This window comes from Cicer arietinum, chromosome 7 (genome assembly GCF_000331145.2).
Source record: "Cicer arietinum cultivar CDC Frontier isolate Library 1 chromosome 7, Cicar.CDCFrontier_v2.0, whole genome shotgun sequence".
In the NCBI taxonomy this organism is placed as follows: Eukaryota; Viridiplantae; Streptophyta; class Magnoliopsida; order Fabales; family Fabaceae; genus Cicer; species Cicer arietinum.
Window position 1 is genome coordinate 11,119,480 of NC_021166.2, and position 50,951 is coordinate 11,170,430.

Sequence of the window (50,951 nt, forward strand, 5' to 3'; positions counted from 1 at the left end):
TATATATATATATATATCGATATAAATAATAAAAATAAATATTAAACAATATATATAATCAGCAAATTAGGTAAAATAATATAAAAGAATTATTACACGAATCGATCGAAAAAGACTCGTTTGTTTAGAAAAGTAATGCAAACAAGATTAATATGATGGTTCAAACACAAAATGCTACAAACTAGGATGATTAAAGTGTTCATTATACTTTGTCAAAAAATTGTTCACTATAGTGTATAGTGAAGAACAAAGTAACACTAACATATACGGACATAGTATATCGTTTTTTTATTCATGTCCTTAAGCCGAATGATTTGAGTTAGAACATCAAAAGTAAAAAGAGTGGTATTTTTATTGATCTAAAGTACGTACCATATGTAATAATTGTACTCAAAATTACCATCACTAATTGAAAACATTAGAGATCTCAATTCACATAATCTTTCTCAAAAGTTTCAGAAGCAAAGTTTGAAGATAATGTAATTATATTTTTAAATGCAACTTACAAGATTATTAAATTTTAAATAAAGTTATATTAAATTTTTACATGATTTTTAATTAGAAATTTGTTTGATATAAGTGATTAAGCTCAAGTAGTTAACGAATTTTAATTAAAAAAAAATCGTTCGAGATAATCCGAATTTAAATTCTAACCGAATAATTGCTAATCAAATTTTATTTACATTTTGAATTATTAAGGGCTTCATTTTAATGAAAACCGAGGGTTAAAAGACAAATTTTGGGATAGGAAGCCATTGATGTCAGTCCCTATGTCAGCTGCCTCACAAGCATCCAAAACCTAAAACAAATTGAAGGGTTTGGTGCCAGCTAAAACTCACTCTTTCACATGTTGCTTCTATTGCTAAATTTCTCCTTTAATATACCATTTGATATTAATTTAATTTATAATTAATATGTTGTTTGTCCATTACTTTAATTACACAACTCATCCCACATGGTATACTGAAAAACCTCACAAACACTATATAAACCCCTATTGGTCACCATTAGAAACTCACATCTTCACACTCTCCTCTTAAGCTCTAGTATAGTTTGTATTTGCATGCAAAACATAAAAACTTGCTACTACTACAAGAGTTTAAGATGACTTCCAAAACCGTTTCCTCCCTTGCTCTTTTCCTCACATTCAACATTCTCTTCTTTACACTTGTCTCTTCTTGTGGAACTTGTGGTCCAAATTACCCAAGCCCAAACCCAAAGCACAAGCCAAAGCATAAGCCAAGCCCAAACCCTTCCGGCGGCTCGAGTCCCTCAGGTGGCTCGAGTCCCTCCGGAGGCTCGAGTCCTTATGGTGGCTCGAGTCCTTCTGGTGGCGGCACGGTTACCACGTGCCCACGTGACGCACTAAAACTTGGGGTATGTGCCAATGTCCTAAATGGATTGTTGAATGTAACTTTAGGTCAACCACCAGTTACCCCTTGTTGCTCACTCTTACAAGGCCTAGTTGATCTAGAGGCTGCAGTTTGTCTTTGCACTGCCCTTAAAGCTAACATTTTAGGGATAAATCTCAACCTTCCTATCTCACTTAGCTTGCTTCTCAATGTTTGTTCAAGACAAGCTCCACGTGACTTCCAATGCCCTTAAATTCGTCATGCACGCGCGGCGAGTGCACATTATATATCAACCTATTTAATTTTGCTTCTTAATTATTTGTTTGCTTCTTCATTGAATACGTGCATGGATGGTTAACTTCTTGTTATTCCGTTTGATTTGGTGTTTGTTTAATTTATCTTGCTCAGATTCTCATGATAAATGTATCCCATTTGCTAGGGGAAAAAGATTAATAACTAGTGCTCTTTTTTTCGTTGAGAAATGATTATTTTTGCTTTTATTTTTTGTTTTTTGTCTTGTTAATTTTGATTCAGTGCCCGACATGAGGAAAACGAATATCTAGAAAAAAATATATAAAATACTAAAAGGAAAAGTAAACAGTCATGTAGACGCTGCAATGAAGTCCGTGACTATGGCATATATGTATATTATGAAATTAAATTAAGAATTACTTCTCTCCAAAAAATATTCAAAAATTTGTTTTAAAAGAATTTATATATTTGATTCAAATTTATTAACATTAATTTTTTTGAGTAACTTTTATTTATATTTAGAAATGAATGTGTTGGATTTAAGTATGAATGATTAAATTTTATATTGATTATGAATGAGTAAAATATTAAAATATAAAAATAATATATATATATATATATATATATATCTTAAATTTTTTGATAAAGATCCAAACTCTCTCACAAATGGTATAAGAGCCATGAGTATCATAGCAAATGGTATGGATAAATTTGATTTTCAAAAACCTCTTTGCAACCAAGGTAGATATGAAAGGGTCAAACTTGCTAAAAAATAACCACATAATATATAAGAAAATGTTTTAAATATAATCACACGGCTTATTCCACAAAAGATGGTCGGTTAGTAGTTATCGATAAAATAAAATTGATAGATACTTCCAACCAAATAGAAAAGAGTGAAATACTAATGAAGAAATACATTTTCTAAAGTCACGTGTATTAGAGTTTTAACGGATATTTCTGATAATTAAAACAAAGCTAGCTAGAAAACTAATTAATAAACAAGAAAGAAGTATTAAACAAAAGCAATGTGTCTAGGTTCGTAAAACTAAAACGACTACATGTGTGGGAAATGAAGTATTGAACCATAAAAGAGAAGAGAGCTAGAAACACACAAGAACACAAGTAGACGTACCAAACATTATGATGATTCATGACAATGCAATATAGTTTTATACTAACTCTAGGTTAAGTGAATAACTATTGGGTGAATATAGTGTGATCCAATGGTTAATAAGACCTCTCTATTGTAGTTGTATAAAAACCACTTCAAATTATACTCTGCCTTTGAATACCAAAAATAACTTATGGAGAGAGCAATAAAAAACAAGCAATGAACATGAATTTATGCACGAGTTGGTAGGAGTTAAAGTGACAAATTATGGGAAGTGGTATTGTGGAGAATGTTGTTGGGGACCCACAAGACTTAGTTGGAATTAATCAAAACTTGGGGAGGCCCAATTTCAATTCTGACTTAAGGCTCCTCATGTGGAGAACGAAGGCCCAATTGGTGAAAGGTTTGAAACAAGGGATCCATTACCTCCTTTTCTCTTTTTAATTATTCTACAAGGCTTCACATGTTTGCAACAAAATGCTATTGATATGTTCAAGGGATGATCACACAAGGAAGTTGACATTATCAAACCCTTGCTTTAGCTCTCTAGAAAAGAATAAAATCTTTGTAAAAACCTTTAGGACTCTAGTGGGAGAAGTTTATAGTTTTAGTTTTTTTTTTTTTTTAAATTTTAACGTTCCCTTTAGTCCTCGAAATATGCATATATTAATTTCTCATCATGGAAAATGATTCCCATAAATAAATCTAGAATTCAAACAAACACCTTTATGATATGAGAGATCTCTAAAGATTCCAGATCAAGGTCCATTCATTTCCAAATAAAAAAAATTATGGTCCGTTATTCCTTGGATTGTGACAATATGATTTCTATTCACATGAGTTAATATTTAGAATTAGAATTGATGTTCCAAACACTAGAAACATTCCATAAAATTTCAAAAATTAGAAATTCATTCAAGACTTACAAGTAGAAATTACAGTTACAAAGTACAACTGCATTCGCAGTAAATGATGAGTTACTTAATTAATTAGCAAAAGTAGCTAACAACACTTCATCAGTCATCAACCACAATATAAAGTACAAAAAGTAACACTTAATTAAATGCACTGATAATTAGAGGGTGGAGTCTTCTCACAAGCATTAAGGATCAAACTAAGTGAAATAGGAATATTAATATTAATGCCAAGAATGTTAGCTTTGATTGCAGTGCATAGACAAACAGCAACTTCAAGATCAAGTAGTCCTTCTAAAACAGAACAACATGGATGTTCTGGTGGTGACCCAATCACTGCACCAATTGGCCCATTAAGCAAATTTGCACAAACTCCTAATTGAAGTGCATCTCTAGGACAACTCTTTGTGGAAGGACTTGTGTTTGGGAAAGGAAATTGGTTAGGATTTGGATTTGGTTTTGGACAAAAAAAACAACCATTTGCCATAACAAAAAAAAGCATAACATTGATGATGGAAAAGAGAGCAACATTTGAAGATCTAGAAGAATTCATGATTAAATATAATGGTTAATTTTAGAAATGTAAATGTGTGAAGGAGGAGTGAATGGTGCTGTTATTTATAGTGTAAAACGGTAAATTGTCACAAGTTTTAATGTAAAAACATGTGAACCAACCAAGCTGTCTTTGAGTTTGGATGGTAGTGAAAGCGAATCAATATAAAAAAATAAAATAAAGTAGCCAATAGTAAATATTTGATGAATTGATTATGAAATGGACCAATTGGCATGTGAGTATAGTACTCCCGTGAACTTCATCCATCATCCGCCAGCAAACGACCTGTTACTTGATTTCCCAATGGTTGGTTTGCTTAGATCTCTCTCTCTTTTTTCTATTCAAATCAATAGTGATGGAATAAAACCATCTATCATCTATTTTGGATCTTACTTCCCCTAAATTTATACCTCAAATTCACCTAATAGTAAAAAATCTCTTTATTGAAATTTGACGGTCAATGTTAGCCTTAGGTCAAATTAATTTATTAATACTAACGAAGAATCGCGTTAAGAGATGTTATGATGCAGCGTAGTCATACGAAGTGTCACTTTGTATAAACATTTTGACCTCACACAAATTTAAGAAATCTTAGTTTGTCTGAATTAATAAATTTAAGGTCTTAATTTGTCCAAATTAATAAAAATTTATTTTTTTAATTAAAATAAATTAATCATAATCCTAATTATTAGGAGGAATACTCTACAAAAGCACAATTTTCATCCCTTCAACTTCATCACCATATTCAATAGCTCAACCTACAAACCAATTAATTCTTTAATCCAAAAAAGACAAATTATCCCTACACCAAAACCTCTCTCTTCTCTCCCCTTCTTCGACCAAAATAAATCAATTTGAAAGACAAGTCCAAAGATAACACTGAGGATCTTACCAATAAATGCTATAAAGACATTAGATAAAGACTCTAAAAAGAAATTTTATCTTAAAAGAAACTTTATCTTAGAAAATACAAGTTAAACATCTGTAAAAATAACAAATGCATCATTTTTTATACAAAAGTTACATCTTTTGTTTCCTTGAATATTGTACTAAAGACATATGTTAGTATTTTTCTTAACACAAAATATACATTCACTGTAAATATTACAATATTTAATAAATTTATGTTGGACATCTTGCTCTAAAGCTGCAACACTTACAATATAACATACATTATCTTCTTCTCAATTCATTTGAGAGGGTCATTTAAGACAATTTTTTTATTTAGAATCACCTTTACAAATTATGTTTTTCTCATTTAATTTAAAATAAATGGTTTAAACATCTTTTTTTACATTATTATATAATTTCGTCGTCTGAGTGATACATTATTTTGTTCGTCATTTGGTTTAGAATAATTTTAATTTATTACAAATTTCAATCAATAACTTTAGTGTCATCAATGTTACAGATTTGTAGATATAAATATTTCAAACACTTAATTTTTTTTAAATATCTAAGCATGTTGTCCTTTGTCTTATGTTGTTCGTGTGTTATTAATTTGTGTACCATAATTTTGTTCGCTGATTCATTATTTTTTATTTAGACAACTTTAAAATTATATTATATCGCAGTATTTCATCAATTTGAATGAATGAATATTCTTTTTTTAATAAAAAAATATTGATTTCACCTTGTCATTCTTGTTTGTTTCTTATATATAAGACTAAAGGAGTAATAAATAATTTAATTTCATATTTCCATAATAATAAATAATTTTTTTAAAAAAAATTATCCTTTATGGAAATTTGTTCCATGAACACAAATCAACTATTAAAAAATAAAATGAAAATTAATTAAAAGATAATTAAAGAATAATAACATTAAATATGGGTTATTGAAAAATAAAATTAAAATTAATTAAAGGATAATCAAAGTATAATAACATTAAATATGGTAGACATAGTTAATAATTATTTATATTTTAGAATTTAAATCAACAAGCATAATTTTATTTATATATTTGAGAGAAAGAAAATATGTACTACATCCACCTCAATATTATAAGACCTCGTTTCTTGTTTTTATTCTCAAGTGTATATATATATATTTCATTTTTTATTTTTTATTTTTTTATTTTCAAAATACCCTAGTTTGAAATTTATTTAAGCAATTGTCCTACTTTTTTTTAAAGTAGGAAATCGTTTAACGAGGAAGCGACCAGCCGAAGGAAAAAATTTCAAAACGTAATAGGAAGTCGCTTTCCCAGGGAACGACCTGCCTTTTTATTTATTTTATATTTTAACATTTTTTATGAATTTAATTATTTAAAAATTAAAATAAAATACATTAATAAATTATAAATAAATTTTATATTTTTATTATTATTATTATAGTAATAAATAATTATTACAATTATAATTAAAAATTATTATAATTAAAATGATTAAATTATATTATATTATAAATTTTTAAAAAATACATTAAAATTAACAAAAAAGAATACATTAAAATTAACAAAAAAAAAAAAATACATCAAATTTGAGTAGATGTACGAGTATCGTTTGAACAATGTTTTCTAGTATGACCAGAGACCTGACATAATCCGCATTTTCTTGGTACTCTTTCTGTAGTGTTCATTTATGTTCTAATGCGTTTGTTCTTTGAACGACATTTTTTTACTCTCCGCATTAGTGGATTGTGACACACCTTAAGACCTTCATATTGTGGTCAATATCCTTCGTTTGGTATGGGTTGGAACACTTCATCATAGACTTTTAGTACCGTTACCACCTTGTACACATCAGGTATAAGGCTCAAATAATTATATTTTATGCTAGAACACGATGCTATCATATGTGAACAACGCATATGTTTAGCTTGATATTTTCCACAATTGCACCACTTGTTATAAAGGTTTACATTGAAATGGCCAATTGGTCGCCCTTCTCTTGAAACTATTGTCTCGTGGACCATGAAAGTATGGTTGCTCCGATCAAATCTATTCACCCTATGACTATTGTATTTACTTATTTCCAAAGCAGTGATGGGAAGGTTGCGCGGGCCTTTTAATATTGCGTTGATCATTCCATAATGTTGGTTGCCATCTGACTCCAACGACTACCTCCATCGAATGCTTGAATCCAATCTTGTCGATGTATGTTGTCTAATCATTTCAAAGCATCTGGGTTTACTATGCCGATTTCTCTGCAGTAGTATCGATATGTAGGCTCATTGATCGAGTAACTTGTATTGAAACAGTAGACAATTATATAAATTAATAATAAAATTATTAAAAATTACACTAATTATAAAAATTAAGAAAGAACCTATTACCCATAGAAATAACTTTTTTCTTACAAGCATTGTCCTTAAATTCATTTGCAAAATTTTGTGAAATATGTCGGACACAGAACATATGCTTTGATGGATGATCTTGTCACCCATTATTCGGATTATTATAAGCACTCATAATGGATTCGTGTCTACTTGAAATCAAACAAATGTTGGCTTGTGGAGTGACATATTTTCTCAAATTTCTCAAAAAGAAACTTCAACCCTCTTTTGTCTCACCTTCCACAATAGCATAAGCTTCACATAACTTTGGAAGATGTATATTACATTTTAGGATTAAATGTTTCTGATTTACCTGTTAGCGGTTCTAATTTTATGCATGTTAAAGAATTTTGTCAAGATTACTTAGGAGTTATCCCACATAAGGGAGCAACAAAAGGTAATTCTATTAAATTAAAGTGGCTCAAGGATACGTTTGACAATGTTGATGAAGATACATCTGAATTAGAAAAACAAGCATCGTGTCAAGCATATATCATATCTATGATTGAAGGGTTATTGATGCTTGACAATTCCAACAACCGTGTATTTCTCAAATATCTTTCATTGTTAGCAGATTTAAATAAAGTATCCCAATACAGTTGGGGTTCAACAGTTTTAGCTGCATTTTATAGAGAATTATATCTTGCAACGAAAATCGATGTAATATCTATGGGAGGATGTGCATTATTGTTACAAAATTGGGCATAGTATTTTTTGTCTTGTGTCGCTCCTGAATCTCTCAAACCATGGATATTTTTACTTGCACAAAGGTAATTATATTATTTTATATTATTTTTTCTTTTTTTAAAACCAATTGCTTACCATATTACTAATTTTATTATATTTTTTATTTTTGTTATATACGACAGATTTAATTCTAGTGGTTTAAATTTCTCTAAAGTTCTTCGTAATGACGTAGAAGGATACCGAAAAAAATTGATCACATGATGGTTGAGAAAGTAATATATCCATTCACATTTACTCAAACTTTTCAAATATTTTATCTTTTATACTTGATAATTACTTTAACTTATTTTTTACATATCTATTTTATTGGAGACCTTATCTCGGATTCCAACATGAAGTTTCTAAATAAGAGAGGCTCACTTGGACTACATGTACTTATTTACTATGTTATCATATTGTTGAAAAACATCATACAAATATAGTCAACTCGAGTTCGGTTTCCATCAACAAATACCACAACCACCAGAAGACATGAAAATGTATCATGAGGCGTGAGAATTTCGTGTTGCAAGGTAACATCGTACAAGGTGTTTTATGTCATAGCACATAATATATGATTTAGTTTAGACAACACACAAAATTATTTATATTTGTAGAACAATATGTGTGTGATCCCCATTTACAACCGCCGTCATATCCTCATGTGCAATTGACCTCCCAATCAACCCCAAAACAACAAAATACAGGAGGATTGTCTTTAACATCACCTCACCTACACATCGCTACTGAAGTTCCATGTTATGATCCACCACCGACTCAATATTACATTTCGTTAGTGCCAGAAATATCAATCACCGGTTATCCGAAAGAACATGGGCTTCTCGATAATTTTTTGGAACTTAACGCACAATTTCTGAGTCGGCTTATGCTGTATTTAATTCGATGTATAATCCTCAATTTTAAAATTTAATGGAAGCAGGTGGCAGTGATTCTAATCCACCTACAACATACATTGATGAAAATTATCAAAATCAGGATGAACCGAAGAACCGCAACTTGTTCAAAGAGTTAGATGAGTTCGACGACATCTTAGATGCATGACTGAGGATCATTTAGGTGGACATCATTGATATAAATTTGATTTTTTTTTTCTCAAATATGATGTATTTTTATTGTTAATTTAATGTATTTCGTTTCATTTTCATGTTATTAATATAATATTATTTTTATTTAATTGTTATTATTATTTTTTGCAATAAATTTAATAATTTTTAATTATAGTTATAATAATTATTTATTATAATTAATTATTATAATTAAAATATAAAATTTATACATAATTTATTATTAGTATTTTTAATTTTTAAATAACTAAATTAATAACAAATGTTAAAATATAAAAAATAAAAAGGGCAGTTACATATCGTTCTCTAGGGAAGCGACCTCCTATTACATTTTGAAACTTTTCCCTTCAGTTGATCGCTTCTTGAGAAAGGGACTTCTTACTTAAAAAAAAAGACATTCACGTAAATAAATTTCAAACTAGGATATTTTAAAAATAAAAAATAGGATATATATATCAAAAACCTTTTTTTAATAAGCGCTGTAAAATGTGCACCCAATATATGCATTATAGTGCACATTTTACAGCGCTCTTTTCAATAAGCGTTGTAAAAGGTGCATAATAATGCATATAATGTGTGCGCATTTTACAGCGCTTATTTAAAAAACGTTGTAAAATGTGCATATCAAGCGCACAATATATTTACATGTTTTACAGCGCTTTTTCTTTTGAAAAAGCGTTGTAAATTGCTTAAAAAAAACGTTGTAAAATCATATTTTCCGCGTAGTAAAAACACTATAGTTTAAGCACTTTTGTATTCGAATTTTAAAAACTTATTACTATAATTAGAGGCCAAGGTTAATATTTAAGTAAAATACAAAGGGCAAAAAAATATATTTTAGTTAAAATAAAATAAGAAAATATTTATCGTATTAAAATACATATATAATATATATTCTTATGTATAAGTATAAGTTCATCCAAATAAGTGTTTAAATATATTTAAACTATGATAATAAATTCAGTTTGATAAATTTTTGATTCCTACAAATATATTATATTTTCTTGTTAGTTATTTTAATTTTTTTAAACAATTGATTTGTTTTTTTTTTTTGAATGATTTTTAATCTCTTTTTTGAATGATAAATTCAATAGAAATATATTGTTTTTTTAAACAACAAAATTTATCAAATCCAATTGGCACAAGAAGTGAAACAATGATATCCCCAATCTTGCCTGCTGCAAAAAAAAAAAAAAAAAAAAACTTAAAATATTGCCTGGTGCCTGGTGAAAAAAAAAATGTACACTTACAACATGATATCCCCAATATGTAACAACCTCATTTTTATTAAGCTGGTTACTCTAAAAGCAGTTTGATGTTGCTCAATTTTTATCTAACGAACTTATTATTTAACTGAATGACGGTTTAATGATTAAACGTAGACAATATTTTTGTTTTTGGCAGAAAACAAAAACAAATCTTGATACTATATCTTAATCTCGTAATCAATAATCAATTATGTACATTTGTGTTCACACAAATTAACTATTTTAAGATCGAAATTTTCGGCCAGATGTTTGCGAGCTGAATAAACTTTAGGAAAGTACATGTGGAGCCCATTTTAGTCAAACCATGCCCGTGAATCTAATTTGTCCATATATACTTCATAAAATTATCATAATTGCCTCAACAAAAAAAATTATCACCATCCTCATCATATTATAAAAAGAAAAATTGTCTTAGCTGAATAACTTCCACCGATAACATGCCAATTATGCCATGATCCAAACGCGTGGAAAACTTTTATTTTGCTTTTAAAAGTAATAATTAGCACTCAAGGTCACAGGCTGATCTGAAATGGATCTATTTGAAGAAAATATTTAAGTCAATAATAATAGACATGTCGAGAAGGATTAAAAGGAATATAAGAATGTGGAACGGTTCCTAACTCAGAATGTCACGCGTTAAAATTTTGGACTTAATGGTTCAAAAAAATGTTTTGGATTAATTTTGCGGATAGGTTTAATTTTGATGCACCGTACACTTAATATATTATAATTAAGCATGTATATCACTTTATAAATAATTATAATAAATTGTTTTTTTAAACAACAAAATTTATCAAATCCAATTGGCACAAGAAGTGAAACAATGATATCCCCAATCTTGCCTGCTGCAAAAAAAAAAAAACAATTACACTTACAATATTGCCTGGTGCCTGGTGAAAAAAAAAATGTACACTTACAACATGATATCCCCAATATGTAACAACCTCATTTTTATTAAGCTGGTTACTCTAAAAGCAGTTTGATGTTGCTCAATTTTTATCTAACGAACTTATTATTTAACTGAATGACGGTTTAATGATTAAACGTAGACAATATTTTTGTTTTTGGCAGAAAACAAAAACAAATCTTGATACTATATCTTAATCTCGTAATCAATAATCAATTATGTACATTTGTGTTCACACAAATTAACTATTTTAAGATCGAAATTTTCGGCCAGATGTTTGCGAGCTGAATAAACTTTAGGAAAGTACATGTGGAGCCCATTTTAGTCAAACCATGCCCGTGAATCTAATTTGTCCATATATACTTCATAAAATTATCATAATTGCCTCAACAAAAAAAATTATCACCATCCTCATCATATTATAAAAAGAAAAATTGTCTTAGCTGAATAACTTCCACCGATAACATGCCAATTATGCCATGATCCAAACGCGTGGAAAACTTTTATTTTGCTTTTAAAAGTAATAATTAGCACTCAAGGTCACAGGCTGATCTGAAATGGATCTATTTGAAGAAAATATTTAAGTCAATAATAATAGACATGTCGAGAAGGATTAAAAGGAATATAAGAATGTGGAACGGTTCCTAACTCAGAATGTCACGCGTTAAAATTTTGGACTTAATGGTTCAAAAAAATGTTTTGGATTAATTTTGCGGATAGGTTTAATTTTGATGCACCGTACACTTAATATATTATAATTAAGCATGTATATCACTTTATAAATAATTATAATAAAAATTAAATGTTTTTAATTATTTTATAATTGTATTAATTAAATAGTATATAAAAAAAATTAAATTGATGGTATATATAAATTAAAAAGTTAAATAAATTTTTTTATTTTTTTATTATTTTATTTTTCATATTTACAAAATTAATTTATCAACATTTAGTACTTTGAAGTTTCTTATTTATATATATATATATTTTTAATTTTAAACCAATTATTTGAATTTTTTAATAATAATTTTAGTAATATTTAAGATATATTTAACTACCTTACAAAAATCTAAAATTTTTTAAAATAAATTTTTAAACTTCGAGACTTATAAATTCATATTTCATTTATTGCTTGTTAAAAAGTAGAATTTTTTTAATATTAGTACAAAAAAACATTTAAAAATTTGAAGAATAGATAATAGTTAAATTAAAATTATGAATTAAAAATTTATAAATTATTTTATAAAAATTAAAAATAAAATTGTGAGATTTTATAAGGAATTTAATCTTGAATAATTTAATTTTTTCTCTAATTATCTACTTTTACAAAGGGGCATGGATGGTGCTACACCAGTTGCATATATAATATTATGTTTGTTCAATTTATTTGTACTCTTGTTTGCTTCTATGCATACTTAGATAGGGATTAACATAAGAATGAAGTTTTTGGCTAATTAGTAATTAGTTATGAGTACTGTATATGTTCGCTTCTCTCTCAACAAAAATCATGAATTTAGGATTAAAGTAAATAACTCATTTTAAACATAAAATAAATAATATATAAAAAATTAAATTAGATGTTATAAGTAAATTATAATAAACAAGTTTATTATGAATCAATTTTACTCGCTTGTTCTTCTAGCAGATCTAGAAGTTGTTTTGAATAATTTTATTTTGGTTCTTTTAAATAAAAACGTTAGATGATTTAAATTTAATTAATATATATATTGTGATAGTAAATTCAATAATTTAAAGTTAAGTTATAGATAAAGTTTTGTCAAATATTATTACGGTCAGAAATCGAATTTGGATAAGCTTATATTTTATTTTTGCCAGGCACCTAGTTTCTTTTTTTGACAAATGAGGATAGGTTCCACTCAAAAAAAGTAGGCTTATCTGCTTTTTTTTCAACACTTAAGACTTTGTGATGCAAATGACACACAACTAGCGAGAACAAACAAATAACAATAGTATAACCTATTAAATTGGAATACAAGGTTGCTCTGGTTAGAGTGAAAGGAATTGAATAACAAGGAGATTGACGGCTTTACCTCACTTATAATATTATTAACTTTTAGTTATTTATTTTTAAAATTAGTTTTTTATTTTTCGTGTCTACAATTCGTGGAATTTTATTGATATTACTCTATTTTTTATGATGTTGTATGTTTATTAATGATGTGTTAGTGATATAACACTACTAAATTGTATAATATTAAACTTATAACATTAATTAATATTTGTTTTACTATTTTTTATTCGACAAAATTTCACAAACGTCTTTATTAGTAGTAACATAAAACATATTACAGAAAAAAAGAGAAAAATGTGGAACTTAATTCTATTTTATTCAATTTAGTTGTAACTCATTTTTATTATGTCACTATTGAGATTATTGTATCATAAAAAAAAATTGGAGGAGGACAAACAAAATTCCACAAATTATAAAAGAGAGGGCCAAAAATTCAATTTTAAAGAGACTAAAAGTTGATTAGAAGTAAAATAAAAAAACTAAAAATACATGAAATCAAGTAAACAACGATTCCACGTGTTATACACTTATAGCGTACTACTGAATTTTTTTTTTACAAAAAATAAACTACTAAATCTATATAAAAATCATTATAAGTTTCAGGTAAAAAAATGTTCAAAATCACTTCTCAAATGAATGAAGAAGAGAAAACTTACTTTTGTTAGGAAAAATATAGCTGAGGTTTATTACATACATAATATATATTTATACATTCCTATCTTGAAAGGAATCACAAGATAACAACAAAACCAATAAAAAATACTAAAAAAATACCAGACAAAACTTAAATATTTGTTTTTATAGATATTTTACGTATCGTTCTTATATTTTTTACGATTAAATATGTGTGCTTATTTTATGAGTATTGATTGACAAAGTTTTACGAGTGTTTATTTCTTTCTAAATATTTCTAAGACTACCTTTTTATTCAACAGTATAATTGTTGTCTTTTTATTTAAAAAAAGTTAGTGTATCTCTCTATATAGAAAGTAAATATTGACTCCTAGCCTTTGTTTGGTTTTGTAAAGATAGTAAGCGGAAAGGAAGAGAAAGATATTAAAGTAGACCAAAAAAACAAAATATGGAAAGAGATACATTTTATTGGTTTGTGAGAGAAAAACTTTATTTGGGTTAATATTGCAAGAGAGAAACATATATGAAGGAGAAATTCACTTTCCTGACTTAATTCAATAGATAATATATAAGAGGACAATAAAACATATGCAGAATGGAAAAATTACCTAAAATTTAAATTGAATATTACAAAGACGATAAAAAATAGTTGTTAAGTCTTAAATTAATTAATAAATATTAATATTATTAAGTTAATATTTTATCTGATATCTAAACGCATGATTTAATAGTTGTGTGTAAATTTATTATAATATTTATCATCTCTTTAATTGATAAAAAAAATAAAAGAATAAAAATAAAATATATTACAAAAAGAATTAATTATCATACAATACAATTTTTTTTAAACAATCTTAATAATTTTAAAATGTTTATTTTATTTTCTTATATTGAATAAAAATAAAATAAATAAGATAATCTATTTAGATTAAAATATAAGCGAAAAGAATATAAGAGAAATTAATGTATTTTGTTAGAAAAAATTAGAAAAATTAATTTTTTAAATATTTTTTATTTATATTTTATTATAGAATAATATTAGTTTTTATTGTTTTATGACACACGAGAGTCTATAAGATTAAAAAAAAAACGTATATTTTCTCTTTTGGTTGATAAAAGCAAAATAATAATAATAAATAAAATAAAATATTGAATAAAAAAAAGTAACAACAAAAAACCAAATGCCAGGACCCATATGCTAATTCTTAATCCTTGTCCAATTTGGAGGAATTGATCACATGTGGGGCCCAATATCATATTTCCTTCTCTTTCCATGTTTTCTCATTCATCACACCAATAAGGTTTTGAGAATCGAGTTTTCATCCCCAATTGTTCTTTTTCATTCAACTAAACACTACATTATTTGTCTTGGATTAAGTGATTTATTTGATTATTTTCTATAAATTAAGTTAAAAAATTATATAATTAAAAGGATTATTTTCTTATTAAACCACTCTTTTTGAAATAGACTGTGTTGTTGTTGTAGATAATACAGATGATAACGGGAGCAATAGTATTGAATATGGTGACCTTATTAGAAGCTGCCAACAAATTATGAAACAAAATAATAAATTTGTGGTTAGTTAATCGAGTGACTTATCAGTTAATATATCCATCTCATTTTTATGATAGTCACCAAGCTTTTAATCATATTCCATATCTTGTATTATTGAACTTATTTTAAATGATATGCAATAAATTTATTTTCGTAAACAAAAAAATAAATGATTTCTATTAACTATTGAAAAAATATAAAATATTATATTACAAATTAAAAGGTACTCATTTTGAGAAATTTTTTTGCAAATGAATCTTTCAAAATGGAGTGCATTAAAATGGAGTGGATAGGTCACACCAATTAATAAGGATCTATGCTATAGCTTTCGTTTGACTCATATGAGACAATTTTTTTAATTTTTTAATTGGTAAGATCAAGACTTCTAAAAATACTCATTTAACTAAAAATGTTATATTATAAATCACATAAAATATTTGTTAGAGTTATTAAATTGACTTATTTAAATAAATATATAAATAATATTTTATTATTATTACTAATTATTATATTAAAATTTAATTTTTTTGTTATATATTGAATTTTTAATAATTTAAGCATATCAATTTTTTTTTTAATTTTTAACATATATAATGTATTATTATAAAATAAAATTGACGTAGAATGTCATAAAAGTTAGATTTTTTAAATTTTCATGGTAAACCTCAAAATAAAAATTAATTTAATTAATATGTTAGTTTATTATTCTATTTGAAGATATGTCTAATTATTTATTCAAATATATTAAAATAAAATATGACTTTTAAATATATCAAAATCAAACTCATTTCTAATAAATAAACATATATCACACTACATATCAAACTTAAATTTTGAATTTTTAAATAATTATTTATATCCATAGATGTGATGTGATCAGTATAATTGAATTTTTTTAAAAGATTATTTACCATTAAAAAGTGAGAAAGTGTTGAAAATACTTTCTTCTCAATATTCACTCTTTAATTAAATAAAATTATTTTGAATCCTACTCTTTAAAAATAATCTCACATAAAATAATAAAACTCATAAATTTCACCTATAACAAAGTGAATGTTAAAGAAATGCCCAAAAAAATGTTTCTAGCACTCATACCATCATCTTTGCTTAATTATTGTAAAGAAAAAAGAAAACCATTTTTATATCTTTGGTTAAGATTTTATATATATATATATATATATATATATATATATATATATATATGTATGTATATATGTGTGTGTGTGAGAGGTGAATATAATCAAAATCTTTATAATAGACGCTTTTGATTGATGTCAGTCGCACATCAGCACACAAGTATCCAAAACCTATTTTAAGGGCATATACTCTGACAGCTATAGCTATAATTCACGTATATATTATGTGCTTTTAAATGGTTTATATAAATATTTATTCATTTAAATTAATTAAGTAAGTAAGTTATCAATTCAAATTTAACATCGCAAAAAATAAAAAATAAAGATAAATTTGTGAATATACTCATAATATTTAAGTTAATAACATAAAACAAAAATATATAATGTATATAAATAATTTGATAAAATTAAATGATCAAAATACTTGTATTTATGAATTTGCAACGTTGATAATCTAAAAATTTGAATCAATAATTGATTGAAGTTGATCTATCAATCTAAATCAAATAAGCATTGTAATAATATGGTAAATCAAACAATTACCGCACCAAGATGGAAAATCAAACAACGTCAATTTGAAATGACAATATCACAACAACAAAAAAAAATACAAAAAAAAATCTACTTCGTCTAGACATGATTTATTTAAATTAAATAGAGAAAAAAAGCACAAATATAATTCTGAATCAAAAAATAATTTAAAACGACTCTTTCCGATGAATGAAAAAAGAAGAGAAATTTTGTTGATGTTTATAACAGAATCAAAACAAAGCTTGCTTCCATATTGAGCACCGGATTATATAGGTAATTTATCTGTGGTCTTAAAAATGTGGTGTTTATTTGAATGGACGTCTAATGAAATGTTGTTTTTTACCGGTTGTATTTTGTTTTACTCATAAAAAAATGTTATTTTTTTTACTCATATTGTTAAGCATAGTAATATTAAGTTATTGGTGAGTATTAATTAATAATATTTTTTGAATTATATATGAGAGGAAATAAATATTTAAATAACCAAATGAGATAGCAACATATATTTTTGTGGGTGTTCTGAGAGCTTAATTTATCTCAACCCCGTTTAATTAGTTCCTACACAACTCACCCCACCCTACCCACTTGGAGTTCCAATTCCAAAAACAAATACACTATATAAACCCCAATTACCACCAAACAATTATCATCTTCACATCCACTTTCTTCTCTAAGTTTGTATTTGCAAGTTAGTTGAAGAAAACATTAACACTTGTTAGCTACTACAAGAGTTTAAGATGGCTTCCAAAACTTGTTCCACACTTGCTCTTTTCTTCACACTCAACCTCCTCTTCTTTTCACTTGTTTCAGCTTCTGGATCTTGTTCATGCAACCCAAATCCAAACCCAAACCCAAAGCCCAGCCCAACTCCAAAGCCAAAGCCAAACCCAAACCCAAAGCCCAACCCAAGTCCAAAACCCAACCCAAGTCCAAAACCAACCCCTTCAAGTGGCTCATGTCCCAGTGATACACTAAAACTTGGTGTATGTGCCAATGTCCTAAATGGGTTACTAAATATAAAATTGGGTCAACCACCGGTGGCCCCTTGTTGCTCACTTCTAGAAGGCCTAACTGATCTTCAGGCTGCAGCCTGTCTTTGCACTGCCCTTAAAGCTAACATTTTGGGCATCAATCTTAACCTTCCCATTTCACTTAGCTTGCTTCTTAATGTTTGCTCAAAGAAAGTCCCACGTGATTTCCAATGTGCCTAATTAAAATCCTGCATATGACGTATACACAATAAAATCAAAATCATATTAATATATGTTTTTTTTTTAAGTTTTTGTCCTTTTGTGCTAGTTGTGGCTTTTTTCATTGGTTTTTCGAATTTCCATCCATGAGTGTTTTTTTCTTCTACGTGCATGGATGATTGATTATTAACAGCTCGTTATAGTCCTATCATTCATTGCTTTCTTTTATTTTGTCATAGTATTGCAATAAATAAAAATTCCCTATGTTTTGCTTTATGTAAATCGCAAGGGAATCAAAGTGTTGTAAGTTATATTTTGATTGAGAAATTAATAATATATATATATACATCTGTTTATTATATCTTTCTTATCTTATGCATGCTTTATTATTATCTTTTTGTCCTTTGGGCGTGTGTGAAATTAGTAGCTGCTCAGGAAAAATAATTGATCTATTCAGTAAGGCTATGTTTGAGAATTAAGATAGAATGGACAGGGGAGTGGATGAGAAAGGAGGATGATCCCAACTTGGGAGAACTAAAAATTAACCAATTAGTAGATGGTTTTGTTGTGATTTAAAAAAATTATCAAACTCTTGCCCTCATTTTTTAAATGTCCTAAACAAGGAAAATGTTTGACCATAAGCTTCTCCTCTCCTCTACAAAATATATAAATCAACTAAATTTATTATGGGAAGTAGAAGAAATAGAGAAAATAATGCGTAGAACATTGACTAGGTTTTTTTATTTCATTTTAATAACTTCACTTTTTTAAAAAATTATCAAAAACTTCCATTTTAAAATTATACATTAAAATTTTTTTTCCTCTTCTCTACAAGTTGTCTTTGCAATTCTCTACAAGTTGTCTTTGCAAAAGACAACTTCCTTAACGAAGCTCGTATTTGCAAAGGCAACTTCTTCAAACAATTTTTTTATAAAAAAAATCATTTTTTTCAAATTAACAATAAATATATATATATATATATATTAAAAATTAAAAAAGTGTAAAAAAAAAAATACAGATTATATCAGTTAACTTTTCATTTTCAAAAATATTAAATGTTACAAGCAACTCTAGTCAATCTACAATAAAATTAATGTTGAATGTGGCCTCCAATAACACATTGCTGATGTTTTCTCACACGTACGGAATTTTGACGACGCCAAGAAATGAAGATTATGTCGGTTAAGTGGCTATACCCGAAAATATTTTTCTAATATTACAGACAACTCTAATTAATCTATGTAAATTAAAATTTATATTTTTGTATTTTTATGAAATATATATATATATATATATATATATATATTGTTAATTTGAAAAAAAAGTTAATTTTTTTTGTTTGAAAAATTCCTTAAGAAAGTCGCCATTTGCAAAGGCGACTTGTAGGTGGGTTCAAAAATAGAATATTTTAATATATAATTTTAAAAAATGAATATTTCAATAAACTTTTTTGAAAAAGAGAATATTAAAAAAACAAAAAACATCAATAAATAAAATAGAGAAATTATAAGGTGAGATGTATTTTTTATCTCTTAAGTGATAAAGTTTAATTCGTAGCGTGCAAGAACAATACGTGGTATTAGAAATGACAAAAAATTGTATTTGCATGTACCTACCAATATTTTTTGTGACGTATTATGTTTTTTTATATGCCTGAATAGAAAATGTAACAGATGATTTGTATTTATGTGGATAAAAAAGTTGTGCTTCGTAGCTAGGCGTTACTGAATGAGCTTGTGATTCTCTTTCTTTAAGCAATTAGTGGACCTGACAGAGCTTAAGGCCCAAATATTCAAACAAATAGATCACATAGGACAAGGAATTAAATGGAGAGAGGTGTCGTTAATTCTTACTACAATGATTCATTCTTATAATAGGACCGACCGTTCCACGTGCTTAAGACATAATGAATAATTTTTGGGATTCCGACGATATTACTAAGGTGCGGGACCTGTTGTTCTCAAGATCATTGCTCCTTTGATTTTGAATATAAAATAATTATTTTAATAAAAATTCATCTATTTAGTTTTAAATTTTGCGTTCAATATTTTTTCTTCTTTTATATTTGAGGTTAAAAAGAGTAAATTAATAGGGCAAACTTTTCTCTTATTAAATCTAATACTAGTTCTCATAGTAGCAGTTTACATCGCACAACTATTATATATTGATGATCCAAACAATGAAAATATTTCATAGACAACAGAAAAAATGAAATTAAGAGACTAATGTAATGAATATGATATATTAGTAATATAATAGAAAAAAAAGATATACATAAAATAATATATATTAAAGAGAAATAAGCAATGTACATATAGTTATTATTCACAACATTTTTCTCCGTGAAAACAACAGAGGGTGCCATTTATGATGGATTGAATCAAATCTCTGGTAAAATTGAAATGCGAGATTCTACAAAAACCTTGTGGTTGGCATAAAGAAAGATGAGAGACATGCATATAGATAGTAGAAGATATATAATACAGAGTAGTGAATTAAACAAGTTTTGTGCTTGCATATATGAGAAATATATATATATACATCTGTTTATTATATCTTTCTTATCTTATGCATGCTTTATTATTATCTTTTTGTCCTTTGGGCGTGTGTGAAATTAGTAGCTGCTCAGGAAAAATAATTGATCTATTCAGTAAGGCTATGTTTGAGAATTAAGATAGAATGGACAGGGGAGTGGATGAGAAAGGAGGATGATCCCAACTTGGGAGAACTAAAAATTAACCAATTAGTAGATGGTTTTGTTGTGATTTAAAAAAATTATCAAACTCTTGCCCTCATTTTTTAAATGTCCTAAACAAGGAAAATGTTTGACCATAAGCTTCTCCTCTCCTCTACAAAATATATAAATCAACTAAATTTATTATGGGAAGTAGAAGAAATAGAGAAAATAATGCGTAGAACATTGACTAGGTTTTTTTATTTCATTTTAATAACTTCACTTTTTTAAAAAATTATCAAAAACTTCCATTTTAAAATTATACATTAAAATTTTTTTTCCTCTTCTCTACAAGTTGTCTTTGCAATTCTCTACAAGTTGTCTTTGCAAAAGACAACTTCCTTAACGAAGCTCGTATTTGCAAAGGCAACTTCTTCAAACAATTTTTTTATAAAAAAAATCATTTTTTTCAAATTAACAATAAATATATATATATATATATATTAAAAATTAAAAAAGTGTAAAAAAAAAAATACAGATTATATCAGTTAACTTTTCATTTTCAAAAATATTAAATGTTACAAGCAACTCTAGTCAATCTACAATAAAATTAATGTTGAATGTGGCCTCCAATAACACATTGCTGATGTTTTCTCACACGTACGGAATTTTGACGACGCCAAGAAATGAAGATTATGTCGGTTAAGTGGCTATACCCGAAAATATTTTTCTAATATTACAGACAACTCTAATTAATCTATGTAAATTAAAATTTATATTTTTGTATTTTTATGAAATATATATATATATATATATATATATATATTGTTAATTTGAAAAAAAAGTTAATTTTTTTTGTTTGAAAAATTCCTTAAGAAAGTCGCCATTTGCAAAGGCGACTTGTAGGTGGGTTCAAAAATAGAATATTTTAATATATAATTTTAAAAAATGAATATTTCAATAAACTTTTTTGAAAAAGAGAATATTAAAAAAACAAAAAACATCAATAAATAAAATAGAGAAATTATAAGGTGAGATGTATTTTTTATCTCTTAAGTGATAAAGTTTAATTCGTAGCGTGCAAGAACAATACGTGGTATTAGAAATGACAAAAAATTGTATTTGCATGTACCTACCAATATTTTTTGTGACGTATTATGTTTTTTTATATGCCTGAATAGAAAATGTAACAGATGATTTGTATTTATGTGGATAAAAAAGTTGTGCTTCGTAGCTAGGCGTTACTGAATGAGCTTGTGATTCTCTTTCTTTAAGCAATTAGTGGACCTGACAGAGCTTAAGGCCCAAATATTCAAACAAATAGATCACATAGGACAAGGAATTAAATGGAGAGAGGTGTCGTTAATTCTTACTACAATGATTCATTCTTATAATAGGACCGACCGTTCCACGTGCTTAAGACATAATGAATAATTTTTGGGATTCCGACGATATTACTAAGGTGCGGGACCTGTTGTTCTCAAGATCATTGCTCCTTTGATTTTGAATATAAAATAATTATTTTAATAAAAATTCATCTATTTAGTTTTAAATTTTGCGTTCAATATTTTTTCTTCTTTTATATTTGAGGTTAAAAAGAGTAAATTAATAGGGCAAACTTTTCTCTTATTAAATCTAATACTAGTTCTCATAGTAGCAGTTTACATCGCACAACTATTATATATTGATGATCCAAACAATGAAAATATTTCATAGACAACAGAAAAAATGAAATTAAGAGACTAATGTAATGAATATGATATATTAGTAATATAATAGAAAAAAAAGATATACATAAAATAATATATATTAAAGAGAAATAAGCAATGTACATATAGTTATTATTCACAACATTTTTCTCCGTGAAAACAACAGAGGGTGCCATTTATGATGGATTGAATCAAATCTCTGGTAAAATTGAAATGCGAGATTCTACAAAAACCTTGTGGTTGGCATAAAGAAAGATGAGAGACATGCATATAGATAGTAGAAGATATATAATACAGAGTAGTGAATTAAACAAGTTTTGTGCTTGCATATATGAGAGTTATACGAGCGATATATATATATATATATATATATATATATATATATATTAATTGCACCTTCAACTCTAAAACCCACATAATTTAGTAGTAACTAGCAACTAAACTATGCAACATGCATCATAACTTAGAGAGGTGGACAAAGAAAGCCAGGAGGAGGATTCTTCCCACAAGTTATCAAAAGTTGAAGAGCAAGAGGAAGGAAAATATTAAGATTAAGAAGCTTAGCCCTAATAACAGTGCAAAGACAAATTGCAGCTTCAAGATCAACCAACCCTTCAATAACAGGACAACACACACTCTCAACAGGGTTCCCTATTCCCACGTGTACAACTCCTCCAAGGACATCCAAACAAACTCCAAGCTTCAATGCATCGATTGGACAACTTCGTTCATTGATCGGAGCCGGAGGAGGATATATGATCGTCGGAGGTGGTTGTAATGGTGGAGTGATGATAATCGGCGGCACGATCACCACTGGAGGAGATACTTTTGGATGTTTCGGATGGGTTGGTCGGTTGTGGTAAGGTGGAGTGCATGGGCCACATGCATGTGTCATTACATTCAACGTCATTATCTTAAAGATCAACAACATAGCTTTAACTTTTGATTTTGATGACATGATCAATTATGTGATAATTTTGTTTCTTTTTCTTTCATCTTCATATACTATACTATATGTTGTTTATATAGTTGTTACTGATGACTCATCAGAGGAAACAAATCACTTAAGCGGTGACGGTTCTGAATTCTCATTCATTTTTATTTTGCTTTTTCATTCATATTGAAAAAGGTCGAATCAAATTTTCAACTTGCTAAATAATGACGTGAAAGTAAAAAAAATAATGCAAGGTAATAAACATTTTATTCTTTAAAATCGTAAGAGTCATTTTATATTAAAAAATATCAAATAATTAATTTAGTTATTTTTCAAATTTTAGATATAAAGGTTTTATATTTTCAATATACTTATTTGTTTTTTTCATTGATTTTGATGGTTGTTTATTTATTAAAAAATATAATTTCATAGAAGTATTAAATTGATCGATACTAGTTTTAATTAATTTAAAAAATAAAATTGACAAATTTGAAGGACATTGAGTGAACATTGGCATATGAAGATAATAATAGTTACTTAGAGTGGTAATATACACACATGCATGTGAATGAGAGCATATCCCTAAGCTTCTGAGTGACAGATAATAAGAGATTTTGGAGTTTTGTTTGTGAATTTCTGATTTCGAGAGTGACTCCGTGATACTCTTTCAGTACAATCCGTGAACTACTTGCATATATGGTGTTCTGAAACTAGTTAAACCGGGTGCAGCATTGTCACAGTTCTCTTTTGCATTAATTCCCTTTGGTTTTTTCATATAAGTTGCAATATTCTTCTTTTGATCTTGGGGTGAGGTGTTTGACACTTCTCTTCATTCCTTTTTGACACGTTAATCACTGGAACAAACCATATAAACCAATAAAATAAAATATATAATTAATTAGGGTTGAAATTAGAGTTTCGGACAGCGAATAACCTATATATTAATGTATACGTTTATCGCAGTATTATCCAACAATTTATTTGATGTTGCTTATATGATCAGCAACTTCATTTGTCTAAGGGAAATGATTATTAATATGAGTGGAAAATAAATAATTTTTTTTATTTTTTATTTTCATCCACCTCTTTATGATCTTTCTAAAATGAGGAGGTAAAACTTTGACCATTTAATAAAAAATTAATATTTATTATTTTTGTAATTCGTTATTATTGTACTAAATAACATTGTTATTTGTCTATTTTTATTTATAAACAAAATATTATTAAAACTATATAATATAAAGGTTATTCTAATTCTTATATTAAAATAAACCATCTAGATATCATATCAATTTTTAATGTATAAAATGAGCAAAGTCTAAATAATATATTTATTAGCCCTAGCCACACCTTCCATCACGGGTCTATAGATTTTTTTTTTGACAGAACATGGCTTTAGTTGTTAAGAAGACGTCCATTGTCTCCACATGCATAGATTAATATTAAGTGTTTAATCCATTGCTAATTAATCACTAAATTCGAGGGATTTAACAACATCAAATTTATCATAACATGGAATATCAAAAGAAGAAAAACGGTCGCAACTCTTTTTTGCACAACTTAATAAAAATACCTTGAAACCATGTCACTAGTATAAGGATGAAGAGTTGTATGGTAAAAGACAACTACTATGTTTCCACGGTCAGTGGCCATAAAGAACATGCAGTGCACTCATGTTTACACAGTAATCCAATTATCTTTATAAAAAAAGTATTCTGAAGATAATTTTGAGAGTTTATTTATTTATCTTTACAATACCAATTGTCTTTTTTTTATTGGTAGCATGTGTAAAAATAGGTTTTTCTAGTATTAAAATTTGGAATTGGAGTGTGTTTGTGGTGTTGATATTTATTTCGAATTTATCATATTAGTAATCTTATTGTCATTTTTAAATTATATATATATATATATATATATATATATTTAATACTTTTTTAATATTAAAAATTATAATAATTTATCTATAGAAAATATGATTTTGATATTTTTTAATTTTATTATTATATAATTATTATTATTTTGTTTAATGAGTGCAGATGTCCAAACCTCGTCGCAGACAAAGATAAAAATTTTAATAAAAAATCATTCCCAAAAATAATATATACATTTACACACATAAATATTTTAATAACTGAATTCTCTATTTCTTCAATAAAAGTAGAGGATCCATATTCTTACTAAATTATATTAAAAAGAAACAAAATTTTCAAATTTAGATGTGTTATAGATTGAATAGTAAACATATATATTTTTTGATTTTGAAGAAAGTCAGATTTACAAAAATTAATATATTTAATTTTATTGATTTACTTTTTATATATTTGAGATCGGAGAAAATATATATCCTTTGTGAAGTTTCTATGTATTTCTAATTATAAAATTAAAATTTTAAAAATAAACTATGTATAAAAGTAAAAAGATTTACGCACAAAATTTGTTTATTCTATACTAAATTCATTTATATCACGACAACTAGCTAGTTTACGAACATGAAGCTGTTTATCATTGATGAAACCGGGAAAGCTGTAAAGATGGTCTTCCATTAATTTGTACAAATTTTTGTATTTTTATATTTTAAAATATGTGTTGATTTTATTTTGATATGAAATTTTTAAAGTGAATCATTATGAAATGTTAATTACTTAATATGTATATCCAAAAATAAAAAATTAATTTTTAATATTTTCAATATTTTTTTATTGATTGTCGTGTTCCTATAACCCTTGTTATTATCCAAATTAATTGATTGAAGTTTTCTTGTAGTTGGATTAAATGTAATATTGAAGAAACTTCTGAAGGTAATTGGTGTCTTTTTGCTATTAGTGCTATTTTTTGAGATTCTAGTAGTGTTGTTGTTGGTTGTTGTTCGAACTACTTTGATATTACTATTTCATTTTATACAAGTCCTTCTATATGCTATTGAGATCGCCTTTTTTAAAATTTGGTTGCACCTTGGAGGAAGTGTGACTCTTTGTCGATAGTCTAATCTTTCAATAATTATAATATTGTGCCTTAGAAGTTAAAGACTAGTTGGTTTTGAAATTATAATATTGTGCCTTAGAAGTTAAAGACTAGTTGGTTGTTGAATTGTATATCTATTACAAGACAAATAATTCCTCATATGTGATAGTTTTTAGGTGTCAACATAGTTAAAATATTAATTTTATAATGTGATGCATTTGCACCCTAATTTTTGCATTAAAAAACAATTAATATAAACAATTGTTTGTATAAAAAATATAGACAATTGTGTAATACTTCAAGAGAGTCTCTTTTACCTTTTTATTATTAGCAAAGTAAATTTAATGAAATTTTAATAAAACTAAAAATAAAATATTATGATTAATTCAACTATAAAATATCAATATTATTAAGTTGAATATCATGTCTTGAATTATAATTCAAAACAATTGTGTGTGAGTTTATCTACAATTTTTTTTTTGTTACAAATTTACCATTAACAAAAATAAAAAACTAAAAGATCAACACATCATATATAAACTTAAATTTTGTGTTTTAGTTTCTTCGTGGTCCTTAAGCTGAGTGTATGTTTGATTGTAGTCTTGGAACAGACAAAATCAATTTTAAAGATATATAATTGATTCTAAGTGAACTAATAGAGGTGTGTGGATTGATTAGGATCATATCGGTTAGTTTATGTTAGTTAGTTGTCTAATTCGTATTGTTCATTTCGTTATGAGTGACTTTGGGTCTTCTCTAATTGGTTGGTTCAACTTTGTTTGTTGTGGTAGGGTTTGGATCTTGTATTTTTTTTCCTTGTCTTTCTTTTGTATTGTCTTTGTATACTCCTATCTTTTGACTGATAATTATATATATATTTGCAATTCAATAAAAAAAAATACAAAACACTAGTGTGTATATATATATATATTTATTGATGTTGAAAACGAAAACCAAGATGCTTCAATTTCCAACCATTCACAACAATAAAACAATAATAACCATTACAACAATAATAATAATCATGTATGAACGAAATGTTCATAGGCAAAAACAAATGAAATTAAATGCCAAAGAGAATATACCAAAAAGTACAAAATCCACACACCATATAATGAAACATATAATTACGAAAATAGTGACACAAGCATATCAAGTGATGTCTCTAATCAATAACCGCATACGAATCCCTTTGGAACACCCTTTCCACAATAGTTAAGTATCAAGCTCAAGTTAATAGGAAGATCAAGGTTGATTCCCAACACATTAGCTTTAAGGGCAGTGCAAAGGCACACAGCAGCTTCAAGATTAGCAAGACCATCAATGAGTGAACAACATGGTGTCTTTGGTGGCTTACCAAGTTGAACATTAATCAAACCCAATAAATCAGCACACACACCAAACTTAATTGTGTCTCTAGGACAAGTTGGAGATTTTGAGGAAGGTGGGTGGTGGGGTTTGTGACCCTTGGGGGGTGGTGGAGGACATGGAACATAATTGGAGGTAACCATAGTGAAAAATAGGATGTTGAGGGAAAGAAGAATAATAGCAAATTTTGAAGCCATTTGGAATAATTAAGATGCTAATTAATTAATGGCTTTTTGACTATGCTAATACTCTTGGTTTGGTTTGGTGTGTGTTTGAGTGATGATGCTTAAGGGCTTTTATAGGAAAGGTTTGATGAGTTTATTAATATTTTAATATTTAAAATAATAGGTTTATTTTGGAGGCCCATGTGAGTGAGTGGGTAAGCCCATTGGGGGGAAAGTCTATAGTCATGATCAGGCTAGCACAAGCTGACAGGTCAACATATGGTAGAAGGAAATATGCTCTCAAATTGAGGGAATACAATATATTATAAGGTCACAAGTTTGGAACTATCTGCATATAAATTGCAATACGTGGTTTGTCTTTATTATCTATTTTTATTCAATGACATCATTTCATACTTATATATTGTTATAATCAGTTTTCACTGGAGATTAATCGCTATGTACTTACAGATGGATTACATGTTCAAATAAATGAATGATATTAAAATGTAATTATATAGATTTGATGACACCGCTAAAAAATTGAGGTAATTGATTGAAGAAATTGAATATTTATTAAATATTAATAATAAAAAATAAAAGATATAAGATTTTTATTTGTTTGGTAATTTTGTTCTCTCCTCATTTTGTATCTTACTCACACACATCCCACTTGTATATCTATATCATAAGAAACACTAATCTCCTTGAATTTGATCCATAAATATGAGACATATTTCACCATTGCAAGAATTGAGTGAGCGAAGATAACTTTATTTCTCTTGAAAAATATTTGATTTTCAAATAGACCAAAAGTGTGCAAGCCAAATGGAATGAAGTATTTCTCTCAAAAGTTTACCCAAAGGACCAAACCATCAAATTGAAGGACGTTAGTTGAATAGTTATTTGCAAGAGGACAACCTACATCTAACAAACACAATATATCCACTCAAACATGTCTATATATTGGACAATCGAAAAAAATATGTGTTGTGTAGTTTGGACTGTCCCACAACCACCTACACACGACTTAACATTTGACTCAAGAACTTTACATTGAACCAAATTGACCTTAGTTGAAAGTCTACTATTTAAAAGTTTTCATGACGAAACCTTCACATGTACCAATTTATTCCAAGTCTCATCAAATAAGGGTGAATCCTCAATCTCTCCATCCTTTTTAATTTCTTTTATCGTTACATACAACTAGCAATTTCTACCCATACTTCTATGAAAATGAAGCATAAACAAAATTATATTATATTTCTTAAAATAAAATATAAGTAAAAATCAATAATGTCTCTCTTATTTAATAATAATATCTCTAAACTACCCCTCATTTAATATATATTTTTATATATTCAATAACTCAATTTATTAGTTATCGAGGATAAGTGATTGGGATAGACTACCAACAATTAAAAGGTTGTGGTTTGTAAGATTTTCTGATGCAATAAGATGTGATGGGCATGCAAAGTGCGTTTAATGTTGAAGGGCTTTCACTTATTGATAATGGAGAACAATGCTTCAAGTGTGTAGATCCTTGTGGGGAAGTTTCAAAGCTTTGTAGAAGTGGTTACAGTAGTGTGGTGTTATAAGATCATCATGTATTCATGCATGTGTGTTGCACACCTTGTGCTAGAGGTTAGCTTTGATATATCCATTTTACAACAAAAACAAACAAAAAACTTTATTAGTTAATGATCACAATTTAAGCAATAGATTTTATTTTATATATTGGAATTGTATAGATTAAATATGATGAATAATATTTTTTAGATGTTATTGAGTTTTTTTGTTTATAATTCATTATGGAAGGAATACTACTTATAATTTATTTAAAAAGGTTAAATATGTTTTTATTAGTCTTTATAAAATTTGAATCTTTTCAATTTAATCTAAGTATAATAAAAATATAATTTTAAGTTCACACAAAATTATCGTGCACGTAGTTTTAGTTTAGGTTGTTAAGTCAACATATATTTTTAAATAAATTTTTGCAATTATATTTACAACAATATAAAAGATATTATACCACAAAATATGAGCTCAAAATTAGGTTTTTAAATCTATATTTTTGTTAATTTTATCTTGATTTTTTATATTTAAAAATTTTATATTTAATTATACCCAAGGTAAAAACAATTCAAAATTTATGTGAATGTACTTAGCTTTTTATAATATTCTAATCATACCTGTAAAAAGTCATTCTAAAATTTTTAAAGTTGAAAAATAATTAAGTATAATTTGTTTATATTATACCACAAAATATGAGCTCAAAATTAGGTTTTTAAATCTATATTTTTGTTAATTTTATCTTGATTTTTTATATTTAAAAATTTTATATTTAATTATACCAAGATAAAAAAAATTCAAAATTTATGCGGATGAACTTAGCTTTTTATAATATTATAAACATACGTGTGAAAAGTCATTCTAAAATTTTTAAAGTTGAAAAACAATTAAGTATATTTTGTTTAAACAGAGATTAGAACTACTTACCGGATCGACAACTTTGTAAGGATTAAAATTACATTTTTATTTTATAGCAACTAAAATTAAAATATATAAAAAATTAGGAATTAAAAATATATTTAATCCTATTTATATTAAGAATAATAATAATAATAACAATAATAATTTTCTACCTTAAAAAGTAAAAATATTTTTATTACAATTAAATTAATAATTCTTATTGCAAAATTTTAAAATGAATACCAAAAAATAACCAAATGAAAGATTCTTATATGCATTTTTGTAAAAGTGATATAAGATCCACAATTTAAATTAGATTGGTTATCCGATCAAAATTCAAATTATTATTCTATATTACAAATAACTCTATTCAACCTCTATAAATTTTTGTATTGTTTTTTACTAATTTTAATCATTTTTATTATTATTAATTGTTTAGAAAAAAAATTGAAACAAAGGGATATTAAAGAAAAATCCTCAAATTTTTCAAAACAGAAAATCAAATTGAAATGGCTTATTTATCTTTTGCAATTTTTTATATATTTCTAATTATAAAATTAAAATTGTAACATATATAAAAAAAGTTTTACACAATTTTTTTTTATTCTATACGGTACAGACAAATATGCATGATATTACATACTGTAATTAGGGGTGGGAATAGGTCAGATCAGACCAGGCTTTGCAAGGCCTGAGCCTGGCCTACGATTAATTTTTTAGGCCCAAGTCTGGCCCACGGCTTATCATAGGCTTTTTTTTTCGATCTGGTCTGGCCTGACCTGGAAGCCTATTTAAAAGTCTTATTCATATTAAAATATTTAAATGTTCTCCACATATCAATATCAATGTACGTATCTATATATATTAAACAAAAAATAATTTTTCTAACAAAATAATTTTTAAAAAATCTGAAACAAACATCCTTTAAACTCTAAAACATAATTCTTAGTTTCAAAGAATAGACTTTTTGTTTTTGAAACAAATGTACCAATTATTACCTCTCAAACAAATATGAAAGGACTACTGAGTTATTGACTAATTGAATGCCTACCGAATATGGAACGACTACCAAATATGGAATGACTACCGAGTGATTGTCTAATTGATAGAATTTAAAATAGGAAATAATATTAATAATATAATAATAAAAAATAACATTAGTAAATAATTAAATCTATATAGGTCGGCATGTCAGGCCTAATAGGCTTCTTTATAAGCCTGAGTCTGACCTATTTAAATAAATAAGCTTTAAAAATAGCTTGAGCCTAGTCTTTTTATTAAATAGGCCAGGTCATAAGTAGGCCATGTCATAGGCCGTTGTCGGACGGCCTAGCTTATTCTCATCCCTAACTGTAATCTTATATTATTTTTAAAAATTGGTTATAGGTAGAATAAATAAATTTGTTAATTAAAATTAAGGTTTTAATTTGATTACTATTCATCTGCTTTTAAAATATTTATGTGTATAGTTATTATATTTTTATCTTTTTAGGTCATTAAATTTAATCTTAACATTAAATATGGATGGAAAATATTCAATTTATAATCAATTGAATTTTGCTATTTTTATTTAACATTCGAATTATACTAGAAATTTTACGTAGACGAAATACTATACAAACCACCATTTGTATTGATATTGAAAAGGAAGACAAATTAATGCTTCAATTTAAAACTATCACAACAATATTATTCATAGCAATAATAATAAACCATCACAAAAATATTATTCATAGCAATACTAATAAACCACGACAATGATATTATTCATAGCAATTTCAAACCATTACAAAGTATTATTCATAAGAAAATGACAATTAAGTAGCAAAGAGTACAAAATCCACACACTATATAATGAAGTGGTGTCTCTAATTAGTAATTAAGCGCATACGAAGCCCTTTGGAACACCCTTTCCACAATCGTTAAGTATCAAGCTCAAGTTAATAGGAATATTAAGGTTGATTCCCAACACATTAGCTTTAAGGGCAGTGCAAAGGCACACAGCAGCTTCAAGATTAGCAAGACCATTAATGAGTGAACAACATTGTGACTTACCAATTATAATATGAACCACACCCAATAAATCAGCACACACACCAAACTTAAGTGTGTCTATAGGACAAGTTGGGGATTTTGGGGAAGGTGGTTGGGGGGATTTTGGGGAAGGTTGTTGGGGGGATTTTGGGGAAGGTTGTTGGGGGGGTTTTGTGGAAGGTGGTTGGGGTGGTTTTTGAACTTTAGGGGGTGATGGAGGACAAACATTAGTTGAGGTAACCATAGTGAAAAATAGGATGTTGATGGAAAGGAGAATAGCAATTTTTGAAGCCATTTGGAATAATAATTAAGATGTGCTAATTAATTAATGGCTTTTAGATTGTGCTTATTCTCTTGGTTGGTATGTGTGTTGAGTGATGATTTTGAAGAGGAATGAGAGGGGGTTTTATAGGGAAGGTTTTATGAGTTTATTGGTATTTAAATATATTTAATGCAATTGAAACCAAATAAATTAAATATTTAGACCTTTAACTTATTTTGTATTTTCATGTTAATTTCTTAATTCTTTTTTTATTCATTTTTGTTTCCTTGACTTTATTTTTAATAGTAATATCAATGTTAAGTCTTTTTGTTAGATTTCGTTTCATTAATTTTGATTTACATATCATTTAAGGTAAATAAATAAAAGGTAATTTTGACTTACAAAAGTCAAACTAAAAAAACTAAAAAACTTATTTTTTGTTTTATTTCATTAATATTTTGGGATGAAAACTAACAAAAATAATTCATTTTAAAAAGAAAATAGAAAAGACTAATATAACTAACAAAAGTAAAATTAAGGATCCAAAACATAATAAAAAAAAACTATTAAAAGATCAAAATTAAGTTAAGGAGTCAAACTATAAAATAATTGGTTTATTTTGGAGGCTTAGGGAGAGTGACTGAGTGAAAGGCCATTGGGTGGAAACTTAATAGTCAAGATCAGTTACATAGCACTTACCAAATCAACATGGAAGGAGGAAATATGCTCTCAATCGAGGGAATACAAATATATCGGGTTCATTTGAGATAAATATCTTTTTACTAACATTTATAAATTTTCAAAATTATGATTTTAGTTTTATATTTGTAAAATTAATTACACTAAAATTTAATTCAAAATAAAACAAGTTATTTTGGATGCATTTTTTACCGACTAAAACAAATTTAAGATTCAATAATTTAAATATTTAAATATTGTAAAAATTGTTTATTTTTCTATATGATAAGTTTTTGAAAATAATTTTTCATTTTAAATATTTTTTAAAATTTTATTATTTCAAAACTCCAAGTCTTAGTGGTAAAAGATATGGCTTTGTCATTGTTGATGATTTTTCTCGTTTTACTTGTGTTTTATTTTTGAAACATAAAGATGAAGTCTTTGAGGCGTTCCACCATTTTTGCAAAAAGGTTCAAAACGAAAATGGATCAAAAATTGTCTCTGTAAGAAGTGACCATGGGGGTGAATTTGAAAATGAATCCTTTAAAAATCTTTGTAATGAAAACGGTATTTCTCACAACTTTTCTTGTCCAAGTACTCCCCAACAAAATGGGGTTGTTGAAAGGAAAAATAGAACTTTACAAGAAATGGCTATAACCATTTTAAATGAAGCCAATATTAAAAAATATTTTTGGGCCGAAGCCATTAACACTGCTTGTTATGTTTCTAATCGTGCATCCATTAGAAAAAATTTAAACAAAACTCCATACGAGTTATGGAAAGGGAGAAAACCAAATATTTCTTATTTTCATATTTTTGGGTGTTATTGCTACATTCTCAATAATAAACAAAATTTGCGAAAGTTTGATCCAAAATCTGATAAAGGAATTTTTCTAGGATACTCCACAACGTCAACAGGTTATAGAATATATAATCTTAAGACTCAAACTGTGGAGGAATCCATGCATATTATTTTTGATGAGTTTGATAATTTGTGTTTAGAAAAAATGGATAAAAATGAAGAAGATGAACCTTCACCCTCTCGAGTACCCGGTCCTCATGATGAGGATGAGTCTGACCCAACCTCACAGCAACCTCCAAGAGGATGGAGAACAGTCACACATCATCCTCCAGATCTAATCATTGGGAATACTGAAGATGGTGTTATAACCAGAAATTCTCTAAGGGAAAACACTACCAACATGGCCATGATATCACAAGTTGAACCCAAAATGATTGATCAAGCTATTGGTGACAAATCATGGGTTGAAGCTATGATGGAAGAACTTTCACAATTTGAAAGAAACAAGGTATGAAATCTTGTACCCCATCCTCCGGATAAATCCATTATTGGGACTAAATGGATATTTAGAAACAAACTAAATGAGGATGGAGAAGTCATTAGAAATAAAGCAAGACTAGTGGCACAAGGGTACAATCAACAAGAAGGAATTGATTATGATGAAACGTTTGCACCCGTAGCAAGACTAGAAGCAATAAGAATCCTCTTAGCTTATGCTACTCATAAAGGTATAAAACTATTTCAAATGGATGTCAAAAATGCCTTTTTGAATGGGTTCTTAAATGAAGAAGTGTATGTTCGTCAACCTCTTGGTTTTGAAGATATGAAGAGGCCGAATCATGTGTTCAAACTCTCAAAAGCTCTTTATGGCTTAAAGCAAGCTCCTCGAGCTTGGTATGAGAGGTTAAGCTCTTTTCTAAAAGAGAATGGATTCATTAAGGGTCAAATTGATACAACTCTTTTCAAGAAGACTCATGAGAAAGATTTATTGATTGTTCAAATTTATGTCGATGACATAATATTTGGATCAACAAATGAAGTAATGTGCAAAGATTTCTCCAATCTCATGCAAAGTGAGTTTGAGATGAGTATGATGGGAGAATTAAAATTCTTCCTTGGTTTGCAAATTAAACAACGAGATGATGGTATCTTCATATCTCAAGAAAAATACACCAAGGATCTACTCAACAAATACAAAATGAGTTCAGCCAAAAGTATGGGAACTCCTATGCATCCATCCTCGATACTCCACAAAGATGATGAAGGAACTCCAATATCTGAAAAAAGAGTATAAAGGGATGATTGGATCCTTGTTATATTTAACAGCCAGTAGACCAGACATAGTCTTTGCAGTCGGTCTTTGTGCAAGATTTCAATCTTCTCCTAAAGAGTCTCATCTTACTGCAGTAAAAAGGATTTTTAGATATCTTGTGGGCACTATTAATCTGGGAATTTGGTACAAAAAATGCTCAAATCTTGATCGCATTGCTTATTGTGATGCCGATTATGCTAGAGATAAAGTTGAAAGGAAAAGCACAAGCGGAACTTGCCAACTTCTGGGTAAATCTCTAATAAGTTGGTCATGCAAAAAACAAAGTACTATTGCTCTTTCAACTAAAGAGGTTGAATATGTATCAGCTGCTCAATGTTGCTCACAACTTCTATAGATAAAGAATCAACTAGAAGATTACTCTTTAAGGTACACAAAAATTCTCATCCTCTGTGATAATACAAGTGCCATTAATCTTTCTAAAAATCCCATTCAACATTCAAGATCTAAGCATATTGAAATTAAACATCATTTTATAAGAGATCATGTTCAAAAGGGTGATATATAATTAATTTTCATTGACACTGAAAATCAATTGGCTGATATTTTTACCAAACCTCTCCAGGAGGATCGGTTTAAATTCATCTTAGAAGAACTCTCCATCATAAATTTTCCCAAAGTTATTTAAATAATTTAATTCTGTTATTTTTTATTTAATTTTATTTTTTATTATTTGTTATTTTTAATGTTATTTTTGACTTTTATTATTTTAATTTTGTGTGGCAAATATATGGCAAATCTGATCCCTCAAATAAAGTCAAAAAATTAGATAGGAAGACTTTAGGCACTTTTAGGTGAAACTTCCTCTTGATAAATCAGTCAAGGCCATGCGCATGCCTCCTTTTATCCATTGGTCAAATGGTTGGCACGTGTTGGATACTTCTCATTCCTCATAAATGAGCATACTACATTAAATGCAGTCCATCATGATTCCCTATCCATCATCATCACGCATCATCAACGGCTCATGTCTCCTCTCTCTCTCTCTCTCTCTCTCTCTCTCTCTCACGTTTCTGATTTTTTTTTCTCTCTCCATCAATCAATCAGTTTTTTTCCCTCTCTCTCACGTTTTCAACTTCCCACTCACATCTCTCTCTCTCTCATTTAATTTTTCTCTTTCCGTTTTTATTAATTTCTTTTTCCGTTCAAATTCATTCTCTCCGTTTTAATTCATTCTTTCTCTGTGTTTAATTTTTTCTCTCTCTCTCTCTCTCTCTTCCATACGGTTCTCTCTCCCAAGTTATTCAGTTTCCCTTTCTCTCTCTCTTCACTACGAATCTCATTCTCGTCCGTTTTCTTCCTCTAAACAAAAATGGCACGCATCAAAACTACTGTCAAGCAAAAAATGTCTCCTTTTGATCCAGAAACTGACTCACAAAACTACTCAAGTTCTGAATCCGCTGGACAAGGAATAAAACAAAAGTCAGTATCTCCTCCTAGGGAACCTCCTCAACCTCCTTCTCAAAAAACCAAAAAGCCCTCATCGTCAAAACTCACTGCCTCAATCAGACGATCTTCAAGAGTTCAATCTGGGGTTGTCCATTCAAACAAAAAGGTTACTCAAGACTCTACTGTGCATGTGATTGATTCGGACGATTCCAAAGGAAATACCTCGGCTAAATCGATCCCTAAATCATCCTCCAAACCTTCCACTCCAAAAAGGTCAAAAACCAAATCATCTGAACAAGGTAAACCGACTCCAAAGAAATCTCGTTCATCCAAACCAACTCTTGTTCCTCTTTTTGACTCCACAGATTCAGAGTTAAATTACACCTCAAGATGGTTTAACAAATCTGTGGTTCATGGCAAGCACATTGACCTAATCAATTTGAAAAATGGTAGCTTTAATGTTGTAGAAGTATTTGATAAGTTAGGATGGACCTCCTTTTTTAGAGTGAATGAACCGCAATACCCACGGCTGGTAAAGGCATTCTATGCTGCATGCAATGGCTGCAAAGGAAGCTCTGGTTTCAGTTTTGTGCTTAAGGGAGTACACTTGGACGTAAACCCCACTTCACTATGCAAAATCCTTGACATACAAGATGCTGGAGCCCACTGTTTTGCTGAAACTTGGTATATGCAGTATATGGTCACTCGAACTTCAGTTCTTCAAAATATCATGATCGATCCTCATAAACCTCTCATAGCCTCAAACCTTCCTCCTATGTGTCGGATTTATCACAACATTTGTGTTCACTCGATAGTGCCTCGAGCTGGGAGTTATGAAAAGGTAACCGAACTTGATATTCTGATTATTCATCATCTGTTGACTGGAACACCCCTTCATATGGGCAATATCATATTTAGCTACATGTTGAATGCTGCCATTGTGGGTCGATCAGCTCCCTATGGGATGATCTTGACCAAAATCTTTAAGTTCTTTAAGGTACCCCTTGATGATGAAGAGAGTATTTAGTGCAATAATTTCTTTTCTATGAAAAATATCAAACAAATGCGCATTGATCTGCCTGAACAAACCCCCACCTCAAGGAAGAAGAAAACTGCCTCAAAGAAACAAAAGTCAGCATCTCCACTATCTCATTCTCGCACCCCCTCATTTAACTCTGCGGGCTCAACATTTCCTCAATCTCCACAAGTCAGTAATAATCTATCACCACACACTGCCGCTCCTTTAGTTAAGGATGGTGAAGATTTATTCTTTGATCTGAACGTATCATATGATCACCATTCTTGCCCTCATAGGAACATGCATGCAGAAGAATCCACATTACCATCTCAAGTAAGTCTGAACTCTTCTCCTATCTCTCCAAATATTGCTCCATCTAATTTTGATCCGGATTTACAAGAAAAATCCAAATCTCATTTGGCTCCACATTTTGAAAATTTCTCCAAGGATAAGGCTAAAAGTTCAAAATCCAAAAGGGCACGTGATGACTCAACCACAAGCATGAAATCGGCAGGAACTGATAACAAAAGGTTTTTAAAGCTTCTAAAGACCATTAGGAAATACCAAAAGAAATTGTTGGTTAACTTTTCTCACTTTCAAAAAACCATCACTCAGTTTGGACTCATTCGGGAATGGGTTACCAAACATTTGGGTTCATCAGCTGCTGCCAATGATCAACCTCTTGTGCTACCGGCCCAGTTCTCTTTTGACCCCGACTCTACATCATCATCTGAAGATTCATCTTCCGCTGAATGACTCTGTTTTAAATTTTTTAGATACTTTTTTATGTTGACTTAATTCAGGGGGAGTCAGATTATGTATTATATTTTGTCTTATGTTGATAGCATGTTTAAACTCATATTATGTTTTGCTGACTGATGTTATGGTTGTTTAAACTCAAATTATGTTTGCTGGATGTTATGGCTGAATTCATGAACCTATGGTATTTTGCTTAAGTTGCTGGAATTTATTTTAGGTGTTTATGAATGTTCTATTTACCTCAATATTGCATAATTTCAAAAATATCACTTGTATGATTGAGGGGGAGTTTAATTATTTCATTCTTACATAAAACAAAAATCATAATCTAAAGAATTTTGTCATCATCAAAAAGGGGGAGATTGTTGAGACAAAATCTCTCTCAATTGGTTTTAATGATAACAAAATTAATTAAAAGATTATGATTGAGTTTAATGACTAATCTGTGCTTTTGAGTGTATTTATATAAGAAAACAGGTTATCATTCATTAAGGAAAAAGAAGAAAATTCTGAGTTAAATGCTAAGTATGGAAAATGCCGAGGATGGCCTCACGATCTGGTGAAACTGCAGTTCTGCATCCTCGCTGATTTGAATTCATTAAACAAAGGCATAATAGTATTAAAAGAATGAATTATTTGAATTCGTTCAACAAAGGCAGAATAGTATTAAAGAATGAATTGTTTGATTCATTCAATAAAGGCAAAATACTATTAAAAAATGATTAAAGAAAGGTCTTTGAAGAAAAGTAACAAGAATGCAAAAGAAAGGTACGAGTAATGATGATATTAGCATGTGCCTATAGTCAACATCTTGAAAAGCTTCCCAACACTTTATGAAAGCAACTCATCATGTCATAGGCAAAAGGCTACATGTACTATTATGTGATTTAAAAGGATTATAAAGTCAATCTTCAAAAAAGGCAACAACAAACAAGTCTTAAATAAATTGATTATGTCTTAAGGTAAGGAAAGAAGAAAAAGCCTTTACGTGAAGCCTTCACAAAGTCTTGAAGAAAGGAATGAAAAGGACATCACATATTCTTACAATGCATTAAATGGAGGAAAGAGAAAAAGCTCACATGTGAAGCTTTTTCAAGGCATTGAAGAAAGGAGAATGAAAATGACTCCACACAATATTCAAACATTAAAGAAATGAAAGAGAAAAGGACATCACGTGTCCCCAAGTGCCAAGAAAACAGCTACTTCGTACTTGAACATGGAATGCATATATCTAATGAGTTGAATGGTATTTTCGTAAATATGAAGAAAAACTTTGGCATTTCTCAAATGGATTTTCCAACGGTCATAAAAGGCTTGACACATGAAATGAACATTACAAGACCTCTATAAATTGCAGCAAGCTGATCTTCATCAACACACAACACTTTGCATTAAAAAAGATCAAAGATCTTAAAGCTTTCAAGAAGCAACATCCATTATATCTTCATACTTTCTACAAATCCTACATTAGATCTTTGTTAATCTTTTGAGAAAGTATTTAGAATCAATCACTCTCTTATCACACTGTAATTTCCACGTGAGATACACTTGGAAACATTTGAAATCTGATTGTAAGCTTGGTGAAGCTTGAGAATACACAAGTTGTAATCATCCTCGGTCAGAGGTTGATCTGTTTGAACATTAGTGAAATCTCACAAGGGTGTGAGGACTGGAAGTAGCCATCTTTGGGTGAACCAGTATAAAAACAGTGTGTGTCAATCTTATATTTCTCTTTCACTCTTTAGCTCAGTTCAAATCTGAAGGTTTTGAAAAACCCATCCTCGGGATTGCCATCCTCTGCAAGAGGATAGTTTTTAAAACACTTGGAAATTATTTTAAACAGCAAAATCCCTATTCAACCCTCATTCTAGTGATATTTAGCTACATCAACACGTAGTTTTAGTTTAGGTTGTTAAGTCAACATATATTTTTAAATGAATTTTTGCGATTATATTTACAACAATATAAAAAATATTGTACCACAAAATATGAGCTCAAAATTAGATTTTTAAATCTATATTTTTGTTCATTTTATCTTGATTTTTTATATTTAAAAATTTTATATTTAATTATACCAAGATAAAAAAAATTCAAAATTTATGCGGATGAACTTAGCTTTTTATAATATTATAAACATACGTGTGAAAAGTCATTCTAAAATTTTTAAAGTTGAAAAACAATTAAGTATATTTTGTTTAAACAGAGATTAGAACTACTTACCGGATCGACAACTTTGTAAGGATTAAAATTATATTTTTATTTTATAGCAAGTAAAATTGAAATATAAAAAAAATTAAGAATTAAAAATATATTTATCCCTATTTATATTAATAATAATAATAATATTTTTCTACCTTAAAAAGTAAACATATTTTTATTACAATTAAATTAATAATTCTTATTGCAATGTTTTAAAATGAATACCGAAAAATAACCAAATGAAAGATTCTTATATGCATTTTCGTAAAAGTGATATAAGATCCACAATTTAAATTAGATTGGTTATCCGATCAAAATTCAAATTATTATTCTATATTACGAATAACTCTACTCAACCTCTATAAAATTTTGTATTGTTTTTTACTAATTTTAATTATTTTTATATTATTATTATTAATTGTTTATTTGTTTTATTTTTAATCATTTATATAAAATCCAAAAAGCACGACATATTAGTATTTTCTTTTTGAAGTAGTGAATTTAAATAAAAAAATTGAAACAAAAGGATATTAAAGAAAAAATCCCAAAATTTTCAAAACAGAAAATCAAATTGAAATGGTTTATTTATCTTTCGCAATTTTTTATATATTCCTAATTATAAAATTAAAATTGTAATATATAAATAAAAAATTCTACACAATTTTTTTTTATTCTATACGGTACAGACAAATATGTATGATATTACATACTGTAATCTTATGTTATTTTTGAAAATTGGTTATAGGTAGATAAATAAATTTGGTAATTAAAATTAAAGTTTTAATTTGATTACTACTCGTCTGCTTGTCTGCTTTTAAAATACTTATGTGTATAATTGTTATATTTTTATCTTTTTAGCTCATTAAATTTAATCTTAACATTAAATATGGATGGAAAATATTTAATTTATAATCAATTTAATTTTACTATTTTTATTTAACATTCGAATTATACTTATTTTTCTGTAAAAAAAAAAAAAAAAACACATTAATATCAAGAACTGCTTCATTGCATAAATGAAAACTAATTGGGAAAGGTCCAAAAATAAAATAACAGAATGAATGACAAATCTTTGCATAAACGTAGAATACTTATTGATACTAGAAATTTTACGTAGACGAAATACTATACAAACCACCATTTGTATTGATATTGAAAAGGAAGACAAATTAATGCTTCAATTTAAAACCATCACAACAATATTATTCATGGCAATTTCAAACCATTACAAAGTATTATTCATAAGAAAATGACAATTAAGTACCAAAAGAGTACAAAATCCACACACTATATAATGAAGAATATAATTAAGAAAATTGTGACACAACCATATAAAGTAGTGGTGTCTCTAATTAGTAATTAAGCGCATACGAAGCCCTTTGGAACACCCTTTCCACAATTGTTAAGTATCAAGCTCAAGTTAATAGGAATATTAAGGTTGATTCCCAACACATTAGCTTTAAGGGCAGTGCAAAGGCACACAGCAGCATCAAGATTAGCAAGACCATCGATGAGTGAACAACATTGTGACTTACCAATTATAATATGAACCACACCCAATAAATCAGCACACACACCAAACTTAAGTGTGTCTATAGGACAAGTTGGGGATTTTGGGGAAGGTGGTTGGGGGGATTTTGGGGAAGGTTGTTGGGGGGGTTTTGGGGAAGGTTGTTGGGGGGGTTTTTGAACTTTAGGGGGTGATGGAGGACATGAAACATTAGTTGAGGTAACCATAGTGAAAAATAGGATGTTGATGGAAAGGAGAATAGCAATTTTTGAAGCCATTTGGAATAATAATTAAGATGTGCTAATTAATTAATGGCTTTTAGATTGTGCTTATACTCTTGGTTGGTATGTGTGTTGAGTGATGATTTTGAAGAGGAATGAGAGAGGGTTTTATAGGGAAGGTTTTATGAGTTTATTGGTATTTAAATATATTTAATGCAATTGAAACCAAATAAATTAAATATTTAGACCTTTAACTTATTTTGTATTTTCATTTTAATTTCTTAATTCTTTTTTTATTCATTTTTGTTTCCTTGACTTTATTTTTAATAGTAATATCAATGTTAAGTCTTTTTGTTAGATTTCGTTTCATTAATTTTGATTTACATATCATTTAAGGTAAATAAATAAAAGATAATTTTGACTTATAAAAGTCAAACTAAAAAAACTAAAAAACTTATTTTTTGTTTTATTTCATTAATATTTTGGGATGAAAACTAACAAAAATAATTCATTTTAAAAAGAAAATAGAAAAGACTAATATAACTAACAAAAGTAAAATTAAGGATCCAAAACATAATAAAAAAAAAAACTATTAAAAGATCAAAATTAAGTTAAGGAGTCAAACTATAAAATAATTGGTTTATTTTGGAAGCTTAGGGAGAGTGACTGAGTGAAAGGCCATTGGGTGGAAACTTAATAGTCAAGATCAGTTACATAGCACTTACCAAATCAACATGGAAGGAGGAAATATGCTCTCAATCGAGGGAATACAAATATATCGGGTTCATTTGAGATAAATATCTTTTTACTAACATTTATAAATTTTCAAAATTATGATTTTAGTTTTATATTTATAAAATTAATTATACTAAAATTTACTTCAAAATAAAACAAGTTATTTTGGATGCATTTTTTACCGACTAAAACAAATTTAAGATTCAATAATTTAAATATTTTAATATTGTAAAAAATTGTTTATCTTTCTATATGATAAGTTTTTGAAAATAATTTTTCATTTTATATATTTTTTAAAATTTTATTATTTCAAAAAAATTGTAACTAATAGATAAAATATTTTTTTATGATAAACTATTTAAATTAATTTATAGTTTGAAGAGTTATTTTTAAAATTTAAAAAAAAAATTATAACAAAAAAGTTTAATACATACTATAAAAATCATTTTTAAAACTGTAGCAATATGATTCATTATAGGGTCACAAGTTTGGAACTATCAGCTATATAAGTTGCAGTATGTGATTTGTCGTATTATTAATTCAAATTCAATGAAATCATTTTATATTAGAATCAATTTTCATTAGTTTGAATAATTTAATATAGAGATTAATAGCTATGCATTAAGAGATGAATTATATATTATAAATGCAATTCGGGGGCAGATGCGTCATTAGCTTTTTTATTTTATTACAAATTGTTCATTAATTTTTTTTCTCTCTCACAAATATATTGAATTATTTTATTTATGAAAAGTTAAATACACAATAAAGTATGAGATAAATTGTTGAATAATTATTTGATCAGCTAGTGTCGAAGACATAGATAGAAGAAAAAAAATTCATAAAACTATTTCAAATATGAGAAATGTGATTCCTACATGTTTAAGTCTCTTTAATTTTTTTCAGGTATAAAGTCATGGTTTTGTATTCTTCAACTTTTTGTTGAGTAATAATTAATATTTTAGCACTTAAATTTTGGTATATTTTATTAAATAAATATTTATACTATACGATATTGTTTACACTAACTAAATTTTCTTTGTTTTGACAAGTCTAATTAACATTTCTAGATTTATCCCATATTGAAAATATTTAAGTATTATTCCATATATACATTCAACCAACTAACACTATTATATTAGTTTTGAAAATATATTTATAAATAGTTAAATACCTATATAGTAAGAAGTGATTGATATATGTGTGAGAATGTTCTAGACTCGCTATATGCAACTAAATTCTACAGCTGCCTAAAAAAAAAAAAATTTCCTTTTTAGAAAAAAAAATCCTAAATCATATCAAATTATGGATGTAAGATATTATTTTATTGCCTGTGTTTGTCATTTTTCATTTATTATTGAAAATGAACTGACGGGGCCTTAAGATTGTTCTTATTACTCTGTATTTTGTCTCTTACAACTCAAACCCAGTTGTCAAATATACATGTTAGAAATTTAATCATGCATACATTATCATAGTTTTCTTATTTATGTATATCTTACTCGTTAACTAATTGTTACATAGAAATAGTTTCTGGACATCAACATTTTGATATTAAAAATGAGAGAAAATATTATATGATATCAATTATTTGGGTACAAATATTTAAAAAAATTATAAAAAATCAAATAATATATATTTTTAAAATATTAAATAATATTTAATTATTTACATATATATGTGTTCAAATCATTATGTTTAATTAAATATTTTTCTAAAAATGGTATCCGTTGTTTTTTGTACGTATTTTTAAAATATATGTATATTGTAGAAAGAAAAAAAAAGTACATATAGTGTCACATATGAGGTATGTATTTTGATGTTGAAATAACACTGATTTATCACAAATAATGTGTATATACACACACATGTGAGGCTATAAGCAAGTGTAAAATAAAACATCCTCTAATTTCTAGTTAAAAAGTAATGGTTTTTAATTTGTTGCTGTTCATTTGAAACTTTTTGAATTAAAATGTGATTAATTAATAATGTAGGTGATGTGTGAAAATCATGTGCTGATCATGTGAAAGCTGCAAAAAAAATTGTCACTTAGCCTGAAGAATACGAACATTGGAAACTTGATATGGAGGGTGACCAATGGTAAATTAGTAATTGTGATTGACCATTCTATTTCTATTTGCATTTCCCATCACATCATGCCTAATATCTTCTATTTCATCTCTCTTTTTCTTTTATCCCATTGAGGATATATTTGATATTGCACCGATTATAATTTTATAAAATCACAGTGGTCGAATGCAATTTTAATAATTTTCCTGTTATAATAAACATATATTTAGTGGCGTGGTAATTACGTATTATAAAAAAAATAAAAAATTAATTTTGGTATTCTATAATTTAGATATCATATATTAAAGATTAAAAAAAAAACATTTCGTGTTTCTTTATTATTATAAAAGTCTTATTTTTTAAATTAATTAATTATAAAAAATGATTCATTTTTATGAAAAGTTATTCAAAACAACTTCTTATTTGAAATAATTTTTATATTTTTTTTCGTATTCCATTTCTTAAAAATTGTAAATATCTAAAAATAATTATTTATAAAAATAAGTTGTAATAAATAGACTCAAAATTTTTAATGTTATACATATAAATTAAGAAAATGATGTGTGTACATCTATAAATATTTTAAGAGAGAAATAAATAGAGATAATGACTTGATATGTTAATCATGTAATAAAAAAAATAAAAAGTAAGAAATAAGTGTTGAATAAATGTTTAATAAGAATTATGGATGTACATGTAAGAACTCTAAATTATTCATTTCGACTAAAGCGTAAAACTATTATGTGATGATGCAACAAGATTCGAAATCATGTGTCATGTTTCCTTGTTGCATTATTCCATGTCTATACTCATTAAAAGTTTCCAATTTTTAATAGCAAAAGAAGATGTAATAAAACATGAGTGCAAGGAGATTTCACATTCGGAAAGAGAGCCACAAATAACTTGTTTTTATCGGTAAAATATAGTAAATATCACTATAAACTCACATATAATCTATTAAAAGGAATAATAAATATTACTATAAATTCACATAAAATTTATTAAAAGTAAAAAAAGTGTCAATATTTGGTTGAAACACAATGATATAATGTTTAAGAGTAATTTTTTAATGTCATGAAGTTAGTTAATAGCATTAAGCGGTTGTCGACGTGATCTTGGTTGTATGAAGGGTAGGAACAAGAATCTCATTTTGCAAAAATTGGTTGATGCACCCACTTGCTTGCTCACAAGTATTTTATTGTTTCAAAAATATATAATCTCATAACTTCACATATAACTATGATATCTTAATTACAAATTGGAAATAAGATGTGCAATATAAAAATATCAATATAAAAATATCAGCATTTATTGATTCATCTGAATTAAGAAACAAAATAACTTAGAATAGCTACAAATTAAAAGTATAGACAAATTAAGAAGTATACATTATCTGGAATTTTAAAGATGCAATCCACCGAATATCTACATACCATTCTGGAAGAAACCGGGAGTTGCCTTTGCTTTATATCCAAAATTAATTCTAAGACTGGAATTTAATGCTGTCATCAACAATAAGTGAGAAGTCACGTGATTCAAAAAGATGGAAATTACAAATCAAATTATTTTAGTATACGTATAGAATAATTAGACTTTTAATATTAATTATATTGTAATTTGTTTCTACTCTAATAAACCAAACACTAAATAATTTTTGACTGTTAACAACATATTTTTTAATATATACTTTTGACGTACTTTATTTATATTTTCTATTAAATTATATAGGTTTCATTAAATTTAATGGGACACGTGAAAATTTTAATTAATTAAAGAAAATATATTAAAAAGAATATTTTGCTAGCATTATTCTAATTGTTTAATTTTCTTTTTAGAGTTGCATTTTGTTCTATGTTTACTAGTTTATAGTCATGGGTTTTAATTAAAAATATTTTTGTTGTAGTTTATTTGAGGAAATTTTAATTAAATTAGAATTTCAAACAAAAGAAATAGTTAGCATTGTTTCTCAAAAAATTTGGATGAACCACTTAAAAAATTTATCAAGAGCGTCATTACTCTTGTGGCAATTCTTAGCACTTCTCATCTCATTTCATTTGTATGTTTTAATTTCTCTTCTTAATTATAGAATTTTCCTAGAGATGTCTTCATTTGTGCATTCAAATGGATGCATAATACAGGATATTATGTTCGTAAATTTCTTAACAAACTAATTAGAAAATAAAAGAAATATAAAAAAATTAACATTTACTTATAAAGTTTTTGTTTGACGTTGTTTCATAGAAATAAAATCATCAATTATCAAATCTAAGATAAATTGTTCATCAATCTCATCTAAACTAAACAATAAAAATAGGTTTCAAAATTCTTCAAACTCCCTTTACAACATATAATTAATATAAATCCTATTCACTAAACCTAACATCATAACATTCAACTCTAAGAGAGTTATTGTGAAGAAGCAATCGAGATCATGAAGTTCAAATAGTTGAAATCATATTTTAGTTTATAGATTTGTTTCTATGTTTTGGGTTTGAACCGAATTCGAGACATTATATTCAGTCTAATAATATTGATATTTTTTATTTAAATTATGTCTATTTATTAATTAAAATTTTTAATTTTTAAAAAACTTAAAGCATTGTTTTGATAACTTTACTTAAAAACAGTCCCAGACATTTTTTATCCAAAAAATTGAATAAATAAAGATGTTATTTAATTCCATTTAATTTTCTCAAGATAGTAAAAATTATTACTCCCTATACCCACGTGAATGACCGATTCACAAAAAATATGACCTAAAAAGAGTGATTATTTCAATTTTGAATGTAATATTAATTAATTACTTCAACTATCATATTTACAAAATTAATATGCCTAAAAAAGGTTTTCACTTTTAGTTTTATATGTAATTTTAATTATTATTATTTTCAATTTTACCTTTAATTAATATTATGTGTGTCATCTCCTAAATCATTATTATTTATTTTTGCATTTAAAATAAATAGAATACACCAATAATTATATATAAGGATAGTTTAGTAAAATCATCCACAACTAATTCCCTTTTTTAATTTATTGCATTTTACCTCTAATTAATATTTTGTGTATTGCACCTAATTTACTATCTTCCACTTTGTATTAAAGATAATGATGAATATACTAACAATTTGTAAGAGTGATTTTGTAATAATGTTATTTTCTCTCTCTCTTATTTATACACTTTTCGTAATTTAAAATAATTAAATAGATCATTTATTGTGGGTGAAGCGAATGTTATACTTTACCAAACTACTACTCTAGCTGTATGAGAAAACTAACATTAAATCAATGACGTTATTTAAATATATTTGTGTGTGAGGTTCATCAAACATTTTTCTATCTTTTTACAATAACTCTCATATTAAATTTGTTACGACACAAGCTAATATGTTTTTTCATCAATTAGTAAGGGCGGCACATAGCTAGTTTCTATATTTTCATTGAAGTTCCAACTTATATTAAACAATTTATTATATTTGTTTTTTCTTAAAATAATTAAAATTATTTAATCATTTCACACATACTAAAAAATATATATAAATAAAAGAAATATTTTTGAACAGAGATAGTAATAAATAACTTCATATGACTTTTGCCAAAGAAAATATAGTTAACTTCATTAATTTTTTCACAATGATATTTGATATATATATATATATATATATTTTGGAGTTATTTATTGTTATTCTTAATCTGTTTCAAACAATACACGTTAAATGTCGGTTAATATGAAATGGACAGATAGTAATATACTATATATCATAAGACGTGGGCATCTAATCGACTTTTTTTTATTGGGATTTTTCTTCTAGGCTTTGACATCGATCTGAGGTTTCAAGCCCTGTGGGTTTTTTTTTACAAAATATCTAGCCTTGGCCCGTGTGGTTTGATTTTATGAGATATATGTGATTTTGATTTATATACTGTTATACACCAAGTGATCATCAACACACAATATGTGAACATGCATGGAGAAATTTATATATAGGAGTATACAATAAAACAACATGTATTGTGGAAATTAGAACAATAACTCCATTTAATTGATTAAATACTTAAAACATCATTAGTCGGTGTAATAATAGCGTAAATAAAATAACTTTGGAAAGTAATAATCTTTTTAAAATTTACAATAATAATGTGAAAGCACTACAAAATTCAAATAATGGTTTTGATAAAATGATTATCTCTAAATTTCCATAAAGACTGCGGACTATATTATATATCTTGGCAATACATGTGAACAATAAAAGACAAAGCATATTCATATATATTATCAATTGGCAAAGTCGCGCATTTTGGCGCATTATCAGCAATAAGAATGAAACCTTTTTAGGAATAAAAAGTAAAACATTATTAGGCTAGTAGGGCAGAATGAGGTTAAATTATCAAACATATATGAAACATGCAACTTGGTTGTTGCCAAGGCTACAAGTATAGATATCGTACCGTTTTTGTCTAACGAACCAATCACTTTCATCCATATATGGACAAATGGTGATAACTAATTAGACACTATACCCAGCAAGACGTGTTTCAGTAATAAAACTTGACCGACATTAAATTTTGAAAATAGTTTATTTTTTATATGATTGTGTAAAAAAAGTTCAGTATGTATTCATAATTGTAAATATATTTTATATTGTTGATTCTCTTAATAAACTTTACTATGAAGTTATTGTTGGAAATGATATAATTTTAATGGAAGTTTGTTGAAAATAATGATAATATTAAGAATAATGATGACATTTATGAGAGTTAATGTCGTTGTGAATTAAAATATAAGAAGTCTTATATAAGAAGAATATCACACACCATGAAGTCTCACACACGATATTTATTTTAAATCGAATGTAATAATATTTAATTTCAACTTTCAAACAAATATTATCTCATCCAAATTCTTCAATTTTGGAGAAGCTAAAGTTAAATTACAAATTATTCCTCTTCCTTCTACTCCTTCCAACCAAACAGAGGCTTAAAGTAAATTTTGTCAAGTATATAATATATGATTGATTTTCCTTTGTATTAAACTAGTCTAATGCTTGTGAGTCATAATCAAAAATAGAGTAATCACAATATTCAACTTGTGAATCATAATCATATGAATTTGACTAATCATTTGTTTCCTGCTG

General features: G+C 27.3%; 7 protein-coding genes across 7 annotated transcripts; 2 read left to right on the plus strand and 5 right to left on the minus strand.

Annotated features, from left to right (window-relative positions):
• The first annotated feature begins 1,001 nt into the window (after positions 1-1,001).
• On the plus strand, positions 1,002-1,852 carry LOC101497736 (14 kDa proline-rich protein DC2.15-like). The gene has a single exon (XM_004516781.4). The coding sequence runs from the start codon at positions 1,105-1,107 to the stop codon at positions 1,603-1,605; it is 501 nt and encodes a 166-aa protein (XP_004516838.1). The 5' UTR covers positions 1,002-1,104; the 3' UTR covers positions 1,606-1,852.
• A 1,925-nt stretch (positions 1,853-3,777) lies between these two features.
• On the minus strand, positions 3,778-4,185 carry LOC101497403 (14 kDa proline-rich protein DC2.15-like). Its single transcript, XM_004516780.4, has one exon. It carries the CDS (start codon positions 4,183-4,185, stop codon positions 3,778-3,780), a length of 408 nt encoding a protein of 135 aa, XP_004516837.1.
• Positions 4,186-17,920: 13,735 nt separating this feature from the next.
• LOC101497066 (14 kDa proline-rich protein DC2.15-like) lies at positions 17,921-18,883 on the plus strand. The gene has a single exon (XM_004516779.4). It carries the CDS (start codon positions 18,072-18,074, stop codon positions 18,543-18,545), a length of 474 nt encoding a protein of 157 aa, XP_004516836.1. The 5' UTR covers positions 17,921-18,071; the 3' UTR covers positions 18,546-18,883.
• A 4,139-nt stretch (positions 18,884-23,022) lies between these two features.
• LOC101496757 (36.4 kDa proline-rich protein-like) lies at positions 23,023-23,988 on the minus strand. The gene has a single exon (XM_004516778.4). It carries the CDS (start codon positions 23,863-23,865, stop codon positions 23,371-23,373), a length of 495 nt encoding a protein of 164 aa, XP_004516835.2. The 5' UTR covers positions 23,866-23,988; the 3' UTR covers positions 23,023-23,370.
• A 3,713-nt stretch (positions 23,989-27,701) lies between these two features.
• LOC101496425 (putative lipid-binding protein AIR1) lies at positions 27,702-28,451 on the minus strand. Its single transcript, XM_004516777.3, has one exon. The coding sequence runs from the start codon at positions 28,365-28,367 to the stop codon at positions 27,972-27,974; it is 396 nt and encodes a 131-aa protein (XP_004516834.1). The 5' UTR covers positions 28,368-28,451; the 3' UTR covers positions 27,702-27,971.
• Positions 28,452-32,548: 4,097 nt separating this feature from the next.
• Positions 32,549-33,224, minus strand: LOC101496097 (14 kDa proline-rich protein DC2.15-like). Its single transcript, XM_004516776.4, has one exon. It carries the CDS (start codon positions 33,136-33,138, stop codon positions 32,689-32,691), a length of 450 nt encoding a protein of 149 aa, XP_004516833.1. The 5' UTR covers positions 33,139-33,224; the 3' UTR covers positions 32,549-32,688.
• A 9,229-nt stretch (positions 33,225-42,453) lies between these two features.
• LOC101495775 (14 kDa proline-rich protein DC2.15-like) lies at positions 42,454-43,164 on the minus strand. Its single transcript, XM_004516775.4, has one exon. The coding sequence runs from the start codon at positions 43,066-43,068 to the stop codon at positions 42,640-42,642; it is 429 nt and encodes a 142-aa protein (XP_004516832.1). The 5' UTR covers positions 43,069-43,164; the 3' UTR covers positions 42,454-42,639.
• Positions 43,165-50,951: the final 7,787 nt, after the last annotated feature.

What these genes read in the sequence shown, in the direction of transcription:
- LOC101497403 (XM_004516780.4), bottom strand. Translation starts at nt 4,185, where the DNA reads ATGAATTCTTCTAGATCTTCAAATGTTGCTCTCTTTTCCATCATCAAT.
- LOC101497736 (XM_004516781.4), top strand. Translation starts at nt 1,105, where the DNA reads ATGACTTCCAAAACCGTTTCCTCCCTTGCTCTTTTCCTCACATTCAAC.
- LOC101496097 (XM_004516776.4), bottom strand. Translation starts at nt 33,138, where the DNA reads ATGGCTTCAAAAATTGCTATTCTCCTTTCCATCAACATCCTATTTTTC.
- LOC101496425 (XM_004516777.3), bottom strand. Translation starts at nt 28,367, where the DNA reads ATGGCTTCAAAATTTGCTATTATTCTTCTTTCCCTCAACATCCTATTT.
- LOC101495775 (XM_004516775.4), bottom strand. Translation starts at nt 43,068, where the DNA reads ATGGCTTCAAAAATTGCTATTCTCCTTTCCATCAACATCCTATTTTTC.
- LOC101496757 (XM_004516778.4), bottom strand. Translation starts at nt 23,865, where the DNA reads ATGTCATCAAAATCAAAAGTTAAAGCTATGTTGTTGATCTTTAAGATA.
- LOC101497066 (XM_004516779.4), top strand. Translation starts at nt 18,072, where the DNA reads ATGGCTTCCAAAACTTGTTCCACACTTGCTCTTTTCTTCACACTCAAC.